This window comes from Zeus faber, assembly GCF_960531495.2.
Source record: "Zeus faber genome assembly, chromosome: 1".
Taxonomy (NCBI): Eukaryota; Metazoa; Chordata; class Actinopteri; order Zeiformes; family Zeidae; genus Zeus; species Zeus faber.
This window is the reverse complement of record NC_137193.1, coordinates 42,532,763-42,604,851: the sequence shown is the minus strand read 5'-3', so window position 1 is coordinate 42,604,851 and position 72,089 is coordinate 42,532,763. Positions and strand designations below refer to the sequence as shown.

Here is a 72,089-nt window from a genome sequence, read left to right as displayed (position 1 = left end):
ATTATATTATATATGTTTAGATCATAGACGTGTTTTTCTTAAACTGGACTAAACAGAGGGAATGGGCCTACTGAGAAAATGTAATTTGTTGATCTAAGAAGAATCACTTGCACTGAGTTTGTTAAAGAATTAGTGTGTTACCATGGATTATTATTTTGCCACATTTGCATTTGAAAGCACACAGCAATTGAGGAGCCCAGCTGATCGATAGCCCCGGTGCCATATCGATCCATCCGCAACCTGATCGATCTGCAAAATGAATTGGGCTCAGGACGTTGTTTCACATATAATACGGTTAAAAATTTACGAGAAGTTTGATATATTTGAATCTTAGTTTACATAAAACAATACGTAGTGAAACCGTTTTGTCTTTCTCTGAATAAAAAAACACCATCGAACAACCGGCTGACAATCACTAGCTGCAGTCGTCTGACCTTTTTATTATTATTTTTTAAATCATAAACAAAACAAACTTTTTACACGAATATCCAGATAAATATTCCCTCGGATTTCTTAATTCACATATAAACTAGTTAAACCTTTCAAACCATGTGGCGCTTTTTAAAATTACGATTAATTCGTGGCTATTTTGTAATAATAATATGTATAATAATACATAATACATAATACACAATTATTCGTCACAAAACATATAATTAAATAATAGCTTATTTTATTTTATTTACACCCTACAAAATAACATATTTACATCGAAGTAAATTTAACTTTAAAAAAAAAGTAAATCACCTTAATATTTCGAAAACTTCTGATCGTTCATGTGTCATTTGAACCTTTTCTGACATTATCTGAATGAACTTTACCCAGGTGTGTTCACATGTTGTCATCACAATCGATAGAGCTGCTAATCACAAAACATCCAATATGATCGATCCGATCGGCTTTGAAACGTTGCTCAAGGTTCAACTCAACGCTCAAACCCTGCGTTATAAAACCTTCATTTTCTATAGACATTTAATTCACATATCCAGAGCATATATTTTATTTAAAAATTTTAACAAGGAATATCCTTACATTTAGGTGGTCATGTCCTTTCGGTCCTATTATAAATAAAGCTTTATCTTATCTTATTATGCCAGTTGTGTTTCTCTGTTGCGTGCTGTAAATACTGTCCATTCACACACTACGTATTATATATATTTTGAGTATATATTGTTTGCCTATATTTTTTTATTCTCGATATATATTTTTTTTTATATTTCATATATATTGTTTTTTCTTTATTGTTTTTCTTTTTATCGTTTCATTGCAGTGTAGCTGTACGACCTCATGTGACATATAAAGGATCTTGAATCTTAATTTAAATACAGTCCCAAGTGCGAACTAATGTGAAGGTTGACCCATTTGTCTTAATTTTAGACTAAGGATTTATTTATTTAGAGGAATGTGAATGGGCCTACTTGTGGCCTCTTATTTTAATTATTTTTATCCTTTCCTTTCTTTTTCGAAACAGCGCAGGTTGCTTTAATTATACATTGCTCATCAGCAGCATTCAAACAAAAAAAGAGTCAACGCCCTTTCCATGGAAAAAATATCAAAATCAGAAGCCAGAATGCTTTAGTTTCTCCTTGAATAGTTTGTTTATAAAAAATCATATTAGATTTTTTGTTTTTGTTTTTATAAAGATATTGCAGATTGGATTGAGAACAACCCATTCAACTGACTGATTAATTGACACAAGTCTATTTTTTAGTTTACTGTTTCAAATCTGGTTTTGAGTGATGACAAAGTTGTATCATTCCAATTGTGTGTGTGTGTGTGTGTGTGTGTGTGTGTGTACGTGTGTATGTGTGTATGTGTGTGTGTGTGTGTGTGTGTGTGTGTTTGTGTGTGTGTCTGTGTATGTATATCATGTAGGGATATATCACTATAGCGAAACCCACACAAAAGCCTCAGCATATCGTAGTAAATTAAATGCTTTAAGAGCAGTTTCTTGATTATTTTCTGCCCTGAAACCATTGTTCGTACACATGAACACTCCCCTCCGTTCTCATTATCTTCTTTCAGCTTCTACTAACACAGGGTTTATTTGGCTTAAAGAACAGCCTACACCTCTTCCTCAAAGGGGATCAACCATTAAACGTAGATCAGAGGATAAGGTTTAAAAAGGAACAATGCAAAGGTTTTGCACAGAACTATTTTCCTTATTCCCAGATGAATCCCATTTCAGTAATAAAGAAATCTATCGCCTATGGACTGTGTATTTTCGGAAAATCTATTTGACTTTGTTTTCACTGCCTACATTTTGTTAAATGGGAAAATGGGTATGATCTCCAGAACGAATCATTAGATGAATTATTAATGTATGAAGGCAAATATTTTAGGTATTTAGCATAATGTGTTTAATATAAAAAGGTAATATTTGCCTTTGGAAATCCTCACTTTATGGAGTGATAATTCAGTTAACTGTGACTTTTGGATTTTTATAATTGTTATGTCTATAGGGACATATATCATATTAAGGCTCATATGAATATTTTTATTTAGACTTTGTAACTACTTTATATTTGGTAATACAAACTACGTATTTGGACAAAGTGGATTATTTGCCTTTATATATATATATATATATATATATATATATATATATATATATATATATATATATATATATATATACACATATATACAGTATATATGCATTTGTTGGAATCACTGTCAGAGTCAAAATAATCTTGAATCGTTTTTCATGTTAATCGACTTAGTTGCAAAACCTCACATGGCTATCAGAAAACGAAACATATTTCTTCCCATCGGTCAGAAATGTGGTGGATCAAGTACAATGAGCTGTTGCCCCCCTCCCTCCCCTCCTCCCGCCCTCCCTCCCCTCCTCTCTCCCCTCCTCCCTCCCTTCATGCCTTCCCCCAAGCCCCCCATACCTCTACCCTTCCCCAAGTGAAACTCCCAACCTCCACACCCAATAGAGCACCCGTTGCTAGGCGACAGAGGGAGAGATGGATTGAGGAGACACAGTCGATCAATTCTACAGAAAGTAAGGAGGGAGGGATAGAGAGTGAGGAAGAAAGGGTGAAGAACGAGTGAGAGGGAGGGTAGAGGAGAGGAGAGGAGAGGAGAGGAGAGGAGAGGAGAGGTGAGGAGAGGAGGGGAGAGGAGAAGAGAGGAGAGGAGAAGAAGGGCGAAGAGGAAGAGTGAGAAGGAGAAGGGGAAGAGAAGGGAGGGAGGGGAGAGGAGAGGAAGGGAGGAGATGGGAGGAAAGGAGAGGAGAACAGAGGAGAACAGAGGAAAAGAGGAGAAAAGGGAGAAGAGATAGCAGGGGAGGAGAGGAGAGGAGAGGAGAGGAGGAGGAGAAGAAGGGAAATGTGAGAGGAGGAGGGAGAAGAGAGGAGGGGGCAGGAGACAGGAGAGGAGACGGGGAGAAGAGAGGAGAGGAGGAGAAGAGAGGGGAGGAGGGGAGAGGAGAGGAGGCAAGGAGAAGAGAGGGGAGGATAGGAAGAGGTCGGAAGGGGAGAGCAGAGGAGAATATATGAGAGGAGGAGGGGAAGGCAGAACAGAGGAGAGGAGGAGAAGAGGAGAGGAGGAGAGAAAGGGAGAGGAAACGAAAGGGGCAGGGGGAGGATGGGAAGACAGAACGCAGAGTGATTGCAGTTGGATGGAGGATTCATTTTGGGTTGAAGATGATCTTTTGGAACATCTCTCTTGGTTAATTGTGTTGAACCTCCATCTCTGGATGTGTCTCCCGCCAACGCTCCCATCTGCCAACCATCACACACCATATATCCCCTCTCTCAGTTAATTGTATATTTTGCATGTATTCGCTCTCTCCCTCTCTCTCCTACTTTCATTATTCACCGATGCACACACAAACATACTGAAACACACACACACACACACATACACACACACACACACACACACACACACACACACACGCACACACACACACACACACACACACACACATACACACACACACACACACACAACATGCAGATGTCCAGCTAAGACCCTGCGTCTGAATGATTGTGTGTGTGTGTGTGTGTGTGTGTGTGCGTGCGTGTGTGCGCGTGTGTGTGTGCGTGTGTGTGTGTGTGTACAGCACTGGGTGTTGAGCGCATCGACTGAGTATCGATCCCACCACTCACCTCCCTGCAGTCAGCTCTTGTCCTACATAGCATGCCCTGTCTGATTTCTCCCTTAATGGCTTTTATCCAGCTGCAATCTTTATTTAAACTGAAAAGTAGGAATTAGCACCCACTCCTATCCCAGACTCTCTTACCTCTTATTTTCGCTGTCATGTCAAGTAAGTAATGGGCCAGTTCACCCAATTTCTGTGTTTACTTTCCCATTTCCCATTCATAAATACCGTAGTACATGGAGTATTACTCCAAAAATCCCACCTTGCCTTTGTTTTTCTGTGGTGCCGTTGTGAAGCAAGATGTTGTAAGAGAAGTCTCGATTTGTGTGTATTTCTATGTGTGAACATATTTCATATGATAGATAACATACCACATCCGAAGAATGGGTTCATGAAAGCCCTGGTACAGAAAGTGGACTTATTCAACACTTTGATTTTTCTGTTGGACACGGCTGACATTTCTGGCTCCGGATGAAGGGAAAGGCATTTTGCCCATACTAGGTCTGGATGTTTTTCTTATTGTGATTAGCCGGCCGCAGCCTGGGGAGGTCCCGTCCGCATGCCGCCATCCCTTTCGATCGGATTTGATTTGTTGGTTATAGAGCGAAATGATGGGAGAGACTCTTATCTTGGCAGAGCAGGAACAAGCCATAGCAAATAAGACACATCAGACTATCTGTGCTGGCACACACAATGGGGATTAATTGATCTCCTAATACCACAGATAAATCAATGCCTTGCTTCCCCCTTGAGCTCTCCAGCCAATTGGAGGGCCTATCGTTTGATCAACAGAGCGTCTCTAACCAATAGGGCGAGGACCAGGGGCTGAGTGACAGCAGCACAGGAGTGAGCCCTAAAGGAGGCTGGGGAGAGAGAGTCCATCAGAAAGCCATCGGCTGCAAGACTGCCGACGGAGGGCTGTGGCGCCCAGTCACCGCTGAGTGAACGCCAATCCTAAGAGAGAGCTTCGTGTACGAAGCCATAGGCGTGATGGTAAAACCACAACACGAGTTTTTCTTCAGGGGTGTCAGGTTTACAAATGGGAATAAAATGATAAAAATTGAAACAATAACATTTTTCGGGGAAAATATATCTGCCTTATAGCCATCAATATGGTGCGTAAGTGGTGCAAACTGTAGTTGATGTATGTTTCCTATTCAGTTGGTACACCCCCCCCCCCACCCCCCCCCAACACACACACACACACACACACACACACCCCTCCACCTTCGAGCTACACGGAGCTAACTCTCCAGTCAAGACATCAGACATTTTCTCACAGTCACCCCATCTTATCTCCACTTTCATTTGATCCATCTCCATTAGAATGTCCCGCGCAGCCTGCTATCATTCCGGCTCTTTGGCTCCTCTAGGCATCTCTCCCCATCCTTCCACTTCCCTGTCTCGCTCCTATATGCCGTCTGGCATTTCTGTCTTTCCCACAAACATTCTTCTCTTCATACAGCTCATATAATAACAGTCTAAAAATATACCTCCTTTTTTTCCCCGAGTATTGATTTTGCCTGTAGCATTGTCTATGGAGAGAAATAGTGAGAGAAAGGAGAAGACAGAAGCGGCGGCAGTGAAATGAAGGAGAAACAAATAGAAAGAGCGATTACTTTCTCCCTGGTAAAGCCCTCACTTTTTCTACTGTATTTAAGCTTATTTCAGAACGGTACTCCACAGTACTGTACTTTACCGCGATACTTTTAGCCCTCGATCGGACATTTAGTGAAATCATTTGTCCTCTGTTTTACCACACGAGAGCATGACAAGCCAAAACATTTAACACACATTTACTGAAAAGAAAGCAACGTAGAAATCAGAGAAACTGTACCGTTGCGGATACGTACCAGATATGCATTGTGTGGAGAATGGTTGGCTCTTTTGGCACTGGTGTGTAATGGGAATGTAGAGAGTTGATCAATAGGATATTGATCGGAGCTGGCCGGCGTCTGGGGAATTGAGGGTGAGAATAGAGGGGAGTCAGGGTGGGGGGTTGGTTCCAGGTTGAATTTTTGAAATGCTCTATTTCAGAGATGACAAATAGTCTCTTTAAGAAAGGAGAGACAAAGGCAGAGGCAGCGAGAAGCGAGAAGCGAGGAGCGAGGAAGAGAATCCCTGACCAGGGAACTGCGGGCTCTAAACAGAGATCTGAGACCTCTCCGCTTCCCAGAAGTTACACAGTGTTTTGGACGGGAGCCGCCGCGCTACAAAGACAAAGAGAATAGGGATTTCTCAGCTACAGCGGCCCGCATGTGTACATTCTGGAAGGGAGTTAGGGGAAATTCTTTAAAAATAAACCCTGTATTCCTGAGTCAGTGCCTTCAAAGGAGTGTGGATAGCGCACACAAAGATCATTTACATACAGCTTGTCCTGCTACAGAGGTCTACAGCAGCATTTCACTGCGGAAAACCTAAGCTTTGCAATGTCAATCATAGACGGCGTTGTCTGACACACATACTGTGACAGAAATGTTTTCCTGATTTTAGAAGCCCTTAAAAAAAAATAATAATAATAATCTTCACCTTGTTTTATTCTCACGTTCACGTTTATTCTCACGTCCTCAAGGGCGCAAATGGATGATGTCATGCTTTACATTATACATGGCGTCTACCGATTTGCGTGTAAAACCAGGCCCACCTGGACACATCAGCTCCTCATGGTAACTAAGCTCAAGTGCAGCTACTGGAAAGCAGTTAGAGCACGAGCCCACAAGCACCCCGGAGAGAGGAACCTATACCTCAGTAAAAAATCAGCTGTAAATAATGTATTGAATGCAAACTTAAGGTCCGCGGGGAGACACGGATGGGCTCATTATTCTTTTAGTTTGTAACCCTTTTACATAGTTGGCGCAGCTCTCACTGATCGACTTTGGCCGTGTTCGCTCCGTTTTGATTTAAAGATGCTTTTACCTGCGGATATTGTTATGGATATAGATATTGTTTTTATTTTTCTATTGCTCCGAGGTTTAAAGGCTATTAGCCTGTACACCCACACACATCCCCTGTGTTCTCTCGAGACGTGTGTGTGTGTATCTATAAACATCCTGTCTGTGTGTTTGTATAAACATATGTGTGTCTGTGTGTGTGTGTGTGTGTGTGTGTGTGTGTCTCCAGGTGTGTTATCTCCACTGGAAGCCGTTGTGAATGTGTGTGTGAGTTCAGTGTGGCCTGTTAACGTGGTGATCCGGGACACATCGATCTAGAGGCAGGATGTCAAACATTTTAGCGGAGATGTTGCACTAGTTATTGCCTCGCACAGCCAGGTTGTTAATGCATTAAAAATCATTTGTCCGTATCTTTCCAAACTTATCTCACCCTACTGCCCCGAGCAACACAAGAATACGTCTCCATTGTAACACACACAGGGCCCCTGCCCCCCCTTCCTGCACCCTCCACTTCCAACCATGTCCGTCCATACTGCGTGTCTCAATCAATCTTTACGACACCCGGTTGCATCGCTCTAATGTTTCCGGACTTGACCGTATCCCTGCTCAAAAATTCTTAATTAAGCCCGTTCTGTATGTTTACCGTTGGGCAAATTACAATCTGACAGGGGCTAATAAAACAACAGTGGCGAGGGAAGGCCGGGACGAGCAAGTGCTGTGACCCATAGCTCCTTCACCTGCCTTCATCTCCACCTCCTCTTATCTCCCTCCATCCCTGCCTCTTCATATCTCCATGTTTTCTACCTCACAGGCCGCGGGGAGAGGGGGGCGAGAGTGCACAAAATGGCGGCTTTTCTGGCGCTCGTCATCCGACGGCGCCGCATTTGTTAATGTCAATTGATGTGACACTTTTTTTAAGTGGTCACATGTCATCGCATTGACTTGTCTTCATAATAGCTTGCCATCTGCTCGCCTCACATCTCGGACTATTAAGATTCACGAACCTCCCTGCGTGTCTGAGCATCAGCCGGCGCTGGCATAAGTCATGCATCCATGTTTACATCAGCATCTTTCTTAATTTAGGTATTGACTTATGCAACGTTCTCACATTGTGGAATCTGTAGAGCCAATGCAGGGTATTGCATCTATCTTTGTAGAGTTTTCTTTGGATGACTTGAGAGCTACTGTATCGTAAATAGGCCGATGCTTCAGCATGATAAAGAATATTGGCATGTCAGGATTACCGTCTCTGCTGCCTGGTTGAGCTGGTAAACGCAGTATTTTGCATCATCTTAATTTAAGCCTTAAAATAGCGGTTATAGAGGGTTTTTTTGTATTTAACTCGATATCAGATGCATGACGGATCCATGAGATACATCTCAATAAAAGTGAAATCAAATCATGAATAAGAAATAAGAAAAGACGAATAGATACCAAAAAGACCTTCAACAAATAAATAGACATGTTGACAAAGCATTTACAATGATGCAAATGCAAGGGAACAGAACAAATAAGCATAAGATTTAGGTTATTTATATAAAGTGTCAAAGTAAAAAAACAAATTCTACCAATCTTCTCTCAAACCATCCAGGCTTTTTCTTTGCCCCCTTTTTCTGTTGGTTGCTTTTTTTTCAGGGTTATAGGGAGGTTGACGCAGCTGACAGAAGACACACCCTAAATGGGACACACTCATTCACTCAAACACCATTCACACCTACTGGCAATTTGGAGCCTCCGATTATCCAAACCTGCATTTATTTGGAAGTGGGAGAAAACAGGAGCACCCAGAGGAAACCCACGGAAACACAGAGGCTGAAAATACAAACTCCATGCGGAGTTTGTCAGATAGCCGACATGAGATTCAAACCAGGTTTCTGGAGCTGCGGGACCCTCACTCAAGCCACAGCAAACTAACTCAAACCAAAGTGGGCCCGTGAGCAGATCAAAGTGAAGCAAACCCAATCGAACTCCACCAAACCCAACCACACTGTGCTGCACATTATCAGATCAAAGCAAAGCAATACTCACCCTACACGCACCACAGCCCGGCCCAGTCCGACACCGATCAGGCAAAATAATTAATGGGTCAATGAAAAAGCCAGCAAAGCACAAGTTCACACAGCAAGTTGCTTAAAAGTGAATTTGTAATGTTATATCAAGGTGTCATGTTGCTGTACAGTGTATTAATGGGAATATAATCACGGAAATATGGAGACATCGAAGGACAACATTTCTGTTGAAAGCCAAAGGTAACCACTGTGCCAGGCTACTCTGCATAAGACGCGACAGAAATATTATTCATACAATTTGAATGCATTGCAAAACTTATTGTTTTCTCGTCTGTACTCTAAAGGAACAGAACATCGGTTTGAAGTGGACTGGGTGAAGACAGTGTCTGTGTCCGTGTCCATGTCAGTTTGTGTGCGTGTGTGTATATGTCAACGTTATGTTAGTGTGTGTTCCCGGGGTTCGTAAGTTGCTGTTCGGCGCCTGACAGCAGCAAAGCCCTGTGGGATGGCACTATTGTAGCTTACACTTGGCTGAACATATACCTCACATCAGAGGTGTAACAAATCCATTCCTGTCTGCCAGAACCTTTCAGAGAGTTTGTGTGCCTGTGAACAACCCATTTCCACACCTTAGAACCACTGTCTGTGTGTGTGCCTGCGTGCGTGCGTGCATTCACGTGCGTGTGTGTGATGTACAGGCGACAACTCACAGGCAATGTCGCGTCATGCAGAGGGCTGTTATATTGACAATTGTGTGTTACTGTGAGAATGTGTGTTCACATGTACATACTGTATGTGTGTATGTTTCAATGTGAAGTGTGTGTTTGCGTGTACTGTATGTGATTGTGTTTGTCTCAATGGCATCTTTGGGGTGGCTAATCAGAGAAAAGGTTGTGAGAGTGTCAGAGAGTCAGGCCTGGCTCCACTGAAGAGTCCTTGAGCCCTCTTGTCGTGTGTTGACACCTCTTAACCTCAGTCTATCATCTCTCACACTCAAACGCTCCGCTCCTATTGACACTTGTCACCCCGCAGCTCTCCAAAGACCTGAGGAGAATCCACTGCACTGATTGTACATGTGAGCGAGACTCTTCAGAAAAGAGGGAATTATTTAATGCAGCGAAAATACAGTATATTGCAAATGGGCTATTTTCTGTCCCAGAATAATTGTCTGAGATTCAAAGAAGATGGGTGGATGGATGAATTGATGAATGAACAGTTGGACCTACCACTGGATGGATAAATGGATAAATGGTGCCTGGATGGATAGATGGGTGTATGGACAGAAGGACCTTATGGACCTTTTGCATGATGGATGTGAGGATGGATGAATGGATGAATTGATGAATAGATTAATTGATGAATGAACAGTTGGGTCTACTAATGGATGGATGGATGTGCGTATGGGTGTATGGATGGATGATTGGATGGTTGGATAAACCTACTGCTGGATGGACAGGTGGATGGATGGGTGGGTGGGTGGATAGATGGATGGATGGATGGGTGGATAGATCAATGGATGGATCAGTGGATGGATGGATGGATAGATTAAGAGCTGGACCTACTGCTGAATGGATGGATGGATGGATGGATGGATGGATGGATGGATGGATTGATGGATAATGAAGAACAGGATTTACTGCTGGGTGGATGTTGTCTTGATGGATGGGTGGATGAATGGATGGATGGGTGGATGGATGGATGAACAACCAGAACTACTGATCGATGAATGGAAGGATGGATGAATGGATAGGTGGATGCATGGATGGATGGTTGGGTGAAAGGCTGGACCTCTTGATGGAGGGATGGATGATTCGTAGAAAAATGAAAAAGTGGAGACAGCTCACCTTCTTTTTCCTCTAAAATCGCAATACACACTGGGTTTCTGTCCACCTCTGTCACTTGCTAGTATAAGTGGGGTCAGGGGTTTGGGGTCAACTAAGAAGGGGTCAAAGGTTGCAGAGCAGTGGGTCTTGTTAAAATATCTTTTAGCCTCCTTCAGGGATGTTATGTATTTGCTCAGGGAATAGGTTAGGATGCAGGTTAAGGGTTCTATGGTGAATACATAATACACTCTTTGCTTCATGCCACTTGGATATTTATGGCCCGTTTTTAAATTTCCGGATGCAAAGTGAGTTCAAGGAGGGTATTTTTTATGTGTTATTTTCTTCTGAAAACTCATCTTCATTATTTAGAGTTATTCTATGCCTAATGAGATTGCCTCCATTCCAATTGTCTAGAAAATGTACCCAGTAGCCACACAATTGTTGAAGGTTCTAAAAAAGGGTCCTAAAACAAGAAGAAAAAATGTGTTTTTTTTATTTGATATAAATAACAATAAATAACAATAAATAACAATTTCAAAAGCCTGTTTGGAACTTTTTCTTTCTTGTAACGTACTCAGGATTTACTCAAAGAAGCTGAGAAACTGGGTCTCCCTGATCAATGTATTGGAGACATTTGAATATCAATACAATCAGCTGCCAGTCTTCAATCTTAATCTTTAATATGATGATAATAACCATATTAATTTTTATAAGCCCTCACTCAATAGCCTTGGAATATGAGGGATGGTTCCTCCATTTTGAATGGCAAACATCCATCTTTCGTCCCTGTCTTATCATTGATCACTTAATAGTGTCATGTTAGCTGCAGTCTCTTTCTCTCTCTCCATCTCTCCCTCTCTCACTATCATTCCCACTCTCTGTGCTCTCCTTTAGTCTCTTACTATCATGTATTATTTTTTTCCATTCTTTCTTTTAACACCCTGCACTGTAAAATTTGTCCTTATTCCCTGCTTCAGTGCGCTAACTGTGTGCGGTACCTTTTATCAGTCCAGAGCTGTTAAATTAATAAATTGATATTGACGAGCTATCAGCCAGGGATAAATTATTTGGGAGCAGAAGGCTGGGGTCACATGACTTTAGTACCCACGATTCCGTAATTATTTCCCATGAGAAGAACCATGGTGCATTGCCCCCTCCCCCCAGAAATAAAAATAACACACACACGCACACATGCACATACACATGTGCACATAGAGCTATAAATATCCATGCATACATTGGATTATTCAGGCCACTGGAATAGTGATTATCATTATCGCTTTAGTATCATAACCATCATGATGCACGGAACTAGATAACTGGAGATCAACATTTCTGATCACAATTCAGAAAGCAGAAGAGAAAACCAGCACAGTGTACACCTATAGAGCAGGTGTATATGCGTGCAGTAAATACTTGGCCTGGCTATGGAATATATGGACGATGTAGTGCTGAATACAAATTATACATTATTGACCAAAAGATTGCCTTGAGCATGGACCAGGTGACCCACAGGATAGCGGTGTAAAATGGCGGCTTGAATCTTGTACCATGCAGCAGCTCAGACGCTGGGGTCCTGGAGGATCTGCAGATCAGAGAAGTGGATGCGGGGAAAGGGATAGATAACTGCAGCGGAAGGGCCAGCGCCAATCATGGAAGTGCTCTTGTTGCCCTCCGGCCATCATTGACCTCTTGACCCTGGCCATGGCCCTAAAGGTCAGAGGTCGCCAACAAGGGTCACTGGGGAGGCCCTGGTCAGTGAAACATCACCGTGGCAACCCTCCTCCTACAGGGAGGAGAGGTGGGGTCATTTTGGGCTCTGGATGCTTTACTCTGAAATGCACACACACACACCCCCCCCCCCCACACACACACACTAAACACACATACACACACACACATGCATGTGGAGGGAGCGTCACATCTGTGCATTTTTATGAAAAGTCAAGCAGCTCCTATTGGATTACAATGGAGGAGCTGTTTGAGTCATGCTGGCAGAATACATTGGGCAGTTGCATTAATCCCAAATAATTTACCAAAATCTAGCATAGAATAGCATAGCACAACATGGAATATAATTTATTTTTGTTGAACCCCCTGCTGACCAAATGACCATCAATGGCTGCCAATGATGATACCTACCCTGACACCCTAGTTGCAATAAAATCTCTTACTTCATTTATAAGGGGAAAATTGTCAGTGCCAGGCTATAGAATCGGAATCTCTTAGAATCACTACAAGAGAGGAAGGATATAAAGTTCATTTTGTTCATGAAAGATATCTTCAATAAAAAAAAAATATATATATATATATACTTACTAGAGACTAGACAAGATAATTGTTGAACTTTTTTTGTGAATCTTTTATAACTTCAAGTTATATTATTTTTTATTATAAATTTTATTATTATTATTATTATTATTATTATTACTATTATTATGTTTCTTTCATTTGATTTGATTTTCATCAAATCAAAAAGGCTTTACTCTCCCATTTTTACCCAGTAACGAAGACATTCACGGGCATCGTGCGCCCTCTAGTGGCCGGTTCCGTCCTCCTCCACCTCCTCCACCTCCACTCCTCTCGGCTCCGCTCGCCATCTCCCCCTCCGTCCCCTCCCGCAACAGAAACGGGGTAAAAAAAAATAAAAAATAATAATAAAATAAAAAATAAAATAAAATAAAAAGCCCAGTAGTCCTCGGTCCGCTTCGTCTCCGGGGAGCTCCGGTCGATGTCCCGTCCCACCATATGTCTGATCGCAGCTGCCAATCAACAGGTCAACGCGGCCCCGGGGAGGTGTGGGTGAGTCGGGGCGGGTGTGGGTGGGTGGGTGGGTGCGTGGGGCGGGCGGGCGTAGAGGTGGGGGGGGGGGGGGGATCAAACAGCGGACCCCGGGGAGGACAGATGCAGATGAAAAGAGGAAAAAAAAAAAAAAAAAAAAGGCAATAAAACACCGCTTCAAAGATGGCAGCGGTGCACGAGGAGGAGGCAAATTTTTGTTAACAGTAATCTGCCGAACAGCGCCTCGCATTCATGACGATCGATTGACTATTATGGAGGCTTCGAAGCGCAGGCAGCGACGGGCCTTTGTTCGAGGTGGGACCAGACCAGCGCCAGCAGCTGGTTCTGGTTCTCCATAAACACTACCCTCCGTGTAATCGCCGACTAATAGTTTGCAATTTTAGCCTCCTCTCTTCTCTTCTCTTCTTCTTTTTTTTTTTCCTTCTTGTATTTTCTTTTCTTTTTGTTGTTGTCAGAGCCAGCTGCAGAATGCATTGCATTTTTTTTTTTTTTTTTGTTGCCTTTCAAGCCTTTCAAGACTGCTTGAAAGGCTTGTAAAGATGAGTAATGCGCGCTTCTTTCAAAAATATAAATGTGAGTTAGAGTAGGTTAAAGGAATTTGAGTTAAAAAAAAAAAAAAAAACATAAAACACTGAATAATGCATGTGCCAAGCACTCACATGGTATTTGTAACACTACAATTTAAGACTCCGGTTAACAGAAACATTTAAATGTTATTCTTGCAGTCAGTCCCTCACAGTCAGTCTTCTCTTCTCCTCTGTTTTTGGCTGAATTTGTTTTCTTCTTTCCCATGCAGTACAATTCAAATAAAATTAAAATCAATAGCCGTGATCGTATTCATCAAAGGGTTCCAATTGTAAATCTGGCGAAGCTCCTATTTCCTGACAACCCAAATGTTGGGGTTTTTTTTTTGTGATGGAGTCAGATCCCCTCTATCCTTCTTGGAAATAAGCCACACAAATGAATTTGTAAGTACAAGAGGAATTAAAGTGTCATACGTTCCCATCCAAAACAATGCTTCTGTGATGAGGTGAAATGGGTTCCCTGTTCAGCTAAAATCGGGCTGTCAAATAAATACTCTTATTTTCTTTTTACATGAAAATGGCAGAAAAATAAATTGTGCTATAAAACATTGACATTTTATGTGTGTGTGTGTGTGTGTGTGTGTGTGTGTGTGCGTGTGCGTGTGTGTGTGTTTGTGTGTTTGCATGATGTGAAGGTGGATTAATGTGGTTAAAAGTTTTTTGCAATGTCAGATATATTAAATAAATATAAAATATAATTCAACTCAACTGCATTGATAACACATAACTCAGCACTTATGTTAAAACTCTTTGTATGTGTGTGTGTGTGTGTGCGTGTGCGTGTGTGTGTGCGGGTGTATGTTTATATTGTATAAATATGTTTATTTATTTTCATTTATCCTGCAACTCTCAGCATGAAGACGTCGGTCATAAGATATTGTTCTAGATGATCGTTTGTTTTGCATTAATTGTGTTATTAATATTGTATTATTATTAATATCAACCTTCTATGATTTTAAAGTAACATTTTTCACATTGGGATACTCTCCATGTCTTTTCTTTACAATTCTCCTTGTAAGGTATTGCAATAAACAATAAAATGAGTTCCTACATCCCTATTACTGCAATAGTTTTGTATTATTTGCAGCGATTGGTTATTCAATATTAAAATATTAAGCTGCTTCAGCCTTACCTGGCAAACTGGGCCAGCAGGTAGAAAGATATCGATCAGGTTGAGAGTATCTCCAGGTTCATCCAGCTAAGAACCATGAACCGCATCAATAACGTGTTACACGGCTGCTTCTCTGATTCATTATGGTTGAGCGCTTTATTGTAGATTATGGAGGTGCTGGGCATTACATGAGAAGGCCTCAGAGGCAAGAGGAACAGCACGTTCTGTTTCCACGACAACAAAGTTCGAATTTTATACTTATCATTGGTGTACTGAGAAATGAAATATAATCAGAATATATATCCTTTTTATTATGATTCGTGTTTTCGTGACTTGACAAAACATTCATTCTGCCGATATGGTACAGTATGTGTAGTGTCCGGTTAGCAAAGGAATAGTCGGAATATAATTAAGATTGATGTGTGGAGTGGATCAACTGCTAATAAATAAAGTGCAGTAAACCCACCTCAATCTCTAGGGACAAGGGGTGAAGCCAAACTAAATGTAGGGTATCATGTCTACTGTGAAAACTACTGGTAAACCTGTTTCAGACTAAAGGTCATTTGGCCTCATTTCACACACCAGACAAAAATGAGAAAATGTAATCATCAAATATTTCTCCTAATTCTTCTCATAGTATCTACATGATTTCGGTGATTAATTTGGCCAACAGTAAATATAATAGACATTAAACCAACAAAAACACATCATGTTTGAAATGCTATTCTCTTAGATGTCATTGAAAATATCTATGCTGTATACTCTGGCTTGGTTAATTATTATTATTATTATTATTATTATTATTATTATTATTATTATTATTACTCTATTACTTATATTATTTTACTTGTTGAGCTGTTTCTTACTTAATACGTTTTTCTATTTCTGAATTTGTGAAGTGTGTATTTGTATAGTGTATATCCTTTCGTGCTCTACTTCATGTTCCCCACTGGGCTGCGGCAATGCCTGAATTTCCCCTGTGGGGCATCAGTAAAGTACTATGTTATCTTATCTTATTTGATCTCATCTTAACAAAACAAAACAAAGAGATCAAAAAAAGCAAAGCAAAAAATTGCCAAAGTTTGATTCCATCACGATTTGGGTTAAAGTGCCATTTACACACCTCATCCCGACCAGGCCGCCTGTATTCGGTAGAGCTTTAAACCCCCTTATTTCCTGCGGAGCTCTCTGTATGTTCAATTTGCAGTACAACACAAGCTTTCATCCTATCTTTCTGTTCCCCATGTTGTACACTGAGCCCATTGTCAAATCATCAGATCCATGTAAGCTTCAGGGACCAAGCGCTGGAACGCTGCATTAAAACATGACCATAATGTTTCATCTCCCCCCACAGCGGGAATGAGCTGCTTACCTCACTCTCTGTTAATCAGGAACAAGTCTTTGGGCCTTAATCTACGGCCCCCCGTGCCCCTCCGTGCATCTTAATAGATTAAGAAAATTACATACAAGTCGTCCTGCGCACACACACACACACACACACACACTCACACACACACACACACACACACACACACACACACACACACACACACACACACACACACACACACACACACACACACACACGCATACACACATAATTACACACACAAATACATAATTACACACTCTTGCACACAGATCCACAACTCCACAAATAGACACAAACACAGTGATACAGATCGGCACACACTCATAAAAGCACACACAGCAACCCCCCCCCCCCCACACACACACACACACTGACACCGAATCAATAAGTGTGGTATGTACCGAGCATTTTTTTTCCTCACTGTGAACTTAATGTGATTTAATTGAGAGAGGGTGGTGATGTGTAAGTTCTGCATGTGATTTTAAATCTGCAAAAATATAACAGTGACTGAGCGACATACCTGTGTCACTGTTGTTAAGGAAATATCTATTAATGGACTGTGTGTCACCAGCACACCGTCACACACACAAATGAATGTGTGTGTGCTCGTGTGTGCGTGTGTGTATGTGAGTGTGTGTGTGTGTGTGTGTGTGTGTGTGTGTGTGTGTGTGTGTGTGTGTGTGTGTGTGTGTGTGTGTGTGTGTGTGTGTGTGTGTGCAAACATATGCAACCAAATTAAGCCTTAAAGCTGGTGAATTGAAGAGGATTTGATGCGGGGAGGAATTCATGGGAATTAAGCAAATTAGGTCTCCAATTAGCTGCCGACATTGAATAGGAAGATTTGGTGGACAAAAATTAATTAGATGGATTTGTCATTGTTCTAATCAACTTGGCCGGGAAATAACACTTTGTGAACAACCGCCGTTCCCCTCCTCAGATTTATCCCCTCTGACGACTTGTTTATCCGTCCCCGAATCAAATTTCGTGTCAAATATCGCCTTATGCAAATATTCGATAATTTGCGAATGAAAAAAGCCCACATGAGCTGAGACAAACAAACATCTGAAAAGTCAATGCGTGACCTAATCCTCGCAGGCTGTAAATGCCAACCTTTGGAAGTCATAGAGGAATTTCTCTATTGATGGCAGAGTTGACAGGTAATAATTGACTTGACATCTTTTCATGGGGATATTTTTTGGTGTAATGTGCTGCTTGGGCCTGGTATTTATGCTTTGATAATCTGTTTATAAACACACACAAAAAAAACATGAAGTGCCAATTTTCCTGTCATCTTAATTGTATTTTGGGGTACAAAAAAAAAAACCTAAGTCAATTTTATTCTTTGTAAAGAATAAAATAAATCCAAAAATCGATCTTATTTCACCCATCAAACAGTCCATTTCAGCAATGACTATGTTACATTCTGTGGTTATTTTATATTATTTTCTGTTCATGTTAATCACACAACACTTCTCTTTAATGGCCGCCTCGCCACCTGACACACCCGGACCATCCACCCGTCTCCCCTCTACCTCCCCCACAGCCCAGCCCGACTCTCCACATTCCCTTCTCCATTCCTCCTCCCCTCTTCACCCCCTCTCGGCCTCCTTCCCTTTCCTCTTCTCCCCCTTTTTTTCGACCCCCCGTGTTCCCCCTCCCGTTAGCAGCGGTTACAGATTACACTGTGTGATAAACCTCCTATTTCTTGAAACTATTTGGGATTGCTGGGATTATCTGGCCTCTTATCCTTGGAGTCGGCTTTAAAAAAAAAGGCTGATTTTGGTCTCCTAAGGCACAAGATTTGGCATCCCGACAGCTTTGAGTAATTAGCATCTAAGAACAGGCGGTGGGTTTGCACTTGACTCACTTTTAGCACTTTATGTGGATGCAGGCGAGCACACACACACACACACACACACACACACACACACACACACACACGCACGTACGCACGCACACACACACACACACACGCGCAAACAAATTCAACCCAAAAACACACACTCAGACAACACATAACTGGTTTAAAAGATTAATGAGTATTCAATTAATTTTGTAATTAAAATGATATCACAAAACCAGATTTTATTGTTCTAAAACCATTCAAAACAAAAATTAAAGAAGGATATCCAATATGCATTTTATTTCATAGAATAGGATCTTCATTAACAATTTACTAACAAGTAGAATTGAGCATGGTATTGATACAGGCGATTCTCAAACTTTTTAAGAAATGTGCTCAGTTTAAGATTTTTTTTCAGCTGAGCACCCCTTCACTAGCATTGGGAGAAAAGAAAGTAAATTAACATAAATGATGTACTTTATGTGCATTGTATGTGTTTTTTTTTAAAGATTATACATAACCAATACATTTTAAACACTTTTTTTTGTTTTCGGAGTACCCCCTGCTGTACCCCAAAGTACCCATAGGTGTATGAGCACCCCCATTTGAAAAACACTGCTGTATATGATATGCATTTCACATTTCCCTTTTAACCAGCAGTGTAACGGAAGATCTGCAAGTGCATTACAAATTATAAGAAACTGAAACCTCAAAACTGGATTCGGTTTACTTATTATTATTTTTTGCTATGCATCCAATGTCAGTGTCCATTTGCACAAAGGTAAAACATGTACTGTAGGTCTATTGGACATTATGGTGCAGAGGCACGTGCACAACCGAATGGAGTCCGATTCGGGCCTGCTCGCCGGGCCAGCCCCAGAAGAGCCTCGGGGGCAGGCAGGACAGGGGCTCTACGTGGGGCGGGGCAGGGCAGCACCAGCAGGGCGCTCCGCGGGGAGGACGGTGCAGGGCGGGGTAGTACGGAGAGCCCAGAGGGGCAAAGGGAGGCTGTCCGGTCACCCTGCGAACCCTCCGCCGGGCCCTCCGGCAGTGATAGTCTCCGTTGGTAAAGTCCTGGTAGTTGGAGGGGTGGATGGCCCAGAAGTGGCCTTTGCCGTTGTCGCTGCGCCCCGCCTTGATGAAGCACTCATTCAGGGAAAGGTTGTGCCTCACGCTGTTCCTCCAGTTTTTATCCTGTTTGAGCAAGCACAATTTAAAAACGCTGTTAATCATATCGAACATGAAAATCATTCAAATCATTGAGACTTCAAAGGTGACCACCAAAAGAAAAAGCAGAGATCAAATGCCTTTCAGTAACACAAAGTGACGCAGATAGTCTAAGTAAGTCACGTTGCTCCGTAAGTACATTGTTGTTGGCGGGATGAGTGATAGCGTGTCGAGGCGGCATATGATCTACCTGAGCCACGGCACTCCGAGTTACCTTTTTAGCACGTCAAACCAGTGATCAACCTTAATCCATTAGCCTATGTCGTCCAATCTGTTCTCGCACCTCTAAGAGGCAGGGGCAGTTTGCAACCTAGCAACGGGATTACTTTATTTGGTGAATTCACCACCAACAGGATGATCCAGAGTGGCTGTGCATACCTATTGGCCTAACCACTCAGTCTGATTACCTGTGCCAAGTAGGTCACCCAGGATGTCAAAATGGCCGCCGCAACAATTTTTGTCTTGTTTTTAGTAATTACATTAGAAATGCTGAAGACATCGGGACCAGTCATTGATGACCTCATCAGTTGACGTAAAAGGTTTTTTTTTAAGCATTGATATCCAAAATTAATTTAATTCTGTGTTTGATTTTCATTCAAAATCTAGTTAAACAATGACACATTAGTCACCTCTAAAGGGCCCTTCCCTTTATATTATCAGCTAGCTGACATCAGAATCAAAACAAGAAACCCCTTTTTTACTCAGCAACAGGTGTAGTTCGGTATACTCTACAAAACTCTACACCACCTGTGTCTCCACCTGTCGATAGAAATAAAGAGCATTGCCCCGGGACGTACCTTACTCTTAAAGTAAGGGTAGTGATCCATGATCCACTGGTAGATGTCACACAGCAACAGCTTCTTCTTCTCCGACGCCAGGATCGCCATGGCGATGAGCGCGATGTAGGACTGGGTGGGTTTATCCTGTGATTTCTCTGGAATGCCGCCATCAAAGGTGGTGTTGTTTTCCTCCTCCTCCCTCTGCTGTCTTTGGTCTCCATCCCCCTCCCCTTCTTTTACCTGTAGCTCCTTGTACTCATTGTAGGACCCCTGCAGCCTCTTTTCATGCTCCTCAGTGTGAGTCCCCACCTCTTCGAGTTTGGAAGCCTGGTGTTCCGCTGTGCTGTTCACTGTCTGCGCTGCGGTAGGACTTCCCGTCTTTTCCTCTTTGGAGCTTTTGAAGCCTTTGTTGAACAGAAGGTAGTCGATGGTGAAGCTCAGTCCCAGCCTCTCCTTGGCTCCGCCAAAGCTGCGTCCACCCTCCATTGTCATTTTTGAAGAGGACAATCCCAAACTCATCGGGGTGTTGTACTCAACTCCGAAATGGATAATCTTAAGAATTGGAAGTATAAGTGTTCCCTCTTCAAAACTCTTTCCAGTGTTGTGTCTGTGTTTCACAGCATGGCCGTGGTCTTTGGAGGCGTAGTGCGCTCGGATAAAGCAGAAGACTCAATTCCCCTCTTTGTGCCTTTCGTCTTACGATTGACAAGATCAAGTTCACAGACAAAGCGGAGCTTCCCAAGCGCTGTTGACCATGACGCTCTCAGCAGCGACGCAACCTGAACCTGGGGATGTGACGTCAAGCTGCGCGACCAAACACAGCAATTCTGTGTTAACCAATTACGTCCTAATGGAATGGAATTCTCTCTTTCAAACTGACCCGGTTTTGGAGGAAAGAAAAAAACATCTGTCCATATGCAATGACCTATTGGTCCCAAATCGAAGGATTGTGCGTTATGAGCGTGAAGGTGACTATATATATGAGTGTGAATTTATCCCTCACAGAAAGGGGCCGAAGAGGGCACAGGGGAGGGCCATGCAGGGGGTCTCAAATCGAGGAGGATTATTTTTTATTAACCTAAGCAAATCTTTGTAATTACGGGAGATTAAACACTCAAGATTTAGTAAGACATGGTGTGCAAAGGATGGCTGCTGTAGCACCAAAGGCTTTTTTTTTTTTTTTTTAGATCGCAGCGTTATCCCGTTAATGTGGTTTTGCTCCAGTGCCACTGAGACAATTACTGCAATTACAATAAAGCAGTAATTATTCAGTTCACTGTTTAGCACACAAGCACATGTAGTCAAGTGTCATTGCTGGTTTACGATAAAGAAAAGGCTCAGATTTGCATTGCACATACATTCACCGTTACAGGATCGTGTTTATCAAGTTTGTTATCGTTGGGCACTAAAGGTGTTGATTCATTCGCAAATGTTGCTGTTAATCCCTTTGGGTTCAAGTCTGGTGTGCTCTCATTCTAGTCACTTTGCCATTTATCTGTACAAGTAAGTCAGCGCAGGCTTGTTTGCTTCGCTCAAGATAATTATCATCTATTTTCATTTGTTTTATGTAAACGACAATATACTTGCACTTAAAATGTGGAATAAAAGTTTTCAGTGGTCCCATCTTTCACCTTTTAAAATGTAATGTATAACCATAATCTTAGTACTGACTTTTCATTTATTTGTTTGTGTATGTATTTCATAATTTATTAAACATTTTCTAAACAATGTCTTCCTACTCCCCACCCCCTTCTGTCTTTCTATTAAATCCAACACCTGCTCCGGGATATTTTACTTTCAATTATGATCAAATAAAGATGCTTCAATCCAAATTTCATAGGAAAATCAACTGAGTTAAATGTCACTTCTGTTTGCGTATTTGAATGCCGTGTTCAAATTATACGTGGGTAGGTTACTGTATGCACTTCCTCTTTTTCATCTCTTTTTTTTTTTTACTAAATATTAATATCGATATGCAAATACAAAACTCTCGTCGTAATTATGCCAGATAAAACCTAAATATTTTTGAGTGCAAGTGTGTTAAGAGGGTATTAATTGACCTTCAGTTCAACCAGGGGACCATATTCCCCCCTTCTGTTTAAGTAATGATACTTGGGATCTACTTTACAGACCAAGTCATTTTGTTATATTTATTATTTTAGGCTTAAAACAGCCTAATGCAAAAAAAAAAAAATCAATTAATGAAAAATGTTGTGGCCTTATAGAGAGATTTTCTCACTGAAGAGGAAACCATAGAGGAATAAACTTTGCCTCCCCATTGGATCTCGTTGAACAACGAGAGCAAACCATTTTAATACTTGTGTTTCTTAAAAGGCAGATTTCTTTGGCGTTGGGATTTATTCTGCAGCCGAAAGTGAAAGGACTTGTCCGCGTAGAGCCGTCGTGCCCAAAAACCTCGGTTCCGACGAATAACTATACACAACAAATAACGAATTACTCGGCACGGAGCCGAGCGGCCCACGCGAGGCTGCCGTCCCACGCGTCGACGCATCAATTAGACGCTCCCCGACGGCGGAGAGGGGTTTTCTGGGGGGAAAAACAGGAGCGGATCTCCGGAGCGGATCTCCGCTGTGGGAAGTTGTCCCCGTCGTCGCTCCACGGACGGATCTCCCGCCGTCGCCTGTCGCTCCTTCTCAAATCACACCTCCCACGGGTGGTCACGCCGCGCGACGATTATCGTCGCGCCATCTCCCCCCCGCCCCCGCCCCCCGCCCCGCATTAAAAAGTCGGCGATCGCGCCGGACAAAAGGACTCCGTCGGCATTTAACGGTTCGACCCAAAACGCGAAGCGGAGTTTGGTCCTCGCACGGGATCCGGGCGCCCCACGCGCGCCCCTCCGCCCCGCACGGCGCGATCGGCGCGCGAGCGGGGCGGCCGGGCGTCCCCCGCCACGCGTTCGCGGCGCCGCCGCGCCGCCGGACCGAAACGCCGCGGGGCGCGGGGGGACCTCGGCGGGTGTCGCCACGTGCGGGCCCCGCGGCCTGATCCGGGGGAGAAGACCTGCGTCTGAGTGACCCGGGGACGAGCGCAACTGGGACTTTAAATGCGCCGTCGCGAGGCCCCCTCTCCGAAGCCGCGCTGCGGTTGGCTGACGTCGGCTGTCCGTCACAAACGTCTCTCCGGTTCATTGGCGGAAGACTTAGCCCGTCCCCCTCCGACTCTCGCGGTACTCATGCACGAAGATGGCGGCCGAACTGGTGGAAGCGATGGCAAGTAGAGTCCGGTTGATAAGAGGGGGACGCGGGAGCGGGGAGCGGGGTTCGGCTCGACCGGGAGGCGGCTCCGTTATGCCCGAGTGCGATCAAAAGTCCACCGTTTGGTGAAGGTGGAATTTCGGTCTGTGGCAGTGAGGAGTAGCCTAGCCTAGCCTGCTAGCTTGTGTTAGCCCGATGCTAAACGAACCACCGTCCGGCTAACACCAGGCTGCCTGGATGGAAAGGGGGGCAGGCTGAATGAATGATGGGGCTGTTGAAACACTTGGTGGCTCGCTCCAACTGGCTGTGTAGCTCTAGTTTTCTGGTTCGCAGCAGTGTGTGCACTCCGTCATGAAACGTATCGATCGGTTCCCCTGTCAGATTAATAGCTCCTATTAACAAGGAAGCCCAGCCTAGAATAGAACCTGCTAGCACATTAGCAGACTCTGTGTTGGCCAGGCGCATTGAACCAGAATGGCTGTTCTTTTTGTGGCGCTGCGAGCTGCTGTTCGCCCAACTCGACCATTCAAACCCACAGTGTTTAGACACACACAGCACGATGTTAGACAACGCGGTGGTTTCAACGGCTCACGGATCTGTTCGAACAATAACAAGCTTCGGTGTTGCTGCTTGTGAGCCAGCTGTGTCGTCTCATGCCAGGGCAGCTTGCAAGTTTAGCGTTTGTTTTCCTCCTGTCGCTGTCACCAAGTCGAGTTGAGAAGGAGGCTCCGATCAGATTTGTGAGATACTTTCTTTTCCGGAGGAGAAATTAAGATGTCACAGCAGCTCACATAAGAACAAATCGGGGATAACGCTAAAGTAGTACAAATAGAAAAAAAATGGCCAAAACAACAAAAAAAAAGAGTTTTAAAATAGAAAAGGCACATAGAACAATAACTTAAAAATAAACAATAAATCACTAATCCACTAAATCTCTTAACCACTTTTTTGATGGCCAAAATGTCCCCCCCCTCCTAAAAATTGGTGCAACTTGTATTTAACGGGTGCTCTGCAACTCTTACCGTGCTTCTAGATGGTCCATACATGATTATTTTTATTAATTATTGACTGTTATTTGGGAATTTGGTCAAATCCATAAGGCTCAGATAACTGAATTTGAGCATTATTCTATCCATTATTTTTGCAAACCGCTGTATGTCCTATCAAGACAGTCACAAATTTAAAAAAAAAAAAAAAAAAACAAGGCATGTAAGAGTTTTCACAAACTGATACAGACACAATACAAGGAGAGAATTTGAGCTAGTTCCTTTTTAAGGGTGGTGACAGAGTCCATAGGCTTCGGCAATCTTAATTCCACTGGGAGGGAGTTCCAGAGACTTGGAGCAACTTCCTTCAAATCCATGGTCACCTTTTTGGTTTTCAGTCTACACACCCCCCCCCCCCCCCCATCTCTTTTCTTTAATCTTTATTCCAGCCCTCAACTAAGCTGTGTTTTCCTTAGCCTGGCGAGATGTATGCTATATTGTTGCCCATGTTGGTGTCTATGTCACAATATAGTGTACACATCATTAGTTGGACTTACAAGTATCGGTCCTATACCAGGCTAAAAGAGATGGTATCTGAGAATGTCTTCAATACAAAAACCCCAAACTTTGAGCTATATCAAGCATATCAGATATGAATGAAAAGTGACTTTGTTTAATGGACATTTAATAGAGTAAAAGAAACCACTTATTTCCTCTTTTCTTATCTTCTACTCAGAACATGGTAAAAAGTTTCCGGGTCTCAGACCTGCAGACACTGCTGGCCTCAATGGGCCGCAGTAAAAGTGGTTTGAAGCAGGACCTGGTGGGTCGAGCGCTCAGGCTGGTGCAGACCGAATACAGCCCTGAGCTGCTGAAGAATGTCAGGCAGCTGTACGAGTCGCGCTTCCCCAAGGCGTCTGGATGGCTGGCGGCCCGTCGTCCAGAGGGGGCTCCGGTGGCCTACTCATCCCTCAGCTCCTCCCCGACTGCCACCTCTCAGGGCGCTGACTACCTCAACGGCATTTCCAAGCGGATATCGGCACCTGCAGCAGAGGTCAAGCTGGTGCCACTTCCCTTCTACCAAACCTTGGAGACACTATTGCCGCCAACAGAACTAAGTGAGTGCTTCTTCTTTAAATTGTAATGCATTGGTGCTGGCTTCTTTTTGGATAGAGGGATAGTTGCCTAGGGAGGGGAAATTGGGGTAGTGTGGCAGCAAGAGACAAGGCAAGGAGGAACAAATAATAACTAAATTTGGTGACTGCAAGAGATGCTTTTAGAGCTTTGTAAATAAATAGAAATTGGGTTATTTCGCCATTCATAATGATTGTGAGATTGTGATCATAGTGAGATTGAGTGACATTAATAAAGAAAATGTATATGATTCAGTGTACCACACCAACTTTGGCAATATGTTGCTTTCTGTTGTGAATTGATTATTGTATTTGTTTTCTCCCCCTCCCTTTTTTTATTATTATTATTATTTTTTTTTAGTTGCGCAGAACAATGATAAATTGCAGGATAGTCAGTGCATATTTGAACTAACACAAAACCAAGCGGACCAGATCAGGAATGCAAGGTAAGGAAATTACATATTTACACCTTGGTTAGCTTTGTTTTCTTGTTTTCCTTATGGCCAGTGTTGTTGTTGCTGACTATAACATCTTGTCTCTCACTTCCTCAGTGAGCTACGTGCGGGAATAAAATCAATCCAAGTCGTTCTTAGGTAAAGCAATTTTATTCATTTTTATTTTGTAAAACTTTGTTGATATTCTGTGCCTGTGACGGAACTTGTTTTGCCAGTAAAGTGACCATAATGTAATTGTTTTGTTTACACTTGTGATGGTGCACCCTTTTCTTTGAGCATTTCCGGCGTAAATAAAAAACAATATGCCGTAAATAAAAAACATGAACGCTTTCATTTTCTACCAAATATGTGCAACTGCTTCTTTGCAGCCTTCAAAGCAGAAGTTGCACTTTGCCTTGGCTCGTAAGCCTCAGATTCATTTTGTGTACTGTATGTTTAGACACCAAGAGGCAGTTTGATCAATAAACTTAGAGTAAACAGTGGACTTGCGAATAAGACACTTCTATGTTGTGCTAATGATAACAATCTCTCTGTTATCTTTTGGTTTTGTTACAGAATCTGTTACACGGACTCCATTGGTGTTCAGGAAGACCAGTATCCCCCCAACATTGCTATCAAAGTCAACCAGTCCTACTGTCACGTACCTGTAAGTTGACTTTCTCTAATGCTTGGCATGACATTCTCTTAGACTTAAAAGAATGAAGGGCATTCACTATATTTAAGATTGCGTTCTTCTGGTCATTTTTGATCTGTTTTGAGCATTCACTACCCATTATGTGTTATGTGACAATCTCTTTGACTACAGGGCCAAATTAATGTATATGTTGAATGCACTATAACTGCTGATTCTGATATATTTGTGCATAATTGTGGAAATCTGAGATTGGCATCAACATGTTGCTTTTTGTCCGTGTCCGCAGGGTTATTACCCTTCTAACAAGCCCGGTGTGGAGCCCCGTCGGCCGTGTCGACCTGTAAACATCACTCCATGGTTACATCTCTCCACAGTCAGCAATAGAGTCACCATCACGTGGGGCAACTTTGGAAAGGTTAGACTGGTTAGACTCACTCTGTGTAACGTTACTGGGAGCAATGCATATGTGGAATTCCCAAGCAGAATGGCATACCTCATATTTTAATGAGTAAAAAGAATGAAGGCTTCTCAGACATGCTACATCGTCATATAGCTATTCCAGTTATTTCCAGCACATTGATGATGATAAAAACTTTTGCTGCCTGGTAAATCCTTGAATGCTCTCTGCATTCAAATCTTTTTATTATGTCATAACTTAATCACTCAAAGGGCAAACATGGACCACTGTGGCTGGCACTCATCCTTGTAATCTTTGCGTCTCTTTCTAGCGATACTCGGTGGCGGTCTACCTGGTGAGAATCTTCACTTCAGCCGACCTCTTCAGCCAGCTGAAGCTCTGCTCTGTGGAGAGTGCAGAACGCTGTCGTGAGCGCAGTGAGTGCTTGTGCTTATATTCATACTCTGCTTTCTGCAAATGCTCCTCCAATTATTTAAAAAAATGATAGGATGGAATTGAATCAGTCTTTTTTTCATTTTTTTTAATTTAATCTTCTGCCAAAGGGCATTGAAGTTGAAATAACCTGCAACACATTTTATTCTCATATAGTCCAAGACAAACTACGTTTTGATCCAGAGAGTGAGATTGCTACCACAGGTCTCAGAGTCTCCCTTATCTGTCCAGTGAGTATTTATGTTTTCCTCCTAATTTTCATTAATTTCATAAAATATTTTCCTTCAAATGGCTCCATCTTCTGCAAATCGCCCATGTTATTGTTTGTATCTATAGTTAATATAATGTAGAAATGTTCCTCAGCACCACAGACAGACCACCAAAATATCCGTCCTACCATATAGCTGGAAGGAATTCTTAATTGTTTATGGTACTTTTGTTGGACGTGTTGTTTTACTCATGACAAGTCATGGAAAGGTCAGGGAATGTGACCTTGCATTGTAAGTAGGAACCTTGTGCATTGGACTAACAGAGCCCTCCCCCCTTTTTCTTTCACCAGCTGGTGAAGATGCGGCTCGGCGTGCCGTGTCGAGTTCTAACTTGCGCCCATCTTCAGTGCTTCGACGCTGTCTTCTTCCTGCAGATGAACGAGAAGAAGCCCACGTGGACTTGCCCCGTGTGCGACAAGCCGGCTCCGTTTGAGCTGCTCACCATTGATGGGTAAGTAAGCACGGACGTGTTGAGGCTTGTGATGCAGCAACATCTCTTTACCTTTTGGGGATGTTTTCTCACAGCTTTACCCCCCGCCCCCTTTTATTTTCTTGTAAGGGGAATTCACTCTGTTTTATCGAGGGAGAAATTTTCATGGACTCTTGATATTTTGCCATACAAGTTATAACTTGTACTGACTAGGGCTGGGTATTTCCTTAAAGTGATACCAATACTAATAGAATACTTCATTCGATACCATTTTTTTCTACTATACCCATCATGTGAATAGAAGCATTCATTTGCATGGGCCAGTCAGTGTGCATTACAATATCAGGATAAAACGGAATCTTACAAAATGCACAGTGATAACATTACAATGGGTAATTATAAATAAGGGGAATCATAAAATATATATTTTTATATTTGAATCATCCACGTCCGGACACCCTGATCCTGTGCCTCGTTCTTCCAAATAAAACAATTAAAAACAGTGTGGGGATGGGCATGGAGGAACGGGGCACGACTTTGCAGACTTGTTAAGATTATTTTCTACGCATGGAGAAGGGGTGATCGGGGAGAGAGTCCCAGAAAAAGTGTCCCCATTATGCGCGGTTTAGTTTCATACCAGTCCATAAAATCACATTCATCTAGTATATACAAGTTGAGTTAGGGTGTTTTGAGACGTGCAGATCGCAGACACCCCATTGCTGGAGCGCGCCATCGTCTGTACCGTTGGAGAGGGAGACTGGTGCGCACAATGCGGCCCAATCGCTCCCTCTTCGTGCCAATCTATTTATTACGACTTGCCTTGCATTTCACAACTACTGCAAATAACACAATTGCCAACGTTGTTTTCATTATTCATACATTTCCATTTCAGACTGCTGTCTGAGATTCTGAAGGAGACAAACGAAGACATTGAGGAGATCGAGTACTTGACTGACGGCTCCTGGCGGCCCATCCGAGACGACAAGGAAAGGGACCGAGATAGAGAGCGCAGTAGCACGCCAGAGTATCCTGTGGTTGATATATGTGAGTGGGATTAACAACCATGCAGCAATTTATATAATTTTGAACTGTGAGGAGACAGCTCTAAAGCCGCAAAATTAAATGAAAGCCTTTAAATTATTATAGCTGATCTTATCAATCGGAGCCATTAACTGCTCGTTGTCCTTATGACAAATGCCAGGGCCAGAAGGTTTTATTTGAAGAAGTATTGGCAAGTTTAGTGTATTTCATGTATGTGTGATGTTGCCGCATGTACAATTTGATTGTGTGTGTGTGTGTGTGTATATATATATATATGTGTATTTATATATTGTGCCACCAAAACAGCTCTGACCTGTTGAGGCAGACTCCTCAAGACCTCTGAATGTGTTCTATGGTATCTGGCACCAAGATGTTAGCAGCAGATCCTTTAAGTCCTGTAAGTTGAGGTGGGGCCCCCCATGGATCTGCTTGTTGTTCCAGCACATCCCACAGATGCTTGATTGGATGGAGATCTGGGGAATTTAGAGCCCAAGTAAACACATTGAACTCGCTGTGGTGTTCCTCAAACCATTCCTGAACAACTTTTAGCAGTATGGCAGAGCACATTATTCTACTGAAAGAGGCCACTGCCATCAGAATATTGTTGCCATGATGGGTTGTACTTTGTCTGCAACAATGTTTAGGTAGGTGGTAAGTAGTAAGATCCACATAAATGCCAGGACTCAAGGTTGCCCAGCAGAACATTACCTAGAGCATCACACTGCTTCCACAGGCTTGCCTAAAACGGCGCATACACACCCAGCCATCGACATGATGTAAAAGAAAATGTGATTGATTAGACCAGGCCACCTTCTTGGATTGCTCAACGATCCAGTTCTGACGCTCAAGTGCCCATTGTAGGCGCTTTTTGGACAGGGGTTAGCATGCGCACTCGGTCTGCGGCTATGCAGCAGGCTGTGATGACTTTCTCAGCTGTTTGTGCTACAGTATCTCTTCTGTCGGATCGGGCCAGACGGTCTGGACCCCATGTGCATCAATGAGCCTTGGACACCCATGATCCTGTCGTCAGTTCACCGTTGTCCTTCCTTGGACCACTTTTGGTTGATACTAACAACTGCATACCAGGAACACCCAACAAGACCTGCTGTTTTGAAGATGTGCTGACCCTTGTCAAAGTCGCTCAGATCCTTACGCTTGCACATTTTTCCTGCTTCCAACACATTCAATTCAAGAACTGACTGTTCACTCGCTGCCTAATATATCACAGCCCTTGACAGGTGCCATCGGAACGAGATATCTTTCATTACAATCAGAAATATACAATGATATACCTTTTAGGGCATACCGCCCTTCCCTACATGGTCTGTCTTTCCCAGATAGAGAGCTCTTTGTAATTAGTCATGTTTTTGTTTGCAGGCATTCCGGAGGCTAATGGGCACTCGCCCGCCCACAGCAGCACCAGTCTAACAGGGAAGTCTGGAAGCGGGTCTATGGGGGTGGCGGGTGGCGCCGTGGCACCAGGAGGGGGCGCCGTGGTTGACCTGACTCTGGACTCCTCCTCTGAGGAGGAGGGGGGAGGGGCCGGGGGCGACAGCGAGGACACTGAGGACAGCAGCGCCGACAGTCCTGCTCCCAAACGGGGCCGCTACAACTACGACAAGGACCTGGTGACCGCCTACTGACTGGCAGGACGCTCCCCCGCCCCTCCCACCCCATAGACGAACTTGCATTGGGAGGGAGGGAGTGAGGGCGGGAGGGCGGCCTGAGAAAATTTTCGACAGCACCATACATCCATTCCCTCATGCCCCCATATCCGGTCAAAACGCAAGCTTACACAAGCACTGTAGACGGATTCCCAGTCTAGAGCGGTTAGTCTTCGTCTTCTTTGCCACTGGATAGAACTGCTCTTCTTGATTCATTTTGGCAAATGCCTCCTTTGCAGTGAATGCCCGTGTGCTCCACCACCCTCTCTGAAGAGACTTATGGAGTAGAGTCACGACCACCACCCCCAATGCTCTATCCAGACCTTTTCTTTCCCCCCCCCGCCCCCCCCCCCATCTTCCTCTACCTTGTGTTTGACTTGGACTTCCAGGCACTTTTAGCCACGCGCAGTTCGACGTTTGCGTTGTCGTCGTCTTTTTTTTTTTTTTGTCACAACAGGCTAACGGGGGGGGGGAACTGAATAGTTCTTTGTCAAGGGAGAAACACAAACGACGAATAAATAACAGGGGTGGGGTATTTGGGAGGCCAAACTGGTGCGTTGTAGAGTTTGATACAAAGTTACTCCCCCACCCCCATTGTATTCTGGATTTATTTGTTCTGAGAATGAATTGAAAGCTTGAAAGTTTTTTTTGTTTTTTTTTCTTTTTTTGTTTTTTTTTCTTCTTCAGGAATTTGTCCTTTTTAATAATGGATGGGCAAAAAACAACCTTTCTGTGTGTGATGCTTTCCATTTTTATTTTGTCTGTAGATAAGAGCACCTACCTCAGTCATTAAAAACTTTGCAGACTGACCAGAGACTAGCTTAAAAAAAAGAAACCAGAAGGACAGAATAAATGACGGGTGAAGCCAATTTAACACTGGAGATTGAATTTTCTGTTTTGTTTTTATTTTTATTTTTCTCCTCCATTCTCTCACACAGCTTTGTTTCCCCAGAATGCGAGACCGACAAGACGACTTGTCTGAAAGGTGAGGTGATCTGCAAATGGCCGTGTTGACTGTAGGTTTGGGTTAAGATATTGAAGACCCACTAGTGGAACTGAACTACTCTGTGAAGCATTTGCAGTGCTTATCTTTCTTGGAAACCAGATATTTCTGATTCATTCATCAATATTACGCTTCTGGAGAAGCTTTCCACAAAACTCAATGGCAATTGTGCCAAAACAGGTTTGTTTTGTTAAAGTATTGATGGACAGGAAGTGGTAAGGTCTTTTGGCGCCTTTTTGGTCAGCATTTCAAATGGGTGCTGGAGTTAGGTTGGATTCTCAAGTTGTGAGGTTAGTTGAGCTGGCCAACAGACAGGCTGGAGTCTTGATGGATTTGCTTTCAGAATGGTTTGTCCATTGCATTATTATTTTCCTTCAGAAGAAATTTAGAGCAACAGAAGTAATCGGTGGTTGCAGGAAAGTATTTACACGTGCTGGCACCCTGTCAAAGTTTTGATTTGCTTTTTCAAAAGTATCGTATTTATTAAGTTCCATACTTTTCCTTGTGGTTTGTAGTTATTGTACATATGTGGCAAGGCGAGAGAGCCGTACGGGCAGGAGTTCGCTGCTGGGGAAAAGGGGACTCTGCTACGACTTGTTTGGTGAATTGTGAGAGATTCATGCCCATGGCTTCACTTTTGCTCCACTGATTTATTTTCTCTAAACAGGTCAGACCTCGATCTCAGAACCGCTCAAAATGCTTTTGTGTAATGCGTTTGACACCTCTGGTACAACTGTACTTAATAAATTGTCAATAACTAATGCCCCTGGTCAAAGTAACTCACCCAGTCTCACAATCTGTCTTGTCTGGAACAAATGGAGTCGCTTCAGTCATACAACCCTCTTTGTGCTTTTTCCTAACCCATTTTAAACATAAGTTTAGATGCATTTGCTGGAGTAGAAGTTGCCCTTAATTGCTACGTAATGCAGGCCCAGAGCAGTTATCTTACTCTGCACCTGTTCTAGTACTAAGTGGTGGCTTTTTGGAAGCTGAAAATACTGCTCAGATGTGCAGAAATTAGTTTGACCACAACAGAACTGCAAAGGAAGTACAGAACTTTGGGTGGAGGTCGCTTTATTTTTTAAGTGGTCAATTTATAATCTGATGCCTATAAATCCTACATTATTTCCATGTTTAGGGTCACTTAACTCTGCCCAAATTAGTTGTTGATGAACAAATGTGAATTTTCAATGGGGCTCCAGCTGCACTTTGGATAGACCACGAAAAGACTACACCAGGTCAGATCTTGGGTTTTTTTCTCTCCCTTCTCATAATTCCTTGCTATTGCAAGGGATTGCTATTTTCTCTCCCCCTCATTGGGCTCCCTGCTACCTGTGCATCTTCAGCGAAACACAGATTTAGTCCAAATCGGGTCTTCCATTTCCCTTTTTCTTTTCTCAAAAATCAATATACAGTACTGTTATGCAGAAAACATTACGTTCATCTTCACATAACTGTTTGATGGCACTTTGCCCATATTGATACATGTTTCTCCAAAGGTTGTTCCTATGTAGGCTGCTTAGAAGCAACACAATGTTGAAAGAATAAACTCTTAATACCCATCATTTTCTAGGCTTATACACAAGGGACTACTATACAAATTAAACATCTTTGTTCTTATTTCTTGATATTTTTCTTTATTAAATAATAGATATAGAATGTCAATGACTGAGAATATCACTTAACCCCCCCCACGGTTTGAGGAAAGAGGAAGTACAGATCGCTTTTGAGCCAGACGTATTTTTCAGATTGTTTAAGGCCTTGGACTGGGGTCGAAGAGCGCAGAGGGCCGGGTCTTTTGCAGAGCAGTCTGTTCTTACCAGACGTAAAGTAGCATGGGCAGAGGCTTGCAATCATGATGTAAATGTTTTGTTTGTCTTTTTATATGTCCACATTAAAAGACAATAAAATTAAGATATTTTATTAAGCTTTGAATCGCCTCCAGTTGTTCCTAAAGACAAACTGACTTTAAGAAACCGTCATGGGTACCAGTGCTGGAGGTGATGCCACTGAGGACTGGTTATGGTGTCGATTGTTCTGTTCTGTACTAAATGCCTGGATCTTGGGGGACATGTCTCTTGTTGAAGGGGAAACTGTAAAATTTGAAATGATCGTATTCTAACACCTGTTATTGACGTGTGGAATTAATTAAAATCAGTTTTTAAAGACTTGTCTTGCAAAGCCACTTTGTGTCCGATCTTTCGAGGTAATACTTGTGGAAAAGCTAGTGTTCTTCACAAGCCTCCCAGTAGATAGACCCGAACTGCAGCATGTAGTTGCTGTGGTTGTAGTTTCCACAACATGCCAGCAGAGGGCGCACATAGCTCCAGGCCACATGCTGCCATTATAGCCAAGCAGCCTCCTCCTACAATTCCTTTTATTGCAATTCTCTAAATAAAAGTGCGAGTAACTTCATTACTGTAATGAAGCTAGTTACACGCGACCTCTGCTTGATGCTTTGCTTTGTAAAACAATTCTGTGTATTATAAGTACAGAACAGAATTTACGAACTCAAGTTGTTCTCCAGAAAGATGTGTCTGGACTGGACAGGTTGACAGAATAATAATAGTATTGTATGTATTAAAGCAAAAAGGGAAGAAAAAAAAAATGGCAACAAACCAAAGAAACACTATAGCAGCAAAGCTCTATCAACAAGCGCGCACCGGTGCCTGTGTGTATATGACACATTGTGTGAGTGCCATGTACATACTCAATGTTATAAACTGGATATATACGGGGTTGCAAAAAGATGTAACAGCTTAATCGATCCTAATTTTATATATATATATATATATATATATATATATATATATATAGATCACATCACATACACTTGGGATTTACTTTTAAAATTTACTTTTATTTTATAAAAAAAAAAAACATCGGAAGTGTCGACATGAGAACGAGATCTTGGCCTTTTCTTTCTAGGGGGGCGGTTAAATCTCGCGATCGTTGCGAAGGATCCGCTGTGCTTATTTGACGCTGCAGCTGCTGCTTCCTGGATTGAAGCACCGAACCCCCAAGTCCCCCTCAAGCCCAGCCCCACACCCCAGCTGCTGAAGACGGAAGGGCTGCTCGGCTGTATGTCCCTGCCCTGCGGTCCGGTTCAGCGGGAGCGGTTTAGCTGGCGGGGCTGCTAAGAATCACGGCTGCGACCGTGTCGTGGAAGCGCACACCCGGGCTGAGAAACGCTGGACACGATTTTCTGGTATCTGGTCCTAGCTAGCAGTGGCTAGCACAGCTAGCAGCCCCTAGTAGCAGCTAGGAGGCTAATGGCCAGTAGCAGCAGGTAGACAGTCTAGAAGTCCGCTCTATATAATATCAACTTCATCACAGACTATTGCATTACTATTAGCGAGGACAGCTGTTATAGAAATGGCCCCCAAAAGAAGACCCGTTCCTCTGAACATCACGCCCATCGGGGAGGGACAGGCCACCTCCACCACCATTGATGCTGCATCTGAGTAAGTACCATCTGGCCACCTGAGTAAAACCGGCCAGCTATATTAACATGTTTTTTTTAATCCACTTACACTAGCACCCTTTTAAATTGGCAATTAACTTCTGCATGCTAACTGTCTTAAACCGATGCATGGCTGCAGAGGAGATCAACTAGCTTAGCTCCTGTGGAAACCTACCTCCCAGAAGCTCAGTTATTTAGGTCCTACATCTTGCGTCGTTATGACGATTTAAAATAAAAACAAGATGAAAACAAGATCCTAGCTTTTGATGCAGCTACTTTCAGAACTACTGTAGTGGTGAATGATTTGCTCGAAGTGAACAAATCCAAAATACACTATTTTGACTAAAGGTAAATTATTTTTGTGATTCACACTTTGCCTTTTTTTACTGGCAATGTGAATACTTTTGACAGAATTGGGCTTAAATAGTTTATATTTTTAGAGTATTCCATTCCAGTATTTCATTTACAACTTGAAGCCAACCGGATCATCAAGAACCACATCTGAAAAGAGTCAGAACTTTAATCACTACCATAAATCATAAGTATTCTAAACATTAAAAAAAAAAGGCCCATTGGTGATTACCAATGGCTACATACATTTGTTGTGAGTAAAGCTGTTGGCTGGACTCTGTGTCTAATTTCTGCTGCAACCTTTACCTCCTCTGTGACTTGCAGAGCAAACTTTGAGGCCCTACAGAAGAAATTGGGGGAGCTGGACCTGGATGAGCAGCAGAGGAAACGGCTTGAGGCTTTTCTTACCCAGAAAGCTCAGGTCGGCGAGCTAAAAGATGATGATTTTCACCCCATTTGTGAGCTGGGCGCAGGGAATGGAGGAGTGGTTAACAAGGTCCGCCACAAGCCCTCAAGTCTGGTCATGGCCCGGAAGGTGAAGTGTGTGTGTTTTATTTTCAATCTTTTTATTATCGATGTTTCTACTTGTATGAAACAACATTTTTTTTTTAAACACAACTGAGTTAAGGGACTGTCCTGCCTGGTTAAAAAAAATAAATAAAAAAAAACCTGTGTCCCCACTGTGCCATGTCATGCCCATGACCTCCCCGTTGCTTTTTGTTGCAATGGGAATTCATTTGGTAAAAACTGGATGATGTTATGTAAATACTTGTAAATAATATATCCTGCACCTCTGTAACGGGGAGACCGCATTTTCCACATTACATTACATTCTATGCTATGCACATAAACCCCCCCCCCCCCCCTTCCAATCGTAAATCGCCAATCACTGCTTCCCACCAATCACTGACTGGATATATTTGCATGATTGCCCAAGCCTAATGTGTTTCTAGAGAGCTTATATTAAGTGAAAAACATATTATTTTAAGCAATATGTAATGCCTTGTATGTTTAAATTCTTGTCAAAGCATTCTAGTTGGATAGGGGATTTTGGGCAGAATGATGTTTCAATATATTATGTCATTTACAGTCGATCATATACTGTATATGAGCTTTCATATTTCTTTATCCAACCAGTTATTTATCTTTTTTTTTTCATCAACAGTTGATCCACTTGGAAATCAAGCCCGCCATCAGGAATCAAATTATTAGGGAGCTGCAGGTTCTGCACGAGTGTAACTCCCCTTATATCGTGGGCTTCTATGGAGCCTTCTACAGTGATGGAGAGATCAGTATCTGCATGGAACACATGGTAAGCGAGACACCATCTCTGTAAGCGAAGGATGAGTAGGAGAAAAAAAAGATGTCTAAATTCTGAGAAGAACGACAGAGCCACTCTCGCGTTTTAAAGGGGAATTCCACTTTGGAGGCGGAAATCTCTGTACTGACAGAATCTCAGCATTCAAGATTTGAGAGGTTTATTTGTCACATACATACTTCCATACATGTATGCAGTGAAATGTCAAAGCATGTTGCATCATTGAGAGGGAGCCCTAAACTACCACAACTGCAAAATGAGACCTAAACAGCTGTGCTTTCGTCTCGACATGCTGTCATTCAGGGATGTGGGGGGGAGGCAGTGTGTGTTTGTATTTAGTAAGCCACTCAGAATCTTTAAGAGCAGAGCCTAATTGCACTTGTTCACCGCTGCCCTTGCAAAATAAGGTTGGTGCAGTGGCTCACTGATTGGCACTGTTGCCTCACAGTAAAAAGATTCTCAGTTTGAACCCAACTGGGGACAGTTTCTGTGTGGAGTTTGCATGTCCTCCCTTGGTTCATGTGGGTGCCCTCCTTCCACCCTAAAGACGAGTATGTTAGGCTAGAGTTAGTGGCTGCACACTTCTAAGTATTAAGGATGGTATTTAGTAAAAATGCAGAGGACAATTTTGACCACAGAGATTAATAAAATGATTCTTCTTAGAAATATAAAGTGTTATTGTGAAACAGCTACTACACTAGTACTACACAGAGATTTAGCTTGGTCCTCTGTTAGCCTGCTGTTTATTTACTCGCTCACTGCACATATTTGGCCATGATTGATATGTGACCTACCACGTTCCAACCTGACGCATTTCGCAGCACTGTATTGTTGGCTGTGTGTGGAAAAACAGCGGCAATCCCTTTTTTGTCCAAAATTAGATTATAGCAGATTTAGGAGACAGCAAATCCCAGAATGCAGATGGCTGGGAGGACCCTGCCATTAGTATTCCGGGAATTGTTGTCCCCTGGTGATAGGTTTTCATGCACAACCTGAAAAGTGCCACTTTTTTTAAAACTATCATTTTCATACAACAATAATGGCAGGAAATGTGAATGTTTAGAAGTTACACAAAAATAGAGGGGACATTATAGTATTGTGAGCATGAACTTAGAATGAATGAAAAATGTTCTTAAAATTAAAGCATTAACTTAAATGATTATTTTCCAATAATTTTGTAAATTAATGATTTAAATATTATTTCAGAAAAACACATTCACCATTATGTAATTGAAGGAGTACAGCACTGTCCAAATGTAACTATTTAAAGCAGTAATTGTGTTTCTAAATTGGCCTTCTGTGCTGCAAAAGTCGGGAAATGCTTCTAAAACTGAAAAACTGTTCTGATTTCTCAGAACTTCTGTTTCCAAAACCTAAATCTTTAGTCGTAGCTTACAACACATTTGCTTGATTCCCACAGGTGATACTGTCTTTTGAAACTCTGATTCTACACTTTCATAATATGTGAAAAAAACAAATGTCAAATTTTGAAATGTGACCCAAAAATATGCATGCGGTGGGTCACATATTCAACTCTTCCCATAACTGATCCACAAGCATACAAGAACATACTTTTTTAGATATTACATCTAAAAGTAATCAAGATATATATATATATATATATAAAAATAAATAATCCATACAATAACAATATCCTGTTATTTAGACTAATTATGCATTCATCTGCTTTGTGAATTTGATGTCACTTCTCAGTGTTTCCGTTCTCACAGGATGGGGGCTCCTTGGACCAGGTCCTGAAGGAAGCCAGGAAAATTCCAGAAGATATCTTGGGAAAAGTCAGCATAGCTGTGAGTAGTGCTGTCATGATATATATAATAGTCATGATAAATGATTAATGAAGTGCAGGTTATGGCAAGGATGCACCGAAAGACTTACAAAAGTTTTCAAATCACCAATGTGACTTTTTTTCTGGCCTAGTAGTGCACATGCTATAGATTTTAGTAAGCACTGCCAGTTATTGAAGACAAAGTCAAGAGATTTCCTTGTGATTCTCTTAAAATCTTGAAACAGAAGCCCCGTTGTCAGCGGTGTGACCCTAGTATAAGGCATACGGTGCATAATGGGTGTCGGAAGACATAACTTCTAAAAACCCTTTTCACAGACATATGTTTTAGTGGATAGCAACACATACATCTGTAGAAAGTTTTTGGGTATTTTTTTTCTTTTTTTTTTTTTTTTGTACAAGGCCAGACATCATGTTAGTAAAATAGGCGGCGCATATTTGCTTTTTTGCCTAACTTGATAAGTTCTTATCTGCTAACTCCTTATCTACAGCATTATGAAAATAAACTCGTTGCCACTAAATTCAAGAGCAACCGAACCCTAATATAACATTGCAGGGACAGCACCATCTACTGGTTGAACACCTTAATTGTGCTTCCAAATGTACAATTATTTTTTCCAAAGAGATTCTATAGTATGAAATAAAAAAATAAAACCAAAGCTTTAAATAAGATTAAATGAGAATTGCCTGGCTTTTTTCCTATTACAAATATTAGAGAATTAACATTAACAAACATTGAACATATCCTTAAACTGTTGATACTTTGTTTTACTATATCAACATTTTTATATATATATATATATATATATATATATATATATATATATATATATATATATATATATATATATATATATATATATATATAGCATTTTTTACTACTCATTATTATATTATCAGAAAGTCTGAATCCCTGTCCGTCAAAAATATATCTACTCATCAATTACACCGGTTTCATATTGGGGGAAAAATGTCTCTATTGCAGAACAGTCAAAAAGTTATGAAAGTTATTTGTTTTCCTTGGCAATTACTTTATCTGATATGCCTAAATTAGTATTGAGCGATAATTCATCCTGTTTTCAATACGTCATCACTTCATACTAATTTAGGCCGATCAGATGAAGCAATTGCAATAACGTGTGTTTAACCAGAGATGGTGCTGTCCCTGCGCTTTCCTTTGCAGGTAAGTATTGGTAACATATTGTATATTGTTGAGTTTCCGTGAGGAAAAAATTGGTGCTGGTCAACGTGTCCTGGAAGATTTCAATTTCCCACACAAATGGGAGAGATTCCGGTCAAATATGATCTGTGTTTATTGAGCTTAAAAACAATTGATAAGAAGGCTATACAGGTACTCCTCACTTAACGACCAGCTCTCTGACCAGTCGGTATTGTGCGCTGTGTACAATAGTCTCAGCGTCAAACATCTCATCGCGCATCACCGTTCTCAGTCTCATTCCCGCAGTCTGTCAGTATTCACTACACTAGTGTTTTCAATCTCCCAGACTGAAATAACGGTATGGGGGCGGGGCCTCATCAAGGCATATAGATATATAATATGTTTTATTGAATATTCAAGTCCTGTCAGTTAACGCCATTTTAAAAATAAATTAATAAAACAATATTACTACTTGAAATCAAATAATTTCTGTTCGTGGACAATAAGTAATAAGTGCAGCCACTTTATTTAACAATTCACTGGAATAGAATTTTAATCAAATCTAAAACAAAATAAATATGACAAGGAGGTCTAAATAAAGGTGTTGTCCATCTTCGTTGGGATGTCCCGACAATATATTTTACACAATGAATATTTACCGTCTGCTTTGGGTCGGAACTTAAATATCCTGAAAAAGGCCAAACTATGGATGTATGTGTCCCAACGATACATCATCTTTCTGCTTCTCCTCAGAGTTGTGGACGCTGCGGCTCCGTGTGTACTGTGTTTACACGTGCAACCTGTCCACGAGGGAGGGGGCGTGGCTTAGTTCTATATCGACAAATGTGTTTGGTCAGAGGTGAAGCTTTCAGATCAGCTTTGGATCGTCCAAACTGATTGGCTTCCCGTTGCAACTTGCCGAGCGCGGAAATAAACATAACTGCAGACTTTTTTTTAAATCAAAATGATCCACCCAGCACTAATTCAAAATCTGCTTGGGGGGAATTGTTTTCACCGGACATTATGACCAGAGAGATTTAACTTCAACTTTATGTGGGGGCGGTAGCTCAGGAGGTAGCGCTGGTCGTCTAGTAATCTAAAGGTTCCTGGTTCGATCCCAGGCTCCTCCTGCTAGCATGCTGTAGTGTCCTTGAGCAAGACACTTAACCCCTAATTGCTCCTGATGGCTGCGTCCGTCGGTGTTTGAATAATTGTAAGTCGCTTTGGATAAAAGCGTCTGCTAAATGACTAAAATGTAAAATGTAAATGTAACAGATTTTCCCCGTCAAAAAACAGTAATAACCGGATAACGGAAACTGTTTGTACCTAAAGAAATGTTGTAAACCTATAACAAAGGTTTTTTTATTTTTCTAGAAAGTTACAGTTATTAAAGAACAGCCGAACAAAGCTGTTCCTGATCCACACATGCATAAGTACTAGTAGTGATGAGGCATGCATGCATTCCAGTTTGAATTCCTGTCTCAAGTGTTTATTTGTGTTTTCCAATTGTGGATCAACATTGACGAGTCCTGCTGTGATGCTCCAGATTTGAAGATGAGGTATTACCTATTTTAGATTTAATGCAAGCTTCCTTGTTTTGTTTTTTTGTTGTTGTTTTTTTTAGGTTCTTAGGGGACTAGCCTACCTAAGGGAGAAACACCAGATCATGCACAGAGGTATGTATTTCCTCCACTGCATTGCTTTTCCTATTTCCAGTCAAAAGTTCTGATTTGAACTGAAATAGAAAGTGAGTACCATAAGGTTATTACATTTATTAGCTTACGGTCATGTGCCATGGTCCAGTCACATGCTTGTAAGTTTCTGTGTCAAGCAAACATTACAAATCAAGGCACTTTGGAAGTCATTGTTATTTCTGCATGGATTATATATGTTTGTAAGATCAAAACTACAGATTTAGGCTGCATGTGGAAAATACCAAGGATGGACTAATTTGTTTATCATTGCTAAATACTAGAATAACAGGCAAGTTTGTCATTGGGATGGAGGAACTCAGGCCAGGAGAAACGGTCAAGTCCCAAACTGTGCATCCTTGACAATGTAGCTGGAGTGATACATCCTGGAACTTCAGACGCAGTTGGCTCAATGCAAACTTTAGAACAGAAATAGTCTGAATACATTGCTAATACATTTTTTATATTAAAATACTACTGGGTTAAGACACCCTGCAAACCTAAATAATCTCACTCTAAAATTAGTTGGTGGTTGAATCAATGGTTGAATAACAAAGTGAACAGAATCGTACAAGAGGGAGGGAGGGAACCCAAGAGAGTTCCCAAGAGGGAACGTTGTCAAGTAATGGATTTGTTTACTTTTTGCTATTTCACCATTTCAGTTCTTGGAGTCCTGCTTTCATATGGAAACTAGAATGTGCTCCCTACGAGCTCATTGCCTCAGTCCACTAGTATTACAGAGTGCATGAGCACAGCACCCATGCCTGCTACTTAAGGCTAATTCCTGTTTTTTCCATGTGATGTAGAGATGGTTCCCTCGCCAGAAAGCGGTAATCTATATTTTGGTTGTATTAACTTAGACACACTTTAAGCAATATTTTGAAACTTCTCATGCCTAATGAAGCTACAGTGATAACTATGTAGTTGTGGAAAATATAAGCAAATGTCAAAACCAATATTTTACAGTTCTCATTCTGTTTTTATTTATTTTTTTTTTCTGGGGAAGAGCGAGGGGGCAATTATTATTTTCTATAAAGCATTCTATTTTTGTGTTTTCTTGTGGACTAGTACCCCCTCTCTGTGCTGCCATGTTGTCTGTGCTGATGATGCATAAGAAATGCATGAAAGATTTCCACAGAAAGCGACTGTCTTTCCCTGGCACAAATAAATACTATACATTACCAGCTATTTCAACTTTTTACAATGACACACTGACATGCTACTGCCAACTAAAAATTAATAAAAGAAAAAATCTGTCAACCTGTTTCCCAAGTTAAATGCTATTTTGAAAACAGACCTTTCTTTTGAAAAACCTAAATTAACGACCATGACGTGCTATTAGTTTTTCTCCTTTCAGAAAAAGGAAAATCATCATATTTGTTCTTAAATCATTTGGCCAATTCAAGGTTATTCGCAGTGTTGCAGGTGCTTAAAAGGATGCATGTCCAATGGCTATATTTAGATGTTCTGTTGTTTTTATTTTTTTAAATCAAGAGACAGTGTTGTGTGATGGTGTCTCGCTGTGGACTGACTTGTCTGTCCTGCCCACTTCAGTGCAGCTTCACAGCAACAACGGGGTCGGTTGTTGCTGTTCTGCTACGGCAGGTCTCGCTGAGGGAAGAGTGGTCTATGAGCCCAGGCGGTAATTACAGCCTCTTAGATATGATTATATAGCAGCCGCGCCCTGCCGACCCCTCCCTACGTCTGTCCTGCGCTTTCATGCTACCTCTTTCTCAGCGTCGCTCCACATTTGTCCTTGGGTGGTGGGAGGGGGGTCACTGAGACCACAGAAAGGGATTGCAGAGCTCAGTCCTACCCCGTTATTTTACAGGATGTTTTTCCGCAGCAATGGGTGGGAATGCGGAGGGACCAGGCTTGTTTGTGACAGGGTCTTTAGGCATAGATGTTTTAGAAGTTCCTTTTTTTTTTTTTGTTTTTTTTTTTTGTTTTTTTTTTTCCCCTCTTCTGCTCTGCAACGAACACGCCATCATCAACCGAGTGGGCGGGTGGGTGGTGTGGCGCATATGTGGACACTGGCCATCTTTGGTTGGCAGCATGGAGAAGAAGCTCAGTTCAAATGTTTTTGTAAGAAGCATTTATTTTGCAAGCAAGATCCAGCTTCTATAATGATTTACTACATGTTTGTACCGTCGTCAAGCGTACTTTTAATATGAGTGAAAAGAACAATGTCTCTACAGCATCATATAGCCACTCCGCATCCTCTCAGCAAGTTGCAGGTTCAGGAATACATTGCTTAGATATGCATGTATTAAGCCTACCAGCGTAGAGTGCAGTGTTTGCATTTGACGATATTTCCCTGAACATAGTTTGTCCAATGGCATTTTTCACACACCGTTTGGACATACTAAACACTAATTTGCCGTCTGAGAAGGTGTGCGAGTGCCATTTTGGACACAGCATCTTTCTTGGTATGGACGTGGTAGGTCATGATAGTCACGTCGTCATGTCATGCCACTCATGTTGGCAAATCCTGCTTCCTTTAGCGTGTGGGGGGGGGGGGGCAATAGGAGATGGATAACATGGAGGAGGGATGTGCTTCCATGTGTAGAAGCAGAGAAGTGGTACATGCACCCACTTGTGTTTGTGCCCTCCACCTTCTCTGTGGCTCGCAGATGTCAAGCCTTCCAACATCCTGGTCAACTCTCGTGGGGAGATAAAGCTGTGTGACTTTGGTGTGAGCGGCCAGCTCATCGATTCCATGGCCAACTCTTTTGTTGGAACGCGCTCCTACATGTCGGTGAGTCAGCTCTGCAGCCCGCTGCCCCCACCTCCTCTTCTCTGGCCTGAGCCCTGCTTTCCTTCTCCTCTTTTCTCCCATCTTTCTCTTTCATTTGCCCCTCCCTATTTTATTTCCTCGGCCCTCCCACGTCCCCCTGCCAAGAACTCTTGGGCTGCGCTCAGATTATTAAAAAAAAAAAAGGAAAAAGGGTTGTTTGGCATTTCACTCTTGTTCCGTCTTCCTGCTAAGACACCTGGATGGCGCAATGTTCAGGGTTGGTGGAGCCCTGCTCCCATCCTGCCCCACCCAATACATCCCAGCGGTGTAGAGCCACCACCACACTCCTTGTCCTAACCCAGAACACAAGTTCTCCCACCCTCAAGAGAGCCAAAACAGTACAAAGCTCCTCTCTGCTTCCTCCCCTTACCATACCTCCCTCCCGCTCCCTCCTCCCCTGCCAGGCCCAGGCCCGGCCCTCTTCTCTGCTGCCTGCTGTCCTGGCAGGAAGAGGCTCTCCCTCCTCCCTCTGACGTACTTGTGTGTTTCTCAACAGCCGGAGAGACTGCAGGGTACTCACTACTCAGTGCAGTCGGACGTGTGGAGCATGGGTCTGTCTTTGGTGGAGCTGGCCATTGGCCGCTACCCCATCCCCCCGCCCGACATCAAGGAGCTGGAGGCCATCTTCGGAAGACCCATCCCGGACGGGGCCGAAGGGGAGCCTCATGCCAACATGCAGAAGCCCCGACCACCCGGCCAGCCAGTCAGTGGTAGGCGGAATAAACGCAAGGCAGTAAAATATATTGTAAAAATAAAGATACACAAGAAAAAAGAGCTGACTGCACTCATCTTCTGAAATGAAACACAATATTAGCTTTATGATGCTGTCAACACGCGATATTGTGGACGTTCACGGTTTTTGAACCTATATATGAGTAGAATATTACTTACCTATAACACTTTGACCCATGGAGAAAGTGTTAAATTCCCATAAATATCCAAATATAATATCTCAAATATCCATATGGCATGAATGAGGACATGACCGAACAGGCTCCCAAAAAAGTAATTTTGGCCCCACAGCGGGACCTAACCCTAATTAAAAGTAAAAGTTCCATTTTTATCTTGCGCCCGTTCAACAGCCCAACTTTTCAGTGCTTATTGTTAAACGTTCCCTTTTAATATTGCAAAATTTGTAAGTTCTATTTGATACCCATATGCAGCGGATACAGACCTGTATGTACCAAATGCACAAACACAGAAACCGAACCTTGGTATGTCGTTTCTCTGGATTCTCTGCTGAACAACATTTAATCAGTATCTTGTTTCCTGGCCAATTTTGTTTGAACGCGCAACTGTTTTAGCTCTGAACCTCTCTCTTGTGCTCGCAAGGAATCGCAACCGGAAGAAATATGAAAATAGAGTGAATTAGAGAATAAATTAAATCATATAAATGTCTGGATTTAAGATACTAGACTAAGAGCCTCTGTACTTTAGTAGGCAAGTTTTCACAATACAATATAAGGAGATCATTTATAAAAAAAAATCATCACACAAAATAAATAATTCTACAAAATATTGTTTTTGCAAGTAAATACTAATTATTCTAAACTCATTATGTGTCTCTAAACACAGGACATGGGATGGACAGTCGCCCTGCCATGGCCATCTTTGAGCTGCTCGACTACATCGTGAACGAGGTCAGACAAGCTGCCAATTGGATAACCTGTTTTCTTATACACACACACCTTTCTCACTCACTCACTCACTCACTCACTCACACACACACACCTTTCTCACTCACACACACACACACACACACACACACACACACACACACACACACACAGTATTAACACACTTTGCCTCTCCGGGATTTCTTGGTGATGGCATTTGACCCCCCCACTTCCTCCCTTTTCCAGCCGCCTCCAAAACTGCCAAACCTCTTCACTGCTGACTTCCAGGAGTTTGTTACAAAATGGTGAGCTTTTGCAAAAATTGCATTTCTGCACACCAGAGCAGACGACACCAAAGGAAAACTTTCTACCTCTTATCTGCTGCTCCTCAGTCATAGTGAAAGCTCTGCATTGTATTCCTGAGCTGCACACTTCCACAATTCCCTTCCTCTGGTAGAACCAACAGCAACATAAAAAGAAACATTTGATGCTGAGTTAAATGTGGCCCTCCTTTTTATTTATTTATTTATTTGTCTATTTATTTATTTATTTATTTGGGGAGGCATCTTGATGTTTTTTATTATAAAAGATAATTATTGTTTCAACTTCTAGACTCATTACATCATTAAAGAAAACGAGTAAAAAAAAAAACAACAAAAAAAACCTTGTTCTTCAGAGATAAAAGGCATGTGTTTGATTATGGGTCTGGCACCAGACAAAACTATTTTTTGCTTGGTTCACACAGTCTGATCAAGAACCCTGCTGAGAGAGCTGATCTGAAGATGCTGATGGTGGGTAAAATATAGTTTTATCATCATTTGTACCTGAATTCTTAAAAGTGGCTATCCATTAGATTGTCTGTGTTGGTAGGATTAGCCTACATGTCCTAGTATTCCATTCAAAATGTTTTTAAGTCTTTGTTTGGGTTTACCTTCATCTTCGCTCTCATGTGGTCACTTTCTTTCCCAAAAGTTTGCCTTCTAATCATAGATTTTTTTTGTTCTGTTTGTTTTTTTGTTTTGTCTTTTTCTCTTTATGACTTGAGGTAGTAGGGAAATTTTCATTCAAGGTTTCGTGAATGTATATCCACATCGACAGTTTACTGGCCACGACTAGCCACGCTGCTTTATCAAATTTACCTTTCACTTCTTCCAATGCCTGGTCTTTGCATGCACATGCATAACACAAATTCATTGAGTATCTGTTTCTTATGAAGTGTGATGTTAAATAAAGTATAAAGTATAAAATGTATTTTTATTTTTTAACTAATCTTACGGATTACAACTTTAAACTACTTTGCCGACTTTTACTTCCAGTTCAATTGAATAACCATTGAGTGTTAGTTTTACAGTTTTCTTTCTCCTCAATGTCAAATGAAACACTGTTCTTTCCTCTCTGTTTGCTCAGAACCACACCTTCATCAAACGATCGGAGGTGGAGGAGGTGGACTTTGCCGGCTGGCTGTGTAGAACCATGGGCCTCAACCAGCCCAGCACTCCCACCCACGGCACTGACTGAATCAGCCAACCCGCCCTACCTCCCCCCCGCGGCCCTGATGCAGACCTCTGGTCCAGCGCGTGCGCGCACACACACACACACATACATAAACATACACATACGCACGCACAGGTCATCACACATGTTGGCACCCACCCACCTTGCTCTTTCGGTAAAAACGTTTTTTGGCTTCCTGACGTTTAATTCTCCACCAGCAGCAGCAGGGTCCGTTGAGTAATCGTTCTGCAGGCTCCCAGTGTCAGAGCACGGCGCGCTCTCCCAAATCCGCTGCAGGAGGCTCCGAGGGGCTCCCGCCCCACCCGCTCGTCCCTTTGAATTTGCATCGATATTACGGCGCCACTTTTGTATTGGTGAAGGTTCTGTGTTCATCTTTTTCTATGGCAACGGTCGATGGCTGGCGCCGCTGTATTTTAACAGAAACCTGCAGTAGAGGTGTGTTGGATTCTCCCAGCCCAGAGTATATCGTCAAAGTGTCCAAAAATTATGTATCTCTTCCTGCAAAGTTTAAAAACTTGTTTTTAATAGAAGGAAAATACAGTTGTTTTTTTATTAAAGGAAAAAACCTTTGTTGCATTTATTTCATTTCTTAGATGCTTATTAAAAAATGGGAGCACTTAAATCAGCCGCGATATTTCAATTTGGGAGTAAGTGTGGAGAAAACAAGGCAGAACTGGAATTCCTTTATTTATTTTTCTCATTTATTTCGGAGTGAAACGTCACAACGATCACCTTGTGAATACGGTCAGTCCCAAACCAAAGAGACTCCTCATGACTACTAGTTTTTAGATGTACTGCCTGGTCCTTTTTATTGCGCGCACATTCATAAACATAAGATCGGTGTGCTTCGAATGTCGACGTTTGGATTCTTCATTCAGTGTAAATTTCTCTGATTGTACCTGCATTGTTTCCTCAACATAATTTGAAATCTTATACCACACTGACATATTCTGTTTGGAAATTTTGTCGAGCCTGAAGATCGACCAATATGTCTTTATTGACCTTGAGGAAACCATCAAATTTTTGTCAAATATACTCATTGGGTGCTATCGCATGGTTTATTATGTTTCTTATACTGTATACGTACTTTATTTCCTCTCCCGTGATCAGGATGGTGATTTGCTGGTGTTTATCTGTTTATTTTATTTTTAATTTTAAATAAGTTGCCTGGATCTTGATTATGTCAAGAGATCTCAATCGCGTGCGCTCAAAGCTTTTTTTTTTTTATTTATTTTTTTCTCGATACACAACCAGCCCAGGACCTTGGGTTCGGAAGACTTGGGTTGAGATGGTATTGGAAACCTTTTTTCCTTATTGGGAATTCTATCATGATTTGAACGATTGAGTTGCTGTCAAACTCTAAACCAACATCTAGTTTCAATGCACTTGGCTTTAGGAAATGCTTTAAAGCAGCTGAAAAGTATTTTAATGATTTTGAGCCAGGTCTTATTTGAGGAAGTGGTGGTGGTATTTACCTGCTATAGCCTGCCGTCTTTGCTAACAACTCCTGTATTCTCTGCTTCTGGCTGATCTTTCTTATTCACAAAGACTCTGCATTCATTTACGACAGAATGGATGCCCTGTCACCTGTATGTGTACAAAGCTATATAAAAAAGTACAAGAGTACTATTTTGCAGTCTTACTATACAAATTTTTGATTTATGTAAATGACAAGGGATAAGTCATTTTATTATAATATAAACATGTGTTGAATATGGTTCTAAAGTATAAAAAGATTAAAATAAACTTATTTGTGAATGTACTGTTAGCCGCTCCTCATTCAATGCAACACTATTCACAATTTATTCTATTTTGTTCCCAGTGACCTCGCACAGTGTCCTTCAGTATATTTAACTAATAAGTACTTTATATCCAGAACTATTGTCTTATCAGGTTGGTGGATCCCCATTCATTGGTGGAAAGTAACAAAGTATAAGTACTTTGTTACTCTACTTAAGTAGTAGTACTGAAGTATATTCAGCGTTGCAGACTTTATACTTGTACTCCACTACATTAATCATTTAAGTACATTTAAGAGCAATTACTTACATACTTCTACTTCTATAGAAATGTCAATGTGGTACTTCCACTTTTACTAAACGAATAGTTTGTCAGGGTGTTCGTACTTTTACTTGGGTAAATGAACTTCTCTCACTGTCCTCAACTGTATGTGATAAAACAGCCTTCTCGTGTTGCCATCGGCATCATAATTACCACTATATCCATGATATTTAACTTCATATATCAACGTGACTTCCTGCGTCTGCGTCCTCCGACGTTCAAGCGCGGCGCAGAGCGCGTGTGTCCGTCGCTCGGGTAAGTAGCGTCACTTTCTCCCACTTTACCAGATCGTTTTAATGAATTCCCTTTTTCCAAATCAGCCCCCGTGCTCCCACGTGTCCGGCGCTGCGACGGAGGTTTTTTTTTTTTTTATTCCGACGTGTGGTGTTTTCCAGCTTCTTTTTTTGGAGATTTAATCAGAACCATCAGTCAGACCGTAATGGGGAACGCAGGCCTGATGCGGGGTGTCTGGGCTTGGACACCGTTTGGGTGAAGCTGCGACGGGCTGAATCCACCCGCTGCTGCTGCTGCTGCGGGCCCCAAACACAATTATTCCGAGGCTGCACGGAGGACGTTTTATGAGCTCTTTATTTTATAGGAACAATGAATTGTCTCTTGCTTAAAAAAAAAAAAAAAACCGTCACGTGTCCCAACCGTGTCAAATTATTAGAGCACGTGATAGAAAAAAAATACTTCAAAGATTTAGGACGTTTTTACTATTGTTTTATTACTAGTAGTGTTACACTTGTGGACGTGTAATGTAGTTTGATCGTGGAAACATTTTTTTGACAGTAGTGCAGCGGGGTCAAGTCCCGACCGCGAGACGATTTAATGCAACGTACAACGTTTATAATATTTTGACAAAATTCTCATCCGCAAATTAATTAAAATTCCCGATGCTTAATTTAACCACGAAATTTGACCTATGTTTTTCAGAGTATAAAATAGAACAAAGCAATTTTTTAATGATAAAATGTATTTTATCATGTTTCTTATTTTGATATATTTTTTATTGAAACTTTATAACAATACATTACATACAAAGTAAGTTAAAAAAAAAAAAAAAATTTAAATCTCAAAATGTCAAAATTTTTTAAGAGACAGGCAGATACGGCATTTCACGAGATGTAAAAACAGTTTTGTTTTTTCCACCTGGCCAGTGGCCCCAGCCCAGGTCCCTCCACTTTGAGACCCCTGCTGTAGTGTTGGACACTGCCCTCTAGGCTGCGTGGGTGTAATTGTGCCTCTTATCACTCTTTTAAGGATATGCACATTTGGGCACCAACTTGCTGTAAGAGCAAAGACAAAATACACAAGGAAGCTCCTCTGGCGACCAAGGTAATGTCACATAGGTATTTAGTAAATAGTGTTTTGGAGACGACTTTCCGCTTTGCTCTTCAATACAGGCTGTTATGTTGTAATGTTATGTCTAAATGAGTTGTGGGCACACTATACTTACACCCACAATGACTGACCATGACAGACGTGAGGAGGATGAAGGGTGGTGGTGGTGGTGGGGGTGGTTCGCTGGTGGCGGCTGGCTTAAAATTGCACAACACCCCGGCGCATGATCGTCGATTAGATGCCTGCTTTAATTCCTCTGGCTCTCTGGCGGTGCTTCACCTGTAGGAGTTGGCTGGCGCTGGAGACCGGGCTCCGCCAGAGAACGTGTCTGGGGGGTTTGCTGGCAGCCCCTACTGTATGTTCTGGAATGTGCCAAGGCTTGTTTTTGGGGTGGGACACCATGACCTCAGGCAAGAGGATGAGTGGGTGCGACTCTAACGCACAAAGAATAAAGAAATAAGAACCAGAGCAGCGATGAGATGGGACGGGTGAAAAAAGAAAAGAATGGGCAACAGTTACAATTATTTATTGAACTGCAACTGTAACAATACCTTGAACTGTTTTATCTGAGACATTCGCTTTGACATCTGCTGTCAAACAGAGCGGGAAGTCGGGGGTTAATGATTTGCTCCCTCAGTGATAAAAGTTCCAAATTCACCACTTTATACTTTTTTACTCCCCAGAGAGAACGTGGAGAAGAGATGGAGTGCGTGGGGGTGGGGGGTGGGGGGTGCTGTTTCTTTAAGAGCGAGAGAGAGTGAGAGAGAAAGAGAGAGGGGAAGAGAGAGAGAGAGAGAGAGAGAGAGAGAGAGACAGAGAGAGAGAAAGGGAGGGACCTCTTTGCCCTCCAGAAACCAGGAAGGGAATTGAGTTGATCTGCTGCTGCCTGGTTAGCGCATACGGAGCTTTGAGCTGCACGACAGTTGGAGGGAGAGGGAGCGAGCGAGAGAGAGAGAGAGAGTGAGTGGAAGAGAGAGAGAGAGAGAGAGCTCCGGAGAGGAGGAGAGAAGAGAGAAGAGGAGGGCAGACCTCATCCGACGCACCACCACCACGGCCATCGCAGGTGAGGACTGAAGGCACCCTGGCCGCCCCCCGCCTCCCCACCCCCCCACCCCCCTGCCCTGGGCCTGTCGGCAGGAGGGGAGCAGGGCAGAGCAGGAACGAGAGGGGGAGGGAGGGCGGGTAAGTAAGAAGAGAGAGCGGGGTGAAGGGGTATGGCAGAGGTTGGTCGCTGCACTAGTCCCTAGAGTCAAGCCACCCCCACCCCACCCACCCTTTTCGATGTGTTGTCGTCCTCCTAAAGTGCCTCCTCCCTCCGGGATGCATGGTACCTGTGGGGGGATCCCTGAGATAAAGTTTATCGGATGTGTTGGAGGCATTAACTTTTCAGGGCAGGTGGAAGCACTTAGAGGAGGAGGAGGAGGAGGAAGGAAGGAGGAGGAAAAGGGGGGTCTGAACTGAGAGGGTTGTGGTGGTGGGCAGGGTGGGGTGGGTGAGTGGGTGGGGGGCGAAGGAGGAGAAATAATTTTATTAGACAAGCTGCAAAACTTTCCAGGAAACTGTCAACTGTCAACACTTCCGTGTTGTGTTGGCAATGTTGCGGTTTAATAGTTGGATTTCTCTCATTTTGGGATTGAACAGAATAGAGTTGCCTCATTAATTCAGGTCGGGAGTGTTTAAAGTGTATCTGAAATATGACCTGCGTGCGACTGTGTGACAGATTCCATCGTTACTGTTGTCACCGCTGTGAGTGCCGCCCCCGCAGCCTTTCGCCTTTTTCTTTTTCCCCCCTCATACGAAGCTGGGCCCTGTTTGATGGCTGCGCTGTACTTTTAATACCTGGCAGCCTGCTAGCAACACACTGTAGTGTATAATTCAGCCCTGAGTGCTTACGTTAGAGCAGGCTTGGAGATAGTGGGGGTGGCTGGCACACGGAGACCTGGGACACGTAGTCCACCGCCGGGGCTGCAGAGCACGAGAACGCGGCGGCCGGAACTGCATTTCCCAGAATGCCTTTCCCTCGGCCATACAGGAACGGGGAGCAGGCTGTCGGCCAATCCCGGCGAGGAGGTGTGGTGAGTGAGCTGCCGTCAGGCCAATGGGAGGCAGGGGGAAGCAGAGCTGAGTTGTGGGCTGAAAATAGAGGGGGAGGGGGAGGGGGTGGGGGTGGGGGTGGGTGGTGGTAGGTGTCTGCCTGTGTGGGATCAGGCAAGGGCTTGCCTGCATGACGAGGGCCACTCGCAAGTTTCCTGCCTGCTAGAGAGCTCGCCCTGCTCAGAGACGCAGGCAGGAGAGCAGGGAAGCAGGCAGCCAGGGGAGGGTGGAAAAGACCAGGGGAGAATTCTGCCTCCGGTAAGTGCTCAGCACATAGATGCACACACACACACACACACACACACACACATGCGCGCACACACGCGTGCGTGCGTGCGTGCGCGCGCGCGCGCGTGTGTGTGTGTGTGTGTGTCTGTGTGAAACGAGACGGTGTGTGATGGAGTTCAGAGTTCTTGACCCACTTGCAGATAAAGGAGGTGATGGCAAATAGGTCAGTGCCGCAACTTAGGTGCTGGGCAGAATGTCGAGGAAGGTAGGAAAGGGTCTAAAAGTTTTTGAATTCTCATGGCAGAGCTCGGACACAATGTCCTCAATGTGGGGATTCCTGTATCTGTTTTGTTGTGTGATTGTCCGTATCAGAGTGTTTGTGTTTCTGTGTTGTCACAAGGAGAGAGTCCTGCTGCAGTTCTATGAAACTGTTGCTATTGGGGGGGGGGGGGGGTTGGAAAGAGCTGCATCCTTTATGGTTGGTGGAGTAACTTGGCTGAAGCCATCACTTGTGAAATAAATGTGGCGCATAACCTGAGCACGGGGCGTTCACAGAGGAGTGGGGCAGAGCAGAGGTGAGCAGCTTGGTCGTGGTTAGTGCGCGAGAGGTCTGCGAGTTAAATGTGTCGCCCTCTCCCAGAAAGGGGAGGAGGAGTGGCACATGTAGTGGAAAACCGACCTTGTTAGTCCATTAAGCCATCACAACTTAAACCAGAAGACAAATTCAAGAAAAATTCAAAAAAAGCTCTGGAAAACTTTGGTTCCGATCGGTGACACTTTGGATTATTATTTATTTTTGTTTATGGATGTCAGTGCTTCTCTTGGGTCATTCAGGTGACATCTCCCCCCCTCCCAGCGCTCACGCTGTCGCCTTCACCTCAGCAGCATTTTATTAAAGTAGATTTATTCTCAACTGTCACGTCCTGCTCACTAGTTGTCGTTTTGACAGCGCCGCTCGTTACGCAGATGCGTATTATTTGGCACCCCTTGCTCGTTCGACCTGTTTTTAAATGTGTGGGCCCAGAAAGGGCACAAGATGAGAGCGGTTAATGACGAGGAAGACGCCTAGATGCTGGGAACGTGTTTGGAATGCTTTTCAGAACGGGGCAGTAGCCGTAGCAGTAGGGATGGACAATTTAATATATACATATATATGTATATATATATACATATATATATATATATATATATATATATATATATTTTTTTTTTTTATCCTTTTCAATGTCACAGAAAATGTTGAATGTTTATGCCCTGTCGCTGCCCTGGATGCCACTTCCTGCCTGAGGATATCTGGGGAGGATAAAAAAAAAAAAAAAACTACACTTTTAGTTCAAGTAAATTCCTGCAAGAGGTTAAACTAGGACGCCCTCCACGCGTGTGTGTGTGTGTGTTTGTGTGTGTGTGTGCGTGCGTTCGCGCGCGCGTGTGTGTGTGTGTGTGTGTGTGTGTGTGTGTGTGTGTGTGTGTGTGTGTGTGTGTGTGTGTGTGTGTGTGTGTGTGTGTGTGTGTTTGTTACCAACAATAGACTCCAGGGGAATTGCAGGGGACTTCAGTGCCTGTGGGCAGGTCCAAGACGCCACCCATCAATTTGGCGGTGAGGCTGGATACAGCTTGATATTCCTGTATGTTTGTGCCTGTACCACCGAGGCCCGAAAGTAGCAGGTTCCAAATGACTCACAAGTCAGGTCGTGTGATCCCTGCGGCAGCTTGGGCCTCTACTTTGGGGCAAAAATGTTTGTAGTATGGTAGTATGTGATATACCCAATTTAACGTGCACTATGTTTTTCCAAACCGTGGCACACATGAGGTCAGCCGGTATATCATGGTCTGGGATATATGGCGACCAGTAAGCTGCTCAGTGCACCACTATCTTGGATAGACGGACAGACAGACAGACAGACCCCTCTCTGTTGTTTTTGCTGTTGTTGTGCTGGAGTCTGGGACGGGGGGAGGTGGTGAAGGGGCTTGTTCTGTTCTGTTCTGGGACATTTATAATGGAGAGGCCCGCACAACCTGATCGAATTAGGGGGGGTAGGGGTGGGGGTGGGTGGGGGCACATGGTCAGGGGGCTGTTGTTCTGGGTGTGTATAAAGTTAGAAGACGCCACCTCTCGTTCTTAACACCTCTGTTCAGTCCGTGATGACGTTTGTGTTTTAACTCGTGGTTTGTTTGTTTTTCTTCAAAGGGGGTTTTTATCAGACGTTTTGAAGACGAGCGTCTGTTCCGAAGGCCGCGGTCTATCTTCAGCGACGGCAGTATTTAACACGCCGACGATAAATACTTTGTGTGTCGACAGAGACCACACCACACATGACCGGTCCGCACGTTGAATTGAGTAAAAAAATAAAAAAGGAGGGGGAAAAGAGTTTGAGAGAAAGAGAAGAAGAGTTTGGGTGGGTGGTTTACGGAAAAGGAAGGCGATGCAGTGGGGGTGGGGTGGGAGGGTGAGTGGGTCGTTCCCTTCCTCGGCAGTGGAAAAGGGAAGTAGGAGATGTGGTGGGCACTGTGTGGTGAGACAGAGGCCATGACGAGAGAGAGGAGGATAGACAGATGTGTGTGTGTGTGTGTGTGTGTGTGTGTGTGTGTGTGTGTGTGTGTGTGTGTGTGTGTGTGTGTGTGTGTGTGTGTGTGTGTGTGTGTGTGTGTGTGTGTGTGTGTGTGTGTGTGTGTGAGAGAGCGAGAGAGAGAGAAGGGGGGCAGATGAGGAAGAGAAGGGGGAGGTAGAAAGAGGGTCAGGCAGAGAGAGAGAGAGAGAGAGGAGGGACTGTGAAAAAGAAGGGGAGCGATCTGGTCATCTGATAACAGAGCGGGTTCTGTTACACGCCTTGTCACAGACACACAGGAAGTCCTCTCTCTCTCTCCCGCTCTCTCGCTCTCTCCCTCCCTCTCTCTCTCTCTCTCTCTCTCTCTCTCTCTCTCTCTCGTTCCCATTGAGCTTGCGTGCCGTGCTGATCGACTGACTAACCAGCTGGGGGTCCAGGCTTCTCCAGCGGACCACTCTGCACCGGGGCCGTGGCGCTGGTTTTACAGCCACGCGTTGGATGTGTTGCACTTCCTGGTTCATAGCAGGTCACCAGCCGTTTGATTACACAGTTTATTTGTCGAATAAGCTCCCTGCCATAAGGAAATATGGCGCCTCTTGACTTGTGCACATTTCGATTCTCTTGTGAGATCATAAAAAAATCAGGTAACAGGATGACATTATTATGACATGTTTCTTCGTCAATGCATTCCACACTCACACTTACGCAGCAGGTATATCCGTGGTGTTTGACAGGTGTGTGTGTAGTTTCGAAGCGCAGGGCATTTAAGATGAAGTAGGGTGTTTTAAGGAATAGAGTTGTCAGTTATTCGTTATATAATAACTTGGTTATCTACTAGTAGACTTTTAAGGGTTTGTTATTTTGTTTAACCCGGGCCTTGTTGGTGTGTTCCCATCATTTATAACTTCAACATGGTTTACTCTTGAGAAACTTACCACTCTGCTGCAGCTTCTCACACTGTTCAAATGTATTGCAATGGGGCAAATAAACTTCCAAAAAAAGTTTTTTTTTTTTTTTTAAGGTTTTTTTATTGTTTGTTTGGTGTTTTTTTTAATGGAGAAACTCATTATTGTCACGTGTATTTAATTTTTTATTTTTTTTTTGATTGTTTTTCAGTAACAGTAATGTCAGATCGTATTCAAAACTACTTTTATGCCATTACAGCAGTACATCAGAGCGTAACACTGGCTACGGCAGGTTCCCAACGGGAAGCAATGCAACTTCCTGTTTCTAGTCTTATAGTCTGAAAGGTTTGCCCCATTGAACTGTGTGAAGCTGCAGCAGGGTGGTAAGTTTCTCTATCGTAAAGCGTAGAGCGAGGAACAGTTGTGAATGATGGGAACCAACATTTTGATCGGGCCTTGGTTGGGAAAAAAAGGTGACCATGTTGCTCGTTTCGTTCCCTCCAGTGTGTGATCTGCTATCTGGTGTGGCAGTCTTCATGGTAGCCTCAAAAGAACTTAGACCTTTGTCGTGTCATTATTTAAAAAAAAAAAAAAAGCCCTCCGAACTTCCCCCATACTAAACTTTTATTGACCAGCTCAGATTGGTTAGATTCTTCACTCATCGATGTGTGTCACCTAAGGTAAGTAGGGGAGAGGTGGTTGAGTTTATCATTGACATCGGAACTGTATTTCTTGGCTGCTGTACAGTCCGGGGGTGACGGCTGAGATTGGGGGTTTGTTATTTATGTTGCGCCTCGCCCACTACCTTTACTCAAGTATTGTGTTTGTGTTTTGGCAACGCTTCCCGCCTTGTTTCTAGTGGAACAGTCAGGCCTCGACCAGTCCCTCACAACTCAAGTTTTATCAGCCACTTGCCCTCTTCCTGCTTCGCTTCTCCTTCCACCAATCAGGTTTCCTTCCAGCACTGGCAGCAGTGAGTCACTTGGTCCAGGACCTGTCTTGAAATCTCCCATTTTATTGGAACCGGCTCCCCCCTTCCCACAGCATTTCCGATTATCTTGTAATATCCTGCGACCTTGAACCTCCCTGACCTCCCCTCCGTGTCATGATTCTCTCCTTCCACAGCGGGGGGAGGTCCGGGGGAGGGCAGGGCTGTGTCCATAGTCACTGATCGTCTACATTATAATTGTCATTAATAACTGATTGTGGCGGCAACTAAAATGGTGCATTTTAATTAAAACTTGCCAATAAAAACACATTTCAAAGCGCTTGTAGTGAGAACGATGAGGGGGTACGAAAACTAAATGCAAATCAGAAGTTTCAGTGGAAGAGTGGAGGAGGAGAGGAAAGGAGGGAGAAATGAAATGAACGAGAGAAATGGACGGACCTGGCAAGCGTCATGGCAACTGTGAATTTTTCTTTTATTCTGAGTTTCTGGATTTGGTATTGTTTTTTAATTTCTTAAATAAATGGGGATAAAATGCTATTCAACATGAACTTCATATGAGATGAAAATATAAAATTATCATTATTTTATTATTAATTTTCATTTCTCACTCATTTATTCATTGAATTATTATTATTCATATCATGAGAGAGAATTTAGAATGATCAGCTTTCCAGTTCTACTCTTAAAAACTCTTGTGCCTTTGTTCTGAATCATCTGAATGTTATGCTGTATATAACTATTTCTGTTTTGTTTTGTATTCCTGTTTTGTATTCTGTTTTCTATTTGGAAACGTTACTATTTTATTTTATTCTTTTAATACACCATTTTTTCAGACTGTGAAGCTTTTTTTTTTAATGCCTACATCACTTGTGGGCGTTTCTGTTCTAGTAGTTGCCATAGCAACATTTAAACAGATTAATGTGCGCTGAGCTGCATTCGTCTATTTCGATGTTGTTTGCAAATATATTTATTTTCAAGTGACACGGTTATTTTATATTTATTTTTAAAATATGATAAAACATATGATGAATACAGTATATGCAACATTCCCCCACAAATCAAGTGGCAAACCTCACCAGGGATCCCAACTACCTCCGAAAAACCTTCTTCCACGCATATTTTATATCTCTGTTAATGAATAGTGTGGCGTTACATCATAAAGTGAGGTGAAACCGGCTACTGCAACAATGAGCTTTTCCTCCATTTTGGGGAAAAAAGTTTTGTAGGAACCAAAGTCAAGGGGTTGTTGACAGTTTCTTAGCAGGAGTGGCAGAAATGCATTATCACTGCCAATCGTCGTGTCAGTCTCCGTCCCCACCTCCCATTGGAAATGTAGGACTTCCAGCCCCTTTTGTCGCTGCGTATCGCTTCTGGTGTGAGCGTACGGTCATGGTCTGCAGTGTTACGCACCAAACCTCAGCATCATCTGATTCTGATCAGTTTTTATCTCAAGAAAGACTGTTATGGTATTTGTGGTATTACACCTGGGATAAAATGTTTCTTTCTTTCAGAAACACTTCTCCATAACAACTCTTCAGTCCCGTATCCACTGTGGGGCTGTCCTCTAGTGTGGCACCGTGCCGAGACAGGTCGCTATTCTCGAGTGCTTTCTCCTTTTCTTTCTGGGTTGAAATTGTCAGCGGAGGATCTAAAACATATTAGTGTTTATTTAAACGTTTTGAGACAAATCTGGCACGTGTTAGTGACTTTTTTTCCCCTTACGCTTGTCGATCTGTGAAACACTCTAGGTTGTTTGGGGTTAATTGTCGTTGGGGTTTTTTCAGTTGCATTCTAGGAATGTCTGCTATGTATACATCTCTGATAGCACACTAGTAGAATAACTCATTTTAAACCACATCACGGTACCCAACCATACCCGTATGTCAGGCACTGAGTCAATATTAACGTGTGTGTGTGTGTGTGTGTGTGTGTGTGTGTGTGTGTGTGTGTGTGTGTGTGTGTGTGTGTGTGTGTGTGTGTGTGTGTGTGTGTGTGTGTGTGTGTGTGTGTGTGTGTGTGTGTGTGTAAGGTAAGCCAGGTAGGGATTGTGGGTGGGTTCCAGTTGATGGGCTGGTTTGACTTGCAAAGCAGGCTGTGAATCACGTGGGGGCCGGAGGGAGTTGAGGAGGCCGTCCATGGACTAGGGCCATCAGGGGCAAAGAAGGGCGCCGCTCGCTCTGCGCTCCACAGTCCGCCGCTCACACACATGAATTAGTGATAAGGAATGTTTGGATCCAAGAGGAGGTGTCAGGATCACAGTTTGTTTGTGGCGTGTTTCCTCTTTTCTCCCGCTCGCCACAGGTCATCCAGGGACACGGGGCTCCTGCTTCAAGGATTCTGTCTTAGCAAGCATCTGTGTGTGTGTGTGTGTGTGTGTGTGTGTGTGTGTGTGTGTGTGTGTGTGTGTGTGTGTGTGTGTGTGTGTGTGTGTGTGTGTGTGTGTGTGTGTGTGTGTGTGTGTGTGTGTGTGTGTGTGTTATCTGCACACAGCTTCTTACTCTATAAAGCCATGACCCTGGGTCAGTCCTATGTGTTCTGGGGAAGCCTGGCCTTGTACTGTGTGTTTGTGTGTGTGTGTGTGTGTGTGTGTGTGTGGAAAGCAGTTTGGCTCACAGAGGTCTAACTCCACCTGTAAAGGACATTGCCATTAGTCATGTGGCTGCCCTGCTTTTAACTTTTTCATCTGTCTCTGTCTGACTCTGTTTTTCTCCTTTCTCACTTTTTCATTCTCTCTGTCCCACTCTCTCCCCCCTCCCCCCCCTCCTCCTTTTAGCGTATTCAAATGAACGTTCATAATAAAATGAGCCCACGCTGTGTTGTTTCCATCTGCGATGCTGTCAAAGGCGATGCAAGCAGTTAGCAGGCATTAACTATTTTGTGGATTTTGATGAGGTGAACAAATTCAGATTTTACAGGTCCACAATGTTGAATAAGAAGAAGACATGAAGGACAAGTTTGCTAAAAATGGTCTGTTCTCTACAAACAGCTTCTCCAGAGAGGCCACTTTTTTTTGGTGTGTGGGGGGGTTCTTGCCTAACGTAGTCCATCCTGGGTGATGGACATTGAACGGGACGCATCCCTAGGGGGGCCGATCTGCAGGAATGTAATTTGAATGCGTTGCTCTTATAGAGAGTAATCCACCTCCCAGCTTCACCCCCTGCTGGGCTTCCCTGACAGATGGAGGGGAGGGGGAGTGGGGGGATTGGTGTGCGTGTGTGTGCGTGCGTGTCCACGGGCTGTGCCAAAGCATGTTCTGTATTGGTCCGTGTCATGTAACAATAAGAGTGTCTTTATGCGTGCATGTGTCAAATAGACAAATTGAGGATGGCTTGTTCCGTCGAACACCCCCCACCCAACGTGCGAGCACAGTTGATCATTTTAATCCTCCACCACTACACATACACACACACACACACACACACACACACACACACACACGTGAGCGAGGGGACAGCCTTTCCCTGGAACTTGGCACACAGTGCAGGGTGGGGTAACCAGCTCAGACCGGATTGACAACCTCCCTTTTTAATACCGTTTCCTCGCAGCTTGGTGCGTGTTCTCTTCCTCCTCCAGTGGGTTTTTTTCCACGGGGTCTAATGTCCCACCCCACCCTACCCCACACCCTACCCCACCCCACACCCTCCACTCCCTCCATCCCCTCCTCCTCCCCAGCCTTTTACTGACACGGAGGGCGTAAGCTGCGCAGCCCAGCTCCCAACATGCACTCTGATCCCACTGCCCTCTCTCTCTGTCCATCTGGCCTCTGCAACCTATTAGCCTACCTCCTGCATGTGTTCGTGCTCACAAACAAACACACCTGGACACACACTGACAACTGAGCATGCATGTACACTGCACGTCCAGGTTAATAGGTGCACACACACACACACACACACACACACACACACACACACACACACACCAATTGACTTTGTCACAGCCACTGACTGTTCAGGTGAAAAATATTGTAATTTTAATATATATTAGAAAACATATATTAGAAATGTCTGTAAATACACTTAATATAGTTTAATAGGAAAACACACATTGATCAGCAAGATGATGACTATGGGACATTTTCCAATAAATAAATGTTTGCTCAAGGTTGAGGTTCAGGCGACTGCTGAGTGAATGATTATGCTCTAATTAATGATGTAGTCATTGTGTGTAAGGCACATATTATGACATTTTGACATTCCTGACCGCATGTTCAAAGTAATGGCATTGTGCAAAAAAACAAATGTTGTCTCAGGAAAAAAACAAACACCTGCAGGGAATCAGAATCTCAAGTGGGCAGGTTTGATGCACCTAACAACAACATTTGCTAATTTTCCTTGGCGCCGTTTATTTACGCCTGCACTCGCGTGTTGCGTGTTTTATTCCAAAGCAGTCCTGTACTTTTTCGACTGTGGTGAGTGGGTCAATAAAGCAATATTCCTCTCTCTCTCTCTCTCTCTTTCTCGCTCTCTCTTTCATCGTCCACAGAGAGAACATCAGTACTGGTGAACTAACCTTTGCTTCTCCTCTTCCTCCTCTCTCCCTCCCCTCCCTTCCGCATCCTCTCCCTCCATCCCCATCCCCTCCTTCCGCCCTCAGACAGGCAGACGGACAGACGGCAGGACGGACACGCGGGCGGCGGCTGTGCTAGGCGGCTCGGCGGCAGGCTGGTGGAAGATGTCGTCAGGGGCCGGGGGTAGGGGAGGCAGGCGGCTCAGGGGGACGGCAGGCAGCGCCGGCGGGGGAGGCCGGGGAGGGGCGGGGGAGGCGGAGGAAGGTCCCGTGGGGATCCCCTTCCCGGAGCACAGCGCCGACATCCTGGGCAGCCTGAACAAGCAGCGTCTGAGCGGGCTGCTGTGCGATGTGCTTCTGGTGGCCCAGGACCGTGAGTTCCCAGCGCACCGCTCCGTCCTGGCGTCCTGCAGCTCCTACTTCCACAAACTCTTCACGTCTGGTGCCGCGGCCGACCAGCAGAACGTCTACGCCCTCGATTTTGTGACGGCGGAGGCGCTCGGGGCGCTGCTGGACTTCGCCTACACGGCCACGCTGACGGTCAGCCACGGCAGCGTGGCCGAAATCCTGGCCGCCGCCCGCCTCCTGGAGATCCCGCCCGTCCAGGACGTCTGCACGCACCTGCTGGACACCAAAGTGCTCTCCCCGCCGGTACGATTCCAGCACGACACGGTATTCATGTCAAACCGAGACACGAGTCCATCGGCTCTGCCTCATGACTCAGCGGCACCATAACGTACTGGGTCCAAGTGTTGAGTCAGTTTAGCACAAGCTACAGATGGCCTTTGCCTTGTGAGTGTGTGCGGCTTGGTAGTAAGCATTTTTAAGGGAAATAACTTTTAAAACATAACAAAGACCGTCCCCGTCCAAAGTTGCACCAAAATGACTTGAACAAAATTCAGTTCCTTGTTTCATGGAATGAGGCCTGGTATTCATACAATCTCTTGTATCGAATAATCAGAATAGTCTTAGTCTACATCATAGCGTTTATTGGAATCTCTCTCTCTCGCTCTTTCATGTACCATGCCAGGCACACACCCACAGCCCCAGGGTTACTTTAGCACTTACTCATGTTGTGCCAATAGTGTTTGTGGAGGGACAGCAGGCTCTTTCACACACAGTGCTTTACTGGCCGTACATATCACAGCTACACTTCAGCATTCACATGATGCAAAGCGTGTCAAATAAATCTGTCTAGTTATGTCATAGTGCTCTACCTTCATAGATTAAGAGTCCATTGTCAACCCTTATTGTCACCGATCTGCCCTAATGGTGGCTCTTCATTATATTTTCCACAGTTGAGATTGATGCGCATTGACAGTGCTTCCTATAGGCAACATAGGCGGCCGGCTAGGGCGCCATCTCAAGGGGGGCACCAAAATTGCCCAAAAATTTAAAAAAAAATCATCAGTGAGTGATCATCACAGGCTGGATACAAACCGGAGTCGCTGCAGGCATTTTGCCTGTATGGTACACGCGCTTCTGCATCTGTTCGAGTCGCCAGACGCCGTCAGTACCTCCTCTGTCGGTACCTCCTCCGTTGGTACCCCCCCCCCCCCCGATAGTTTGCCCAGAGCGGCAAAGTGGCTCGAGCCGGCCCTCTTAATACACATTTTCTGTGACAAAATGCAAAAATATTTGAAGGCGTGATTCTGAGGCCTAGTTAAAGTAGCTTTTGTATGACGTTTCCTGTTTCCAAATCTAAAATTCCAATAATTGTCTCAAATTTTGTCTGCATATTTCCTAACAATTATTCAGTATCTCCATAAGGGACCTACATTATATCTCGCTCCACGCTACAGAATTCTAAAAACCACATTAAAATACTTTAGAAAGAAAACCTCATGCACTTTTTGACATGTCTTGTAAGTGTTACAAAAAGATATATTGTGTTATTATTTTACATACTTTTCTTTCCATTGGGCTATAAACAGCAAAGGGGTTGGATATGTTCTGTAGAAGGCTCACACAACTCATTTTTAGAATATTTACTAATATATATATTTTTAGTAAATGCACTTGCCTCGGTCAAACTGCCCTCTCCGCAAGGTCTTCTGAAAATGAAGACCTTGTGGTCCCATCAACCAGAATCTGAAAATGATTCTGGTAGATGGTAAGATGAGGGAGTCAACTTCCCCATGATTTCCAAAAAACAGATTACGAGTAACCGAGTGGTTCCATTTCTTGAAAATCTTCTGTTGCTACAGTAAAGTTAGTTTTGAACTTCTGATTATTCCATTTTAAATACGTTTGTCTCTGTGAAACTTTGTGGATTGATGACTCAGTCCCATTTGTTTTCCTTCACACGTTCCTACTAGGCGGGCAGTGAGCGAAGAGACAAAGATGAGGAGGAGGGTAAGGACAGAGTGGGCAGCGAGCAGGGGAACCGGCTACAGGCCCGGGAGTACCTGGAGTACTTCCAGAGGGGGGCGCACTGGAGCAGCAGCTGCAGCACGCCAGAACTCAGGGACCTGTCCACACACCTGCACTTTAACCATGGCAACGGGGGGCCACACAGCAACGGGGCCTCGGCCGAGTACTACTCCCCCCTGGCCCTCGCATTGGCCCGGGCCCCCACGCAGGAGCCGGACGATGACGACGATGAGGAGGAGGACGAAGAGGATGGGGAGGGGATGGCGCAGAGTGACCCTAGAGACTGGTCCAGGGGGAACGGGGGGCCGCCCGGGGACTCCTTCTGCCCTCCGTCCCAGAACGGCCACTTTTTCCTCCCCGCAGAGTCCAGACCAGGGCAGGAGCCGGGGAAGGACCGGGGGGGAGGCCTGGAGGCAGTGGAGAGGGACCGGGGCTCGGCCAGTGCCCTCCTGCAGCAGATGATGGACTCCATCAAAAGGCAGAAGGAGCGCGCCGCCGCTGGAGAGGAGGAGCTAGGGGACGGGGAAGACCCCGACGTGGAATTTTACTTGAATTATTTCAACAGCGCGCAACAGGACGACGCAGCATCGGCCGCTGTGGCACAGGGACTGGTGCCCCACTGGTCGTCCCGGGGCAGCGTGGGTCCAGAGAGAGGCGGAGGAGGAGAGCGAGGGGGCAGCGGAGAGAGGGGCGGCGCCGCAGGAGGAGGTGGTGGGGGAGGAGGCGGTGGAGAGAGAAAGATGCGCTCAAAGGCCTTCCAGAAGTGCCCCATATGCTCCAAGGTCATCCAAGGAGCAGGCAAGCTGCCCCGCCACATCCGAACGCATACGGGAGAGAAACCTTATGAATGCGCCATCTGCAAAGTGCGCTTTACCAGGTAAGCCCAATTAATGACCTGACCACTCCATGTCACATGGGCTAATAATAGTCTTGGACTTGGCCCTGTTGACAAACAACCCAGCGATGGGAGTCACCACAAAGCCAAGGGCAGGGGTATTAGCGTGAAACAACTTAGCCTCGCCTTCCTGTAGCAACCTGATTTGGCAAAGATTTGAGTATATTTTTATCATCTCTTGATCCAGTGTCATGCACCAATGATGCTTGATAATGCCTAACCTATATCGTTTTCTATTTTTGCAGCTGTATGGTTAAAACTCACCAGAACCTCTCCTTAGCATGATGCTAATCAAAACGGCATGTCGCATAATCCACTCCTCAAATAGGTTAACGTCGTCATAAAGGCTTGTTTTATTGTGAGACTCTTCATAGCAAAGTCCCAGAATTTTTATATAAGGGTCCTATAAAAGTGGGCAGTGTTATGGTGGCGTTATCTAGTGGAGGACTGCTATAAAGTTATGATAAAGATGGGGATTGCAGGCCCTGATTTGTGCCCTGTTTCTGCCAATGCATCCATCTGAACTTGTGAACCTTGGTTATGTTGATTATTGCCCACAGCGGAGTGCACCCCGCCCCCACCTCGCGCTCCATCACTCCCCTACCTCTCTAATGAAAATCCGCCATGTGGTGCCCAGCTGAAACGTGGCCGGTCCGATGCGAGCGGGGGCTCTGCTTGCACATAGCTTCCCTGTATTTCAGAGTGCTTCCTCAAAGCTATCCCCTTAATGAATTAATCAGTGGACTTGCTTTGAAAATAGATTGGGTAGGCTTGAAATACCAGGACCCTTTGCATTAGCCAGCAGGACAGTTAGGGAAGACCGATCTAAATTAGTCTCCTGGCTCAACGCGGCTGGCAGTGGGAAGGGGGGTATTGTAATCTTAATCCTGTTTGATCAGGGTTAAGAGCGTGCCTTGCACTGTAATAAATCACTCCTGTCCTTTAAATAATTCACCTCCGCCGCTACGCCACCTTGTCCCTCCGCTTCGGCCGGTGTGCGTGCTCGCATGTGTCGTGTGTTTTCTGTCCAATTGCCAACAAGTTTTTCGTCCCCAACTCAATTTGGCCCATGTGTGAATGGTATATTTGTTTTATTTGTTGACTCAAAGGCCTAATAATCCTGTGTGTGTGTGTGTGTGTGTGTGTGTGTGTGTGTGTGTGTGTGTGTGTGTGTGTGTGTGTGTGTGTGTGTGTGTGTGTGTGTGTGTGTGTGTGTGTGTGTGTGTGTGCAACTACACTAGTATGTTGCTTAACAACTACAGGACTTAAGAGCTAAACCAGGTTTGTGCAGAGAACAAAGATGGCGGCCTGATAGAGATGGTCGGGGGCTGAACAAGTTGTTCAGAAGAATGTGACTTATACTCTCACTAGATAACTGTCAGCAGCAGAATTAGATGACGAACTACAGCAGGTCACAATTCATCCATTTGTACATACAGTGTATAAACCGTATGTCCATCATGCAATATCTTTGAAAACACAAATAGGTTTAATGGGTTATATAATGTGTAAATATTTTTTCGTCTAGATGTGGCCTTACAGTTAACACTGTGAACATTGAACTTGTCCCTAGCCCTACTGTGATGAGAAAAGAGGTTTTCATAAAGATGAAACTGTTTATGGTCGCTTTCTCTCTCTCTCTCTCTCTCTCTCTCTCTCTCTCTCTCTCTCTCTCTCTCGGGAGGTATAAACAATCAAAGCTGTCTCTCACATATGCGTAACAATAACTTGACGAACCGTAATACCCGCACGCTGAAAACGAAGATCAACTACGGCAAAATAGTAAAGCAACCTTTCCATGTGGCGGGTGTGTGTACGTGAGGGCGTGAGCCGCTCCTCCGCTGTGTTTAAGGTCCTGTTGTGCGCACTCTGATTTGGTGCTGTTTGCTCTCGTCCCCTCCCAGGCAGGACAAGCTCAAGGTTCACATGCGGAAGCACACGGGGGAGAAGCCGTACCTGTGCACGCAGTGCGGCGCCGCCTTCGCCCACAACTACGACCTGAAGAACCACATGCGTGTCCACACCGGCCTGCGGCCCTACCAGTGCTCCAGCTGCTTCAAGACTTTCGTGCGCTCGGACCACCTGCACCGCCACCTCAAGAAGGACGGCTGCAACGGCATCCCCTCACGGCGGGGCCGGAAGCCCCGGGTGCGGGAGTCGGTGCCGCTGGAGGCCCCGCTCGGGCCACTGGGCCCCGGCCTCGGAGCCGGTGCGGGCGCCGGCTCGGGGCCGCGGGGTGCCAGGGGCCGCCTGCGCTCGGAGACCACCCTCGCCGCCGAGTTGTTGGAAGACGCTCCCGGGGCCGGTGCGCTCAGTCCGCAGGCCCTGGAGAATCCGATGGAGGACGGACCCTGAGATAGAGGTGCCCAAAACAAAAAAAGGACCCTGCCGGACGCCATAGTCCCTCTGCTCTGCCTGTGAAACGGCTGGCTGCAGCAGAGAGGAGGAAAAATGAAATGCAAAGGCGAACTTTAAAACAAAAAAAAACAACAACTAACTATTCCTCTATAAACCAAATCAGGGTGTCACAAAAATTGAATCTTAATGTTTCTTTATCCCTCGGTTTTAGGGAGCAGCGTAGACACACAAGCACTTGAGTCGGTTATATCTGTTAAAGAGCAAAGAATGCTTCAAATCATACGCCCGTGACGTCCACTTTCTGGGTCATTTTTATTTCTTTTACGATCTTCGGGACATTTTGTGCATTTGGCATTTGTTCTTAGCTAAAATGTAAAACGGATAGAGAGCAACTCTGAGCAACTATGCAGTTGATTTAGGTTTTTACAGGGTTTGTCCTCACAGCCTTCAGGCTCAGAGCGAGGTGTCTATCAAGCACCTCAGGGCTGCCGTACGGGTTAACTGAGGACAAATCCTTCGAATGAAAACAACCCTTTTTCTATGCTTTTGCAGGTCTCTGAAATGTACAGTTACCATAGAAACAACATTGCCACACTATGGGATATGCAAGACTTACCCACCGCCGATTTCTTTTCTCTCTCTCTCTCTATCTCTCCCTACATGGTCCAGAAAGAATCTGACGAGGGTTTTGATTGAAGTGTTGCTTTCTCTCTAAAATGAATGATAAGTCGTATTTTAAGAATCTATGGTTTGTCTTTTAAAAAAAAAAAATTGTCGAGTTGAGTCGAATCCACCTTTATGGGGGCTCTTCCGTTGCAGGGCTATAGGGAAGGTGAGTGGAGGAGGGATTGTGTTTCTAAAGCACTACCACTGTCAATGTGTCTGTGGGCTCGACTATGTTGCCTCTTGTCCCTCACAAACCTGCAATTTCAGCATTTCCTATTTGATTTGTCTTAATTTTAATTATTTTTGTCAATGTTGTTTGTTCCATTTTGAGTTGACTGCTTTGGGTACTTGACACTTTATAATTGTACACATGTATATACGCCAGGTGGTGATGATATGACATGGGTCCCTTCTTAATGCTGAGGTATGCTTACCAATCGGATTTTTTCCTCTTAGGCTTGATGTCATATTTCTCACAGAGTGACGGTTGTGTGTGAGCGAAACAAAACTGTATGAATGTTAGATTTAAAAGAAGAAAAAAAAAAATACCGAATTGAGACACCCATCGGTCCTAAACATAACACTTGACATGTATAGTTCCTGCCCAAAGGTTGAGGAGGTTGAATGAGTGAATGTGCTTAACTTTGTGCAGTTTTAGTTTTTTTTCGGAATCTGTCCTTGTGTGACAAGGCGCGGGTAGCATTTAACCAACCGTAGGTTAAAGAAATGGCAGGGAGTCTTAATGGGAGAGTGACAAAGGAGCGGGGAGCAGGAGACGAGCACCTTTTTCTATGTTTGCACAGCTTTACTTAAGACATCCAACAGAGCAGGAGATGTATGTATATTCAGGAGGAATTGCAAAGGGAGAGGCTTTATGTTCCTCCTTTGGCTATATATTCCAGTCTCTTTTTGCCCCCCAGGGAAACACACACAGCCACGAGGCAACCTGTACGATGAGGAGAGCAATAAATACCTGTCCAAGTCGGCAGGCCGAGCCTGAGCACAGCTGCAGCTGGGCGATGGGGGAGGGGACAGCGGGCGGGGGAGCGAGGGAGTGGGAGGGGGATCTCACAATGTCTGGTGCATTCCAAAAAATAATCTCCCCCAGCACAGCCACGTTTCCATGCAGGAGGGGATCAAAACAGACTCCCCCCTCGTTCTCACTCAAAACACTCTCTCTCTCTCTCTCTCTCTCTCTCTCTCTCTCTCTCTCTCTCTCTCTCTCTCTCTCTCTCTCTCTCTCTCTCTCTCTCTCTCTCTCTCTCTCTCTCTCTCTCTCTCTCTCTCTCTCTCTCTCTCTCTCTCTCTCTCTCTCTCTCTCTCTCTCTCTCTCTCTCTCTCTCGCTGTAGTCCTCTAATGCCCCCAAACCAGCCTGGAAGGGGATATTATTATATTAGAGCCTGATGTTATTTGAGGATGGGGGGGGCGCCTGGTACTGGCAGTTGTGTGTGTGTGTGTGTGTGTGTGTGTGTGTGTGCGTGCTCGTGCTCGTGCAGCAGTCAGGGTCTCTATGGCCACATCATCAGTGTGAGTCAGCCGCAGCCTGTTCAAACATGCACCCTGAACTGCCAGCCCAGTGCACTTTCTACCATAGACACACAAACACATACACACACACATACTCGCCCCGGCAAAGTGTTTATCGCCAGTTAGAATTTGTTGGTCTTATTTTCTTCCTGCGCCGCCCCCCCCCCCCCCCTCCTCCCCCTGAAATACCTATGTAGAGCTTTTTGTGAAAATGAAAGACAGGAAGACACGGCTGACCTTCCCCTGGAGATCCCCCGACATCCATGCTGTGGTGCTGTAGTCCCACATGTCAGTCCTTTGCACCTTAAATTGGAAAGAAGCATGTTCTGAATGCACTTTGTTACTGAGAACGGCACTTTTGTCAACAAAACGGGTACTTTGACACAACACCAGTGGTGCAGCGAGGTGCGGGAGTGGGGGCCTTCGCTGGTTTCGTTCAGGTTTTGACGACAAGTTGCCAAAAGTATCAAAACATAAATGCACATGAGTTTCGGATCTGGTTGACTCAGAGACAGACATTAAAAAACAGCTGAAAAGAAAGAAGCAGATTAAACCCCTATAAAACTGATTGCACTTGAAAATATGTGTGAGAATTTCGAGTGAGTTTGTCTATATCTCAATGTTTATCAGAGAGGATACAAGGTTTTTGGGATGGACTGAGGTTCGAGGGTGCTCTGTGTGCGTGCGTTTGTCAAGCGTGTGTGTGTGTGTGTGCACGGTGCACATGCACGTGTTGCTGGTTGGCTGGAGAGTCTCAAGACAGACTTGGATAAACAAATTTAGTGGCTGCCCCATATGCTCACCAGATCCTCTTCGAGCAAACTATATTTTAGCTGAACAGGAGCGTGGTGGAAATAGCCATCCGATACCACAGATCTAATATATTTTAAAAAACAAGCAAAAAAAAAAGTTATGTACATGTTGAATAAGTCTCCGTTCACTGGGAGGAGCTGGTTGGGTGCTGCGGTTGTCATTTCTATTAACGTCGCCTTCATTTCATTTTTATTTGTATTTATTAGCTTGTGCGTCGTATATGCAGCGTTTTTTTTGTTAATTTGTGGTCTGTGTGTCGATACTAAAGGTGAGGGGGTTGATCTCTCTGCACGGGGGGGGTTTGAAGCCCCCATGTCCTCTTGGTGTGTCAGTATTTGGACATTGCCGAGACCCAGTGAGTCATAGAAAACCCTCCGATACTTTATGGACGTCCGCTTCTGGTTTTCTGTCTCCCGTGTACGTTGACTGGCCAAAGAATTAATCTGTAGACTGAAAAACATGGCTGGTAGGTGGAAGACCTTGTTGCATTATGTTTAATCCAAACTTGGACTCTCTGATGCTGCCACACGCACACAGACGCTCTCCTCCTGAATATGTCAGCAGAAGTGTGTGTGTGTGTGTGTGTGTGTGTGTGTGTGTGTGTGTGTGTGTGTGTGTGTGTGTGTGTGTGTGTGTGTGTGTGTGTGTGTGTGTGTGTGTGTGTGTGTGTGTGTGTGTGTGTGTGTGTGTGTGTGTCGTTGGGATCAGGGTTTGGGATGCGGTGGCAGAGCTGTAGGGTGACTAACGGGGTGTGGGCTGTGGGTGATACTATGGGTGGGGTTATGGATACAAAGCCTGATAGCACTGGAACTAGTGCTTGAGCTGAGACAGAAAGAGTTTGCACTAATGTTTAATGCCCCTAAGAAGGGCA

The 72,089-nt window shown here is 43.9% G+C and overlaps 4 protein-coding genes across 4 annotated transcripts; 3 read left to right on the top strand and 1 right to left on the bottom strand.

Moving 5' to 3' along the window:
* Window positions 1-19,350: 19,350 nt before the first annotated feature.
* foxq2 (forkhead box Q2) lies at window positions 19,351-21,041 on the bottom strand (the record flags this gene model as incomplete). The annotated part of the gene is made up of 2 exons (XM_080024639.1): window positions 19,351-19,743; window positions 20,574-21,041. The coding sequence occupies 2 exons, from the start codon at window positions 21,039-21,041 to the stop codon at window positions 19,351-19,353; spliced, it is 861 nt and encodes a 286-aa protein (XP_079880765.1).
* A 4,454-nt stretch (window positions 21,042-25,495) lies between these two features.
* pias4a (protein inhibitor of activated STAT, 4a) lies at window positions 25,496-31,211 on the top strand (the record flags this gene model as incomplete). The annotated part of the gene is made up of 10 exons (XM_080008357.1): window positions 25,496-25,874; window positions 26,251-26,335; window positions 26,441-26,482; window positions 26,900-26,990; window positions 27,265-27,393; window positions 27,707-27,812; window positions 27,985-28,058; window positions 28,388-28,548; window positions 29,420-29,571; window positions 30,946-31,211. 10 exons carry the CDS (start codon window positions 25,496-25,498, stop codon window positions 31,209-31,211), a joined length of 1,485 nt encoding a protein of 494 aa, XP_079864483.1.
* Window positions 31,212-35,283: 4,072 nt separating this feature from the next.
* Window positions 35,284-49,711, top strand: map2k2a (mitogen-activated protein kinase kinase 2a). The gene is made up of 11 exons (XM_080013835.1): window positions 35,284-35,699; window positions 36,374-36,584; window positions 37,215-37,361; window positions 39,098-39,175; window positions 41,955-42,006; window positions 44,655-44,779; window positions 45,315-45,528; window positions 46,394-46,458; window positions 46,681-46,739; window positions 47,180-47,225; window positions 47,842-49,711. The coding sequence occupies exons 1-11, from the start codon at window positions 35,611-35,613 to the stop codon at window positions 47,950-47,952; spliced, it is 1,197 nt and encodes a 398-aa protein (XP_079869961.1). The 5' UTR covers window positions 35,284-35,610; the 3' UTR covers window positions 47,953-49,711.
* Window positions 49,712-62,735: 13,024 nt separating this feature from the next.
* Window positions 62,736-68,208, top strand: zbtb7a (zinc finger and BTB domain containing 7a; the record flags this gene model as incomplete). The annotated part of the gene is made up of 3 exons (XM_080024628.1): window positions 62,736-63,236; window positions 64,904-65,835; window positions 67,758-68,208. Exons 1-3 carry the CDS (start codon window positions 62,751-62,753, stop codon window positions 68,206-68,208), a joined length of 1,869 nt encoding a protein of 622 aa, XP_079880754.1. The 5' UTR covers window positions 62,736-62,750.
* Between the last annotated feature and the right edge of the window lie 3,881 nt (window positions 68,209-72,089).

What these genes read in the sequence shown, in the direction of transcription:
- map2k2a (XM_080013835.1), top strand. Translation starts at nt 35,611, where the DNA reads ATGGCCCCCAAAAGAAGACCCGTTCCTCTGAACATCACGCCCATCGGG. An exon ending in ACCATTGATGCTGCATCTGA is followed by an intron (nt 35,700 to 36,373) that starts GTAAGTACCATC and finishes TGTGACTTGCAG; the next exon opens with AGCAAACTTTGAGGCCCTAC. An exon ending in GAACGCGCTCCTACATGTCG is followed by an intron (nt 44,780 to 45,314) that starts GTGAGTCAGCTC and finishes GTTTCTCAACAG; the next exon opens with CCGGAGAGACTGCAGGGTAC.